We start from the raw sequence: 72,089 nt of genomic DNA, 5'->3' as shown, positions 1-72,089 counted from the left end.
AAAAAAAAAACCCAGCAGGGGTGTTTGTTTCCTCGAATGTACCTAGGATGTCATTAAGGAACCTCAAGGAGGGCTTGGACCCGCAATAGCTGAGTTAAAAGGCAGACACTTTTACTACTATGCCAGCAATAAGTCTAATTCTCTCGTTATGGGTAGATTGATAATATTACTTCCTTTAAAACCCATTACTCTTTAATATGCTAAGATTTTTTTCTTTCAAACACTTTGTATTTTTGGAGTTATGTTCCCGACAAACCTAACAACAAGTAGTTCTCAAAACAGCTTAAAACTAGCGATGTAAGAGAAAGAAATATTTTTATTTTGTTACAAGTATCCAACAAATTACAACGCATTCAAAGTTTAAAAGTAGCTTTGGCTTATAGTATTGTCAATAAATGCACAATTACAAATTACGCGGATGAATATCTTTTTAATCAACGGCCATTTCCGTAAAGCTTCGTATTATTGTGATCGGAATTAAACGCCCCCTAAATGAACATTTGTTATTCAGACTTTCTGAAAAATAAAGAAAGGACGTTGACTCTAGGACAGGGGTGAAATTAGAGTATTGTGTCCTTTTTTAGTCATTTTGAATTATCTAACGCTAATAAAATAACATTTTTACGCTTATAATAATATAATGAAAAAGTATTCTATACATGTACATGTTTTAAATATGCCTTTCGGACAGATAAATTTTGTCTACAGATTGTGGGCCGCCAGTAGTTGATAATGGCCAGTACACGGCATCATCTGGGACAACTTATGGAATGTTAGCAACACTTTATTGTAACCCTGGTTACGATTTCTCGGGAGATACCGTCGCTACTTGTACTGTAAATGGATGGGACGGAAGTGCCACGTGCACCCCAATGGGTAAGCATTATTTATATCTTAAAACTGTAAGTTTATTCAAAGTGTACAACGAACATGCAGTGTGCTAGACTGTGTGTTAGTCAATTTGCAGCTTAAAAAGATTTTCCCATTTTTAGAAGAAAAAGCTAGTCCTTTGTCAAATATAGAGCATGATGCATTGTGTTAGACTGGACATGCGGCATGCGGCCATTCTCAAGCAAGCAAATACCCTTATCTCATTTTTTTTTTGTAATTTACCTCACTTGTTAAGTATTTTTGCACGTGCGAACTACTTGTAATTACGGATCATAGCTTAAGAAATTCAATCATGTTCGGTATTTTCTACCTCCGACACTTCCAATATCATATCACGACTTTCGCAGACTTTAATAGATACTACAGTGTTTCATGCAGTATTTCAGACGCGAACGGGCACATGAGTAGAGCCTACCATCTACCACTACTTAGCTACCGTCACATGTGTGCCATATTCGGCCCGTGACTTATACGGTCCAACAAAGCTTTCTCACAAGAAAGAATTTACAATAAATTATTGGGATCGTGACCCACAGTAGTGAAGGCAAGTGTTTCGAAATCAGCAGCCTAAATTAAGCTACACCACCAAAGATGACCATAGATTATAATAATATACGGCATAATCAGTCACCAAAATATCCAAGGTTTCCTACAAAACGTTTTAGTAGGCTAGAAACACCTGAAATAATTGTCTCACTATATTATATATGCAAGACTTAGTCATGTTGAATTTTAAACAGTTTGAAATATCTGTATCTTCATAGATTGTGGACAGCCACCATCCTTCGATAACGGGCAGGTAGATACGTCCGGTGGTACGATCTTAGGGAACATTGCAATATTTAGCTGTGAACAAGGGTATGCTAACGTCGGCGACACGTCAACAACTTGTTCTCCTAGTGGTTGGGATGGCAGTGCCTCGTGCTTGTTCGTTGGTATGTCAAATTAATATATAATCAAACTAAATATAATATTAATGAAACTTTCTGCAAAACCCATTGGCAACTTGTTTAAACATGATTTCTGCAAGAGTATTTCTTGTGCAAAAATTGGGTGTTTATTTATGGTTTTTTTTGTTACTCTTTGGCCACTGTAACTAAGCCACCTGAGTTCCGTAGGAAATAAGTACATTAATGGCGATTAAGAATTTTTGTATTGAAGCCAAATCATCACTTCGGTTACATTTTGCTACCTTTATCACACATCATTTCACATTAAACATTACATACTTCAGGAGTTAAACATTTTACATATTTTATTCAATAATTACAAAATTACTTTAAAAAAAAACAACAACATCGTGCCAATTCTACGCACACACAATATATGAGGCTCTCGATCTGTGCCTTAAGGCCAGTTCTCACGGAGATTAAATTTTATTATTCAACACAATTAATATACAGATTTAGTTACACTTATAAACTACTGTTCTTGGTTATATTTGCAGGGATATTTGCTTTAGATTTGCTTTAAAAGGGAAACAACAATTAAGGACCTTATATTTTTGTTCATCCATTTGAATAAGAAACAATTTGTAAGTGAGAAAAGTGTATCATAAATTTTGTGTACAGATTGTGGGCCGCCAGTAGTTGATAATGGCCAGTACACGGCATCATCTGGGACAACTTATGGAATGTTAGCAACACTTTATTGTAACCCTGGTTACGATTTCTCGGGAGATACCGTCTCTACTTGTACTGTAAATGGATGGGACGGAAGTGCCACGTGTACACCTATGGGTAATATTTTTTTATTATTAAAACCTGTAAGATTAATCACAGTTTATATAATAATAATAATAATAATAATAATAATAATAATAATAATAATAATAATAATAAATCTTTATTTATAGAAGGGGTAGGCATGAAAGATTTTAACCATTCGTTTGAAAAACCAAAAATTTTAACGGGTTTATTTAATTTTAAAATGTGGCCTTCTAAACAATATATAGAAACAACAAAAAACCAATAAAACACGCACTAACAACCCAAGTTAACTATTTTTCCATTAAGATTTTGGTCCTATGGACAAAACGCCTCCCTTTAAGATTATTTATATCGTTTTCATTTAAAAATATACATGCATAATAATTATTAAAACATAATAACATAATGACAGAGTTATGAAGATATTCATTTGATATGCAAGATATGTTTTTTATACTTATTTTTTAAAAAGATGTATGAAAATTATAGGCAGACAGAACTGTATATTTAAGGAATGGGTTTCTACAGTTTGGAAAACAGTTTTATTTTGAAAAATTGCGGGACCTCTTAGGGGGTGATTCGGCAGTCCACATATCAAAATATAACATATAATATGAAATTATTCATAAAAAGAGTTCCCGAAATATACTAATGTATATATTCCAAAAATCTTTGCACCATTGGGTAAACCATAAAATTTTTTAAAACCGCAGTTTGTGCGGTGGTTTAGGTACATGTATAACTATGTCAATTTATTGATGCTTGAATCTTAAATAATGAATTTTTTCGTTGCTAAAAAAAAGTTTTTAAAATTTTCAGAATATAAGAGGAAAACTAAGGTTTATTACATAGTTTATAAAAAAGGAAAATTCCATTTTAAAAAAATTAAAAATTTCCCTTTTAAACGAAAAAATCCCCCCCCAATTTTCTTTCAGTTTTTTTGTTTTTTTATTCGTGATATTTTTTTTTTAAAAAAATTTCCTTGCAGTTTTTAAATTTATTTAAATTTAATTTTTTTTTAAAGCCCTTTAAAATTTTCATTGACCCAAACGTACGGGAAATTTTAATAAAAATTCGACATTATTTTATGCTTTAATAAAAATAACTTTTTCATTTAAAATCGGGAAAAAAGGGTAAAATATCGCCTCAATAATCCCTATTTTTGTTTTTTTTTTTAAACCCAAAAGGGGTTTTAAATTTCGTTTTTCCCCATAACAATTTTTATCAAAATAAAACCTAAAAATTTTTTTTACTTTTTTTTTTTGCGACAAACATCCCAAGTATCCCTTCAAACTGGGGGTTTTAGTCTGCCCTATAAGATAAATTTTTGCAGTTTTAAAAAAATTTTTAAAACCTTTTTTTAGAAGATAAAACCTTGTCCTTTGCCCCAAATAAAAATGAAAAATTTTTTTCATACTTTAAAATTTAAATGTTTGACGGGGCCCAAATGCGGCAGGGTGAATCGTTTCTCAATCACTTTTTAAAAATTTTACATCAGTGGGAAAAGAAATTTTTTTAAACGGGTGGAAATATTTGAAATTTTAGGGGGTTTTTAACCGAAAAAAACCCTTTCCCCCCGACACTTCTAGTATAAATATGGGGGTTTTTTTGGGGGAAATTTTTAACAAAAACTATTTAAATCCCAGAAATTTTCCAAATCCCGAACTGGCACATGATTTTGAACCCCCCAATTTTAAAACCTTTAAACCTAAAATGATATTTTTTTTCCACATAAAAGAATTTACAATAAATTATTGGGATCGTGACCCACAGTTTGAAGTTAGCGCCTTGATAAAGCTATACGGCCACAGATGTCCATAAATTAAAACAATATACATTGTAAGACATAATCAGCCATCAAAATATTCAAACGTTTCAAGTAAGGCTAGAAACACATTAAATCATTTTTATCACCAAATTGTACATACGTAATGTATAAATGTTTAGTCATGATAAATATAACAGTTTGAAAATGAATATCTGTATCTTCATAGACTGTGGACAGCCACCACCCTTCGATAACGGGCAGGTAGATACGTCAGGTGGTACGATCTTAGGGAACACTGCAATATTTAACTGTGACCAGGGGTATGCTAACGTCGGCGACACTTCAACAACTTGTTCTCCTAGTGGTTGGGATGGCAGTGCCTCTTGCGTTGGTATGTCAAATCACGGATCTTAATTATGATATAAATCCGTGGTCAAATAATTATAATCAAACTATACATATTACAGTATTATATGGACTTTCTGCAAACCCATTGCCACTATTAAAATGATTTGCAAGTATTTCTGTACAAATTTATTCAAGTTCTAGCACGGTGAAACAAAACCCAGACTATTCATATTAAATTAACACTTATATTAAATATACATTATGTTAATAAAATATCGTTATTAAGCAAAACAAATACCTCCCATTATACTTCACAGTGATATTCGAATGAAGATAATGCTCAATAAATAGAGGATATTTAATAAGTGTAGGTTCAAAACTGAATTTATTGAACGAGTTGAATATAATTATATCATGCGAGCCTCTGTCAAGCAAATATTACCATATACATGTACAACGAGTTCAATAAATTCAGTAATGAACCTACACGAGTATGATATTCTATTTATCACATATCCAAAAGTACAATTCTGCCAAGGGAGGTAATCTCTGTGAGGAGTTTGTATGTTTGCATCACGCAAATGACGTCACGTCAAAATATATGCATCGCCGTGCAATATAATTTTTACGGAGTCGCAAAATCGGCACGGGTATTTGATAATAGTGAATTTAGCACGTTGTTAATTAAACAGACTGTGATGAACCAACTCCGCCGTATGGAACCACTGATAGCAACGTGTATACTTACGGTTCTGAAATAAGAATAATCTGTGACTCAGGCTTTACATTATGGGGAGACGCTAGCATTACGTGCCAGGCTGACGGAAGCTGGAGTAATACACCAGCGTGTGGTGAATCGGTGTCACAAAATGCCTCTTTTTAAATAAAGTGGAACTTCCGGTCTTGTGACAAAACGAAAACACCACTGTGGGACCGAATCCCGCAAGGGACTTTAGATTTTTTTCATATGAGGAAGCTATGCAACTAGCTTACGAAACGTCGGTGGTTCTGCTCAGGTGCCCGTTGCTGCTTGAAATAATGCACAGAGGGACACCTGACGTCTTCCTTTACCAATAAAGCTTGAAAGTCGCCATATGACCTTTACAGTGTTGATGTGACGTAAAACCCAACCAAAAACAAACAAACATAAAAACAAACAACAAAAAGTGGGTAAATTCAAGGAGTTTTCCTTGATTTAGTTTTCTGTACAGTTCGGAATAGCTAAGATGAGGTATAAACAATAAGTGTCGGAAATCTTGAATTTTTTATTAAGTTAAACTGCTTAAATAACTGTTGAATTCTTTTATATTTGCATAAGAATGTCCTCTATATATATATTTTTGAAATAGTAACTGCAATGAATTTTATCATTTTTATTTATTTATTTATATATTTATTAATTAATTAATTAATTTATTTATTTATTTTATTTATTTATTTATTTATTTATTTATTTATTTATTTATTTATTTATTTATCTATCTATTATGTTGTTGTTGCTGCTACTTTGTCATGGAATCTCATTTTGTAGACAAACACAAAACGGTTAATAAAATCTAATTAATGTTCAATTTGATAGAAGCTTTATTTCCATTTTTACTGGTAAGTAATTTGATGATATTGAATATGTGGTTGTTTCTATTGTTTCAAGGATGTCCCGCCAGCAATCAAACACTGTATGAAATGTCATGTTATGTAGTTGTCACCACCAAAATGTCATGGGCAAATGCAAAGGTAAGAATAATTCACTCTTTTTTTTAAAATTTTAAAATTGGGTTAATTTTTTTTATCGTATAAGTTGGGTTAACACTATTCACTCTCGTTCATCATCATTCTTCTTTCTCGAATCAACCCATCAAATCATCTTTACCAAATCAAATTATCTTCATTTTTAATCATCAAATCATCAATCATATCAAATTTTATCGAACATCATATCAATCATCAATGTTCATTCTTGAAAAATCATCATTATTATCATTCTCGAGTCATCATCATCATCACCATCATTATCATCATCTTCATCTTTATCATCATCATTATCGAATCATCATCATCATAATCATTTTCGACTGATCATCATCATCATTATCGAATCATCATCATTATCATTCATCATCATCATGCTTGAATCATCATACTCATTATCATCATTATCGAACCATCTTTGTTTCATTTTATCGTCTCCAGAGCTGCTCTTCTCATCAATATCATCACCATAAAAAATTATTTTCAAATAATCATCATTAAAAAAAAATTATCATTACCATTAACTTTTTCATTTTCTTAATTATTATCATTACTGTACTGTTATTATCATTGCATTATTATTATCATTACCTTACTTATACACTCACCATCATTACAAGAATTAAAAAGAAAATCTATCGACAAGCGTTAAAACTACGTGTATATCCTCTATTTTTCAGTGGAACTGTGAATCGTTAGGCGGACATCTTGCCGATATTAAGTCACAAGAGGAGCAATCATTTATAAGGTCGCTTATCAGTTCAACTAGCAGTAAGTTTGTATGTCCACCCATTTGTTCAGCTGAAATAACGTAGTACCCGGCAACTAGAGCTGTCATTGTTTCAGATCAAGTTATAGCAGTAATATATCGATATATCGACATACGTTGACAGATATTAATGGTTAACCGATATATCGATAAAGATGACATATATCAATGATATATCGATACCGGATGACAGATATCAATGATACACCGATATATCGATATAGGTTGACAGATATCAATGATACACCGATATATCGATAAGGGATGACAGATATCAATGATACACGGATATATCGATATTGGATGGCAGATATCAATGATACACCGATATATCGATATTGGATGACCGATATCAATGATACCCCGATATATCGACAATTATCTTGTCTGTCATTCACTTTCATGCCTCTTTAGATGATTTCAGTAAAATATATGTTCTGTTCAGTTGCTTGTTTGTAAATGCCGATTGCATTCATATTGCTATGAAATATTTCTGTTATGTTGTTATGTAACAACAGCATAGTGTTAGACATGGACAACTGCTTCTGTGTAATGTTTGTGCTGATTTTTTTTTTAAATTCTAGTCATTTAATCAATGAGTCAAAATTATCGATTTTTTTTTAAAATGTGTATCGATTTTTGATCGACAGAAAAATATCATCGATACATCGATATTTTTTCTATCGATGACAACTCTACCGACAACCTCATCCGAAAGTATTATTGATTCGATTTAATTAGCTACGTATTTTGACTACTTTTAAGACGGCGGCAGTCACTGGCTTGGTGGTAACGACAAAGTCCAAGAAGGTCAGTTTCGATGGTCAGACAACACAAGAGTTTCAAATGGTTATAGGAATTGGCAACCAGGGCAACCGGATTCATCGTCTGGGGGCGAAGATTGCATGGATCTTATTCCAGATAAATTTAATTATCGTTGGAATGACAATGTGTGCACGTACACATATCGTTCTATATGTCAAATCGATCTTTAAAGTAACCGTTTTTTTTTTCTTTTTCTGTTACATTCATCTGTAAATATTTACTGAAAAAAGTTCTTGTTACATGAAATGCATGTTTTTATGCGCTGCAAGGTTTGGCTTGATTGACTATGGACCTTCACAACTTGTGAAGCCAATGTCGTGGTCAAAATTGTGAAAATATTTATATAGATATTGAAACGATATATTGCTTCTCAAGTCTGTGCTTTGTTGTCGGTGTTGTTGTTGTTTTGTTTTTTTTTGTTTTTTTTTTAACTCAAGAGTTACCATTTGTACTTTTTTTTCAGAAATGTTAGATTACATAATTTATAAGGGATTGCTTGTAATTTTCACGGTGCCAAACTGCTAACAGGGAAAGAAAGGTATAATTCAATTATATGATAATTTGAAAAAGATATCCTTTACTCAGTATTTATTAATATGAGCCGCTTCACGACCATTTATTTTATGCTTTTCAGTGGATTACTGATTTATCCGTGAAAATTATCAAAATATAATTTCACATTTTTCAATGACGAAACTACTTTTTTTAAGATTTTTCCTATGTGGTACCCAGACCTGGGGTAATCATTAATTGTAATCATTGAGTTTTTAATTGATTACATGATTACACTGTAATCATCATGTAATTGATTACCTTGCCCAAAATTGATTAATGTAATTGTAATTAATCAATTACAGCTAAAATTCTGTCAGTAATCATGATTACAATTTGATTGACATTGATTACTTTCAGATTTTACAGGAAACTATTTCAATTCAAATGATGCCATTATTTCACATGATACAGTGTAACTTTTGTTTTACATTTATACAGTAAAAGCCCTTAATTTAGACCATCATCTGGGCTGGACCAAAGTGGTTTTAATTGTGGGGTGGTCTTAACTGTGAACATTCTTATCATTGCTTACATACTTTATGACAATGGTCTGTTTTAGTCGTTTTGTTTGAAAAAAAAAACAGCTACAAGGGCAATATAAAAGACACTATAAAAGTATGTTTTGATATCTGATGAGAGGAAAACATATAATGATATTTCTGAAAAAAAATTTACTTAAAATTCTCTTTGGGCAGATTTCAATATCAATTATTATATGATGTACATAAATCACCTATCAAATAAAAATTAATTTTTCATAAAAATAAATTTGCTAGAAGCAACATTAAACCACTCTAAAATTTACCTTTTCACATTATTTCATACAATAACCGAATAATAACAGTTTTTCACACCTTCTGAAATTAGGTGTCATGCAAAACATTCAAGCAGATCATAACAACAAATTTAAGATCTAGATAGGTGTTGATTTTAATATCAGTGGTCTCAATAGTTGAGTGAAATTGAGAATAAAGCAAAGAATTTGGACTGAATTAGGTAGTCTTAAAAGTGGATAAGCGGTTGTTCTTAATTCTGGATCATGTAACAATTGACACAAAGAATCTTGTAAAAATAGTCTTATTAAGGGGATGGTCTTAGTTCAGGTATGGTCATCAGTAGGGATTCTATTTTACATTGAATGTAATCAATTATCAATCAATTACTCTCTTAGAGTAATTGTAATTCAATTGATTACAGAGGTAAGTCTGAGTAATCAATAGAAATCAATTACAATAAAATCAGAAAGTAATTGTAATTAAATCAATTACTGATCAATGTAATCATCCCCAGGTCTGGTGGTACCTCAATTTTATTTTTGCTGACAATTCTGACAATGTCAGGCAGTTTAAAGAAAAAGCAAAGCTGAAATTGATAAAAAACTTAAATGTCAAAAGTAATAAAAAGAAGAAAACTTACTTCTATTCATTCAAATTCCAATCACCAAATTTCGTCACTAATTTTCTTTATTTCATTTTTACAGTCTGAAAAATACATTCCTTCCACATGCAAAACTACTCTTGATGACATTTGGGCATATTAACGTATCCTATGTGCAATAACTGCCGTATGCTTTATGAAAAAATGAAAAGCTATGACAGCTATCAGCTCGCAGAATAAGTAAACAACCCAGCGTTCCTGAGCCAGCTTCCAAGTTTTCCATTTTCCTAGCTGCTCACATCTGTCAACACTTATTATTTGTCTGTTACAATACGTTTGTTTTTTTTCTTTAAAAGGTGTATGACTAACAAATCCAAATGATATCCCTCTGAATCAAACACAATTATTTTCCTCCCGTGAATTACACAACTTGAAAAATGGCTGCCGCTTACATTTAACAAAGCCAGGTCTATTATAAATTCACAGTAAGTAACAGAAATATGGATGGATGGTTGGACTTTTTCTCCTACAAGAATTGTTTGTTTTATTATTAAAATAAGCGATCATTCATATTTTTAAATAAAATGAATAATATCACCGTCATTTAACGTTGATTGTCGAACTTATTTTTAAGCTTAAGACTTCTTGTATTTGATGAGAAATTCCGACTAAATGGGGCTCTCAACGGGGACAACAAAATTTTAATATTAACGTTAATATTATGGAAATTTCGTTTTAACTTGTTTTTAAGCATAAAATAAAAAGAAAATTTGTTTGTTTGTTTTGTAAGATGTAATTTTAGTTCACCTCGTGAACGTTAAAAACTTCTGAATACTGTTTTTAAAGCCCACTCGGTGAAATAAAATTTCATCTTACACACAAACAAACAAAAAACCTCTATATCAATTAGTGAACAATTAAAGACCGCAAATAGTTTTCAGTAATCTCAAAAATTCAAAAATATGATGACTTTGCTCAATGAAATGTAATATACACATACTGACATCTTAAAAAGCAATATTACATTTATTTTCATAAAATGAATAAATAATGTATCCCTAAGGATCAGTCATTGAATTTAGGGATACTTGTACCTTTTTCTTTGTGTCAAGCGTTTCTATTTTATGATAAATAAATCATGAATGATATTTGAAATGACACTTTTAAATTATTTGGTTGTTTATATTTTATGAGACCTATTATATTTCATTATTCTATCTAATTATATAGAGGATATTTGTTTGTTTGTGTGTAAGATGAAATTTTATTTCATCGAGTGGGCTTTAAAAACAGTATTCTCACGAGTGGCGTAGCCACGAGTGAGAATACTGTTTTTAAAGTTCACGAGAATTTATATTAGACCTGGCTTTGTTAAATGTAAGCGGCAGCCATTTTTTAAAGTTGTGTATTTCACGGGAGGAAAATAATTTGTGTTTGATTCAGAGGGATATCATTTGGAATTGTTAGTCATACACCCTTTTAAAAGAAAGAAAACATATTTGAGGATTGAAACAGACAAAAATTAAGTGTTGACAGATGTGAAAACATGAAAAAAGCAGCTATGAAAATGGAAGACTTGGAACTTGCTTGGAACGCTGGGTTGGTTTACTTGTTCTACGAGCTGTAGCTGTCATAGCTTTTCAATTTTTCATAAAGCATACGGCAGTTATTACTCGTAGGATACTTTAATATGCCCAAATGTCATCAAGAGCAGTTTGCATGTGGAAGGAATGTATTTTTCAGACTGTAAAAATGAAACAAAAAAATTTAGAGACGAAATTTGGTGATTGGAATTTGAATGAATAGAAGTAAGTTTTCTTCTTTTTATTACTTTTTACGTTTAAGGTATTTATCAATTTCAGCATTCCTTTTTCTTTAAATAGCCTGACATTGTCTGAATTGTCAGCAAAAATAAAATTGAGGTACAACATGGGGAAAATATTAAAAAAGTAGTTTCGTCATTGAAAAAAGTGAAATTATATTTTGATAATTTTCACTGAGAAATTACCAAATATAATTTTCACGGATAAATCAGTAATCCACTGAAAAGCATAAAATAAAAACAAATTCTCCCTGTTCTTCTACAAGTTGTATGTTATCATTGTAAAATCTATTTATAGAAACAGATTGCTGATAAGACATACAGGTAATTTGTTAATGGCTGGCAAAAGGTATGGCAGCTGATAACATGCAAATCATTGTAATTTTGTATAAATAGTTACAAAGTTATTTTTCATTAATCAGTTTCATATTTCATATCATTAGAAAACCCTGTATACTCATATTTTACACATTGGAAATAGATTTTCAAAACGTTTTCTTTTTTTCTTGGTAAAGGGTTAAACTTGGCCCTTTCTGGCAATTTTGACAAGAACGTTCAAAAGTTTTGTTAAGGTTGAACATCACAAAATAATTTTATGCTAAAGAGGCACACTATTGAAATATATAATGGTAATCGTTGATTTCGTTATATTCCGTTCGGTGTCCGTCGCGCAGGTTTCCAAAACGATATGACGGTAGGGGTCCGAAATTGTATAAGATACATAGAAAAAACTATCATTATGTTGATAGTGTATCACACTGAAAGGCAATAAAACGTTAATTATATCGTATGTAACGATGGGAATACATGTATTGATTTCAACTAAATTATATATTTTTTCAAAAGCGCAAAATAATGATGGACAACACTTTTACAGTAGAACTGCATTGTTTCATGGAATAATTAAACATATATATTTTCAAAGTCACTTTGCAAATATTCGATGATCGGTAATTATTTGTAATTATCTGATTCTGAACTAGTAACCCATACGGATTTCAATGTATGGTAAAACAGAATACATGTATGTATAAAGTAGCATTACAAGTAGAATTACCAGCATATCACTAGCCTTACTAGTCTCAATATTTCGACTGCAAGACAGACTGATTTTATAACCTGATATTTTATAGATGTCTGTCTTTAGGGCGACCATCGTCTATATAATAAAAAGCTCTAAAGCGAACAGTTTGTTGGGCTTTTGCTGGACAAATGGAAATCCACCAAGTAGAAAAATGCGCCGTACGTTATCATTGAAATTTTGTGCGCCATACGTTATCATTTCCGCTAAATGCCCCGATATTAATATTTACAGCAGAATGAGCATGAATGCTTAGATGATGACATATTACAACTTTTTAAAGTAATACGCATATATAAGTAAAGGAAATAGTGAATTTGAGAGAAGAAGCCGTTCGTTATCACGATTAAACCGGCGGAAAATTCTCTCGCGTCGATTCTGGTGACGCGTATTCAGATCGAAACATCATGAAATGCCCGAAAGGGGAGAATCACGCCGTTCGTTCAAACAAGATGGCGGATGCAGTCGAAAGTAAGTTTTTCCTTTGCTTCTCTGAAATTCGTGATGTCATTTTGTGAATGTTTATATAATAACCTTCTCCACATTTTTTCGGGCACACTGGATTTTATTTCATGTTTTTTATATCTGAAAACAATGTTTGTCAGTTCAGAAATAAATAATTGAACAATGCTGTCCCATCGGGTATAAATATCTTTCTAGCTCGTGACATATACATGTATAGATCTTCCTTATTAAAATACTATCAATTAAAACACACATGATTGTATAGTTTTAGAATATGTGTGTAGCCCGTTTGAAACCTTTAATGCCAGACAGCTCATAATTATCCTTATGAAAGAACGGTTGTAAATTTACTACGCTAATATGAAAATAGTATTTACTAAGTATATATTTTTGTGTACTGTTCTACAGAAATTAGAAACTTCGACGGGTGCGGCGATAGCAACAAATTAAATAAGACATTTTCCTACATTCATAATAAAGATACTAAGAGGATATTTTTTTGTTTGAGTGAAATATGTAATATATTTTCACGAAACATAATAAAATGCTACCTATTTTAACGAGCCGGAACGGCGAGTGAAAATATGTGGCATTTTATCATGTTGAGTGAAAATATATACCATATTTCACGAAAAACGAAAAAATAACCTTTTTATTTAATTTCATTATCAAAGAAAAATGTTTACGAGCCCCCTTGCTTGCTGCAATTGTACCAATCTCCACACAGTGATCTCCCCTTAATTAAGTAATTAGTGTACTTATAAAGGGAAGTAACCGCTGCGAGGAGTTTGCAATTGTACAAACTCCGGGCACCGGTTACGCTACGGCCAGTAACCACTGCCTTTCACACAAATCACGTGAGGATGGTCTTATCAAATGATTGTGTAAAATGACTGAATAAAATAATTTATTATATTGATGGTCGGATTTATTTTCTTAGTTAGACCTTTTTCTATCATTCTAGACAGTTTTCAAAACAAATTCAACAAAAAGTTGTTTTGCATTTATCAAATTTTGCAAACAAAATGGCGAAAGAAGTCCCTTAAAAAATATGAGATTTGACTCCGCCCACTTTCATATTTATATTTCATATTTATTTAAAAAATATGAAATATATTTAACTGATATAGATCTAGCACCATATTTCATGGGTAAAATTAAATAAATGTGTTAATTATGAGTTTTTACGTTTACACGTGCAACATTTTTTTTCTCCAAGACGCGGATTAAATCTGAACTGCATGTATATCCTTTATCCATAAATACAAAATTGATGTATGTTGGCCTTTTGACGTCATTTTTAAGTAAATTAATATTCATAAACGGCACACGAAAGCGCATGTGCAAATTTATGAAAATGACTACTTTTACAAATGCTATGACTATGAATGGATTTGATATAGTATCGACTTTAGTTCTTCTATGAAAATTAACACATAATTTTGAATCATTGTTGACAAATAAAGCTGGGCACTAAACAAAAACTATATAAACGATGTAAAAAATACAATTGATAAAGATCACTTCTTTATATACAAAATTAACATATGACCGTCAGTTAGACTAAGTTCAATCTTTAAGGACCCGAATTTGCACTCTCAGGAATTAATACACATACACGCGTTTGTTTATATTTACATACATGTACATGTAGATCTAAATTAAATTCATGTTATAACATTTATTTCTTGTTTTGGCTTGCAATTTCCTAGAGATGTAAAGAGAAAATCCTTTGTTTGACGTCTAAATCTTGAACCGCTAAGAAAATATAACACAAAATTTAGAACATTGTTCATATAACTGAGAATGTTGACCAAGACCCACTTTAATGAAAATAGTGCAAATGCTCGAGTATTGGATTCATAATCATGATGCCCGTGCGCATATTCAATAAGTATTACCGATATTGGCGTTGTGCATAAAACAAACACCAAGCTGGTCGTGATAAGTGTTGCTGTGATTTGGGGCAGTTTCTCTTTAGTTGATGACGCCAGTACAACGTGTGTTCTTCTTTCTAATCGCCTCCATACTAGACGTAAAATAATTGATAAGTTAACAATTAGGAGTAACAAGGATGGAATCAACGAATATATACAATTGTCAATCCATACCCATGTCTTGTGAAATTTCTGGTAAACGTCATCATTCACGACGTCGCAAATCCAACGTGTTGTAGAATTTCTGGAAACATACTGTATTAAGGTTACTCCATAAAACAAGTGGCTATTTAAAAGGACAAGCCCTACAGTCAGTAATGCAATTAAACAAATACCGTTTTTATAGGTACAGAATCCATTCACACAAAGTGGAAACAACACGGCTAAAAATCGTTCACATGTGAATGCAACTAGAAACCATGATGAACAATGAAACGCTGTATACACGAGAAAAACGTGCATCTTGCAGCCTGTTACAGATACGTCCCTTATATCGAAACCAAACGTATACTTTATCCACTGTCTTAGAAGACCCAACCAAAGAACCAAAATGTCTGCACTTGCCAGCGCTATCAGGAATAACGCCGAGGTTGAACGGCGATTCTTACGCTGCATCAGTACTAGAATTGCTAACGTGTTACCAAACGTGCCAAGCACTAATAAAATTGGAGGGAAACTTTTCCATAAATACTTACTTAATCTGTATTCCAAAAATTCATTTAGATCCTGCATGTTGTTTTCTTCCCGGCCCTTGTTTCGAATATTTAATCAAGTAAACACATAGGACTTACGGGTGAGATTTAAGTGTAAGTTACCTTCCAAAAGCATTATTCGAATATAGTCTGTATTTTTTCATATGAGTTAATCCACCAATGGTCAAAATAAAAATAAAAATGATCGACATTTCGTTTTCGGTACAGTTTTAGTCCGCTAAGAGTCCCAAACGTTACGTTTTAAATATGACAATCAACTTTTTAAAGTCCTTTTTTCACTGTTATTGCCACTGTTGTTGTCGTCGTTGTTGTTGTCGTTGTAATTATTAGAAAATTTTATTTGGATAAATTTCACTGTTGCTTTTGGTGTTATTCAAAATAGATGAAACCCCTAAAATCTGGAAATTGCTATTGTCATGAACATTAAATTCCAAAATTAGTTTTTACAGTAATTATTGTGTAAGAAGCTTAAAGCTTAAAGGCACAGTCTAGAATCCGTTCATGGAACAACACAGTACTAAGCAATGAGTGTAAAGTGTCTTGCTCAAAGTCAAAACGGCTCGCTCCTGACAGGATTTGAACCAACACGGAAAGCTATCCATAAGCCATGCCGTCGTACTTTAAATCGTAAATTCCACAACTGTTGTTGCAAATGTTGTGGTTGTTGCTGCTAATATTGTCTAAAATAATTTATCGTCGTAACAGCTTGACTTGCTTTTGAACAGTTTTAAATCCTTCAACCTTAACAGCTACCGAACTGCTGATGGCCATTACTTTCTATGATTGACATTGTTGTTGTTTTTTTCTTCTTCTTTTTTTTCAAAATAGCGGACTTCGTTAAAGTCCTTTAATTCTTCATTTACTTAACACCTGCTGGTAAGCTTTATTTTGGAACAAGCAGCTATTTATTTATTATTCCACTGGTTAATTGTTGAAGGAAACATCTTCTAGACATCTGTACAAGGAGCATCTTTGCATTTATTACAATTTTAGATTGATAAAATTAATAATTAGTATAAATTGAATATCCCACATAACACGTAAATGCTAAAATTCTATCGTTTGTGACGAGATTGTAAAATCATGAACTGTCATTACCTGAATATCAATATCAGTAATGGTGATTGATCATTTTTGTGTCCTAACTGTAAACCGACTGCAATCAGAGTACCGAACAAGCAAAGCTGCGAGTCATTGTCGGTTCATGTATTTCATTATATTGATTGATCACAAAGTCAAAACTTAATTTATTAAAAAGCATTTTAAAGGCTCAAAAAGTTTCTTAATTTTTCTTATAAGATTAAACTTGAAATAACTTGAAACTTGTAACTTGAATTCTGTGGTACCTGATGAATAACCCCATGCTAATTAACACTCTAAATAGCTTGCTGACATTTCGTGGTTCCTTATAGATTTCCTTCCTGTGTCCGTTAAGGGAAAGATCTAGATGATTTTTATGAGGTCCTTATTCGCCCAAAGGAAAGAAGCCAAGAAGCGGCCGCCATCCACTGTTAAAAGCTTGAAAGTTGCTGCATGACTCCAACTATGCCAAATTGACATTAAAAGTACTTTGTATATCATATAATGAAATTCAAAAATACCTCATTTTCACCATAATTTTCAACTCAGACGAGAAGTTAAAAATAAATCTGATAAAAAAGGTGGTGGTGGTAGTTTTCACTTCGGATCACGGCTGTAAGCGACATTGAATTTACTAGAGCACAGTTCAGCCACAAAAAAAACTGTTTAAAGTTAAAAAGAATCATCTTTTCATCGACGCGCCTATACATTTAGCGTAACACTTACATTAAGCGCGTCTATACAGTCACATATGTTTGTACAACGCAAATGACCTCACGTCAAAATATATGCACGTGCAATAAGATTTATACGGAGTCGCAAAAGCGGCCTGGGTATGTGATAAATATTTTTTGCATATGTTTATGTTTTCAATACACACCGATTTCTCTTTTAAACATTAAACATCATCATCAGCATCGCCAACATAATCATCATCACAATCATCAGTACATCATCATTTTCATCATCAACATCATGTAATGTGACGTCGTTATCTATAAACCAGCTCCATGACGGGAGCTTTATTCGTCGGAGCGAGCCATCAGTTTTGACATTGATGTATGCTGTTGACAAATTATTCGTTACTACTTAACAAGTATAACTTTTGAAGAGCTAACGGGAGAGCTATATGCGGCGTAACATTACCTTCATGACACTATTTTCACATCCGATTTTTTTATTAAAATGGGAATACTTGTATGAATCGAAATCTCTAAACAATCTGCGACAAATGGACTCTGTTGACTTGTTTCAAGGCATTGAATGGGTTAATGGGATTATTCAACCCAACATAACACCCAAATACGTCAGTTATGAAGCAGATGTTTTAATTTTGACGTTCTAATTCTGCTTATGAAACCGAGCGTAAGAAAGTACAATAATTTTGCATAAATAATCGTATGAATGTCAAGTATACAGATACCTATGTATGTTATAATGAGATCGTACTTGCAGTGTTAACATTAACATAGAAAAAGTTCTAAATCGGTTAGAGTATAAAGTATATGTTAATATTACGGAGAAACGCATTATGATATACCACGTGTAAAAGTTTCTCCAAAGTTCTTGGATGGTCAGTACTAAAAATCGCGTATAATCAAACATAGTTGATGACTTTGTTACACATACAATACTTAGGAATGACAAAAACATTCTCTAGTCTCCTAATCTCCTTCCCCCGTCCCACTATCTTTCAGACACACATGCGCGAACACACGTATGTCTGCTGTCACTTTACGCATCCGTTCAAAATTCCACTGAGTGTAACTTTAGACTTGATTGAGTCAATCGATCCCCCAAACATATTATATAATACCATTCAATGTTATGTAGTTATTCATGAAAGGAAGAAAAACCACATTCACATTACCTTTAAACTGTATTAGATATGGTAGACTTATTCACCAATATTTAGTACAGATTCAAAAAGTTTATTGATTGACGATGCTTTATGTGTATATTAAGATGTGAAATGGGTATTAACTTATTTCTTTGTTAATCGTCACGAATGAAACTGAGTTAAAAACCAATGCATGTTTGACATTAAATTTAGTGTTGTATTAAACAAGAGTATAAAAGAGGTACAGTATGTTTAAAATGTTTTCATATTCAAGGAAAAGCATTTGCGCGTTATTGGGGATGCGGTAGGGCGCCTTGGGTCTTGGTGCTTGTGCTCAAAAAGAATAATTCAGATTGAATTTTCAAATACCTGATTCATTGGTTTATATTTGAAGCAACTTTTTCAAAACAGTAAAAGTAGGCTTGAGAAGATCACAGCACATTAAAAGAAACATTAGGTCATTATGTTGTAATACTTATAATACATGTTTATTTGTTAATTACGTGTGAAAGAAAACGTATGAATGTTATATTTTAACATCGAAAAGGGACATTTTTCAAAACAACTAAATTATGTTTCTTATAGGACCAAATATTAATTGCAATATGGAATAGTTGTTATTGTTTGATGATGTTGTTTTGTGTGTGTATTTAGAAGGTATGTGAGAAGTTAGCAGTGAACAGTGAGCTAAGCAAAATGGCATTTCAATTTATTTTGGGAAGTCAATGATCTGCTGTAATGCTCAGCTGGCTAAGCCATTTAGCTGGGTAATCCTAAATATAGAGTAAAATGCTCTGTTTGAGTGCTCATCTGGCTAAGCATTCTAGTGGGGCATTCCAAAATATAGTGTAAAAATGCTCTGCTGGTATACTCAACTGGCTAAGCATTATAGCAGGGCATTCCTAAATACAGTGTAAAAATGCTCTGCTGGAATGCACAGCTGGCTAAGCAATATAGCAGGGCATTCCTTCATATAGTGGGAAAAATGCCCAGCTGGCTAGGAAATTTAGCAGAACATTCTGAAATAAATTGTTAAAATGCTCTGCTGGAATTCTCAGCTGGCTAGGCAATCTAGCAGGGCATGTCTTAATATAGTGCAAAATGCTCTCCTCGAATGCTTAGATGACTAAGTAAACTAACAAGGCATTCATAATTACCGGTGTAGTGTGAAAAATGCTCTGCTGGCTAGGCAATCTAGCAGAGCATTCTGAAATATAGTGTCAAAATGCTCTGCTGGATTGCTCATCTGGCTAGCAGCAATCTAGCAGAGCATTCTGAAATATAATATAAAAATGCTCTGCTTGAATGCTTAGCTGGTAAAGCAATCTTTCAGGGCATTCTTAAATTATAGTATGATAAATCCTCAGCTGGCTTGGCAATCTAGCAGAGCACACTGAAATAAAGTGTTTAAATGCTCTGCTGGAATTCTCAGCTGGCTAGGCAATCTAGCAGGGCATTCAAATTTATAGTGTTAAAATGCTCTGCTGGAATGTCCAGCTGGCTTGGCACTCTAGCGGGGCATTCCTAAAAATAGTGCAAAATTGCTCTACTCAAATGCTGAGCTGGCAAGGCAAACTCGCAGAGTATTAAATTGTTCTGCTGAAATGCGGAGCTGGCAAAGCAATCTAGCAGGACATCCCTGCTTTACTCTTATAAACAAAGTGCCTCTGAAAATGTTGTTTTTAATGTGAGATCTATTTCACGGGTCTGCGCCTGCACCTTTGACTGACATCCTCTAAGACTTTCAGGATTTTGGTACAAATGGATTTATAACCTATTTTGGGTAACTCTCACAAGTCCATTTCTTTGGTCTGCGACTAATTATTGGGCACTCGTAGACTTTCAGAAACATTTAGTGTCAATGCAGATAATGACATTTTGACTTCTAGGGACCCTCAAGAGTCCATTTCTTTGGTCTGTAACTTGTTCTTAGGCACTCGCAGACATTCGGGAATTTTAGTGCCAATGGAGATAATGACATTTTTGGCATCTTGTGACCATCAAGAGTCCACATCTTTGGTCTGCGATTGATGATTGGGCACTCGCAGACTTTAAGGAATTTTCAGTTCTAATGCAGATAGTGACATTTAAAAGAAAAATGCTCTGCTGGAATGCAAATTGACTCTTGGGGTCCTTAAAATTAAAAAATGTCATAATTGGCAATGGCACCATAATTCCTGAAAGTCTGCAAGTCTCAAAGAATTAGTCGCAGACCAATGAAATAGACTCTTGAGGTTCCCATTGAAGTCAAGATTAAATTATCTGCATTGGCACCAAATTTCCCGAAAGTCTACAAGTGTCTCAGAATCAGTCAAAGAGAAACGAAATGGACTCTTGAGGTTCCCTGGAATTAAAAAATGTCATTATCTTCATTGGCACCAAAAATTCCTGAAAGTCTGCGAGAGCCTCAAAATCAGTCGCAGACCAACGAAATGAACTCAGGATGGTCCGAAGAAGTCAGAAATATCATTATCTCAATAGGCACTTGAAATTCCTGAAAGTCTACGAGTGTCCCAAAAATCAGTCGCAGGCCAATGATAAAGACTCTTTAAGGTAGCTAGAAGTCAAAAACTTCATTATTTCCATTGGAACTAAACATTCCTGAAAGTCTGCGAGTGCCTCTGTCGCTGACCAAAGAAATTGATTCTTGAGGGTCCCAAGAAGCCCTAAATGTCATTATCTGCATTGGCACCGAAATTCCTTAATGTCTGCAATGTCCCAAAATCAGACGCAGATCAGGGAAATGGACTCGTGCAGGTCCCTAGAAGTAAAAAATGTCATTATCTCCATTGGCACCGGATATTCCTGAAAATCTGCAAGTGTCCAACCAGTAGTCGCAGGCAAATGAATTAAGACTCTTTAAGGTCACTAGAAGTATAACACATCATTATTTCAATAAGCACCAAATATTCCTGAAACTCTGCGAGTGCCTCAGAAGAGCCTAGAAGTCAAAAATGTCATGATGCCAAATGGCAACAACAAATCCTCTATATTGCTGTGCTAGCTGAGCATTCTATGAGCATTTTACTGATGTTGTGCTAGTTTCAAGCTGAGCATTTCTTCTCTTTTTTAGGAATGCCCGGTAGATTGTTCTGCTAGTTCGGCATTTCGGCAAGGCAATTTTATACTTTATTTAAGAATGCCCTGCTAGATTGCCTAGCCTGCTGAGCATTCCAGCAGACCATTTTTACACTATGTTTCAGAATGGTCTGCTGTATTGCCTAGTCAGCTGAGCATGCTTCAAACTTTATGAAGGAATGCTCTGCTACATTGCCTAGCTAGCTAAGTATTCCAGCAGAGCATTTTTACACTATACATGTACTTCAGAATGCTTTGCTAAATTGCCTGGCTAGCTGATCATTCCAGCAGAGCATTTTTTACACTATATTTTGGAATCCCCCTAGATAGCTTAGCCAGCTGAGCATTCTAGCAAAGCATTTTTTACACTTAATTTGAGAATGCTCTGTTAGATTGCCCAGCCACCTGAGCATTTTTTACATTAAAATTTGAAATGCCCCGCTAGATTGATCTGCCTCCTTGGCATTCCGGCAGAGCATTTTTACATTTTATTAGGAATGCCCTACTAGATTGCATAGCCAGCTGAGAATTCCAGCTGAGCATTTTTACACTATATCTTGGAATGTCCGCTATATTGCTCTGCCACCTGAGCATTGCAGCACAGCATTTCTTGCGCTGAGTAATTGCCTAGCCAGCTCAGCAGTCCAGTAGAGAACTTTATTTAGCAATGAGTCACCTGAGCCACCAGAGCAATGAAGCAAAACATTTTTACACTATATTGCTCTGCCACCTGAGCATTCTAGCTGAGCATTTTTACTCTATATTTCAAAATGATCTGCTAGATTGCTCTGCCGGCTGAGCATTCCAGCAGAGCATTTCTATACAATCCGCTTGATTGCTAAGCCAGCTGAGCATTGTAACAGAGCAATTTTATACTATTTTAAAAATGCCATGCTATATTGATCTGCCATCTCGGCATTCTAGCAGAACACTTTTACTCTATATTTCAGGATGCTCTGCTGAATTACTCTGCCGGCTGTGCATTCCAGCTAAGCATTTTATACACTGTTTTAAGGAATGTTCCCGTTAGATTGCTCTACCAGCTCGGCATTCCAGCAGAAAATTTATTACATTATATTTAATAATGCCCTGCAATATTGCTCTGTCAGCTCAGCATTTTCAGCAGAGCAATTTTATACTATATTTAAGAATGAGGGCTAGATTGTTTAGCCAGCTGAGCATTTCAGCAAAACATTTCTCACTCTACATTTTTAATTAGGATAACCCTGCTTGATTGCCAAGACAGCTGAGTATTCCAGCAATGGAAGTTTTTACACTATATTTTAGAATGCCCCACTAGAATGCTTAGCCAGCTGAGCATTCCAACAGAGCATTTTAGTATGATTTTACTCTCTATTACGGAATGTCCCGCCAGCTGAGCATTCCAATTTGATAGGATAGACGTATTAGTATATGTAAACGAAGCTGTGGTTAGGAAAAAGTAGTGGACTTTGGTAGTTGTTGGTGGTGTTGTTGTTGATTTGTAGTATAGAAGTAGCATTGGCAGGAGTAGTATTCAGCAGTGAGGCAGCAGGGCCAGAAAAAAGAGACACAAGGAATTAGAGAAAATAAAAGATTTTGATAAATTTATAATAATTACGGTGTAGGTTTTGGGAACACTGTCTGATTTAAAATACAATGTACCTGTTTATTCAAAAGATCAAAGGGAAATACATCTAAGCCTGTCCTGTTCTAAAAGGAGATGTCAATAAATTCTCTCTTTTTGACGCTTTTATATTTACAATTATTTGTGTCTGTTCTTGGTTTTATGTCCACATACCCATCGAAGAGGTGGAGGTATAATGATTTGCATAATTATGTTGGTCGGTCTGTAGACATGATAACTAGTAACTAAATATACTTTGGTTTTACGTCTTCTTACCTTTCTTAAGGATGATAACCATGCTATGTTGTAAACCCCCCCCCCCCAGGTCAAGGTCAACTTGGCTACAATGTCCAATGTACAATGTCCGATGAAACAATCAATAACTAGAGAAAAGTCCGAAAGCTTCGGCCTACAGTTCTCATGACTTCAATTATTTTTGAGGTCACTAGTTACAGTCTTTTGTGTCTACACTGACCTAGGGCAATTTCTAGGAATTTGGTGAGGTAGTCATAACTTATATAGGACATGACCTTCAACAAAAAGTTGACATGGAGTTTTTGATGGGTGACATGCGTGTTCATACATAGAATTTCACCGCCACATTTCATAGACAGGTGACTTACTTACTGTGAGCAGTCCTATGTTACTAGTATCGGAGTATAGTTTGAAGGAAACCAGACTAACCATTAACCATCCTGCAAAACCATCCTGTTTTCACAATGACAGTCAAATGGAAAATAAAGTTTTACTTCACGAAATGTCGCAATCAGAATGAAAGGCTTAATTGTCGCGAGAACGCGGCGACATATTTTAATGCTTATGAATTTTGTGTCTTGGGATTGCGTAATCGTTTTTAGATCGTTCACACTATTGCTATTAGGAAATTGTATTTGCATTGACTTAAAAATAATGTTGAGATTTAGAATACCCATGAGGTTTACCGTTTTCAATACATACATGATGTATATTAATCACTTCTCAAAAAGGTCATAAGCCCAGGTCTTTTTATACAGTAGTTTATGGACCTTATTATCAAACACTTCAAACAAAAGGGCCATGATGGCCCTGAAATCGCTCACCTGTATATAGGTCCCCAGGGCGGGGCCAATTTTATCCCAGGGGCTTTTATTTGAACAAAACTTGGTAGACACCCATTTGAAGATGTTTCATGATAAATATCTAAGCTCTAGCTCTAAGAAGATGTTTTAAGTTTATACTATACACATATAGGGAAAAACAATGACCCTCCTCTGGGCGGGCCAATTTTGTCGAACAAACTTCAGACACTCACTGAAAGATAATTCATGCTTAATATCTAAACACTAGCTCTTTGGGTTTTTTAACAGGAGATTTCTTAACTTTTTACTATATACATATAAGGAAAATCAATGATCCCCGGGGCTGGGTCAATTTTAACCCCAGGGCCCTTATTTGAACAAAAATGGTAGACACCCATTAGAAGATATTTTCATGCTAAATATCTAAGGTTTTTCAAAAGAAGATTTTAAAGGTTTAACTACATACATAAAGGGAAAAACAATAGAAATAGGCAACCAGGGCAACCGGATTCATCTTTTGGGGCGAAGATTGCATGGACCTTATTCCAGATCTATTTAATTATCGCTGGAATGATAAGGTGTGCATGTACAAATTTCGTTCCATATGTCAAATCGATCTTTAAAGTAACCGCTTTCTTTTTCTTTTATCTGTTACATTCATCTGTAAATATTTACTGAAAAAGATCGTATTGTATGAAATGTTTTTATGCGCTTCAATGTTTGGTTTAATAAACTATGGGCCTTCACAACTTGTGAAGCCAATGTCGTGGAAATGTTGTGAAAATATTGATATTATTATGATATATATATTCTTTATTTGAGTCTCATCCATACATAACAACATAAAACAATTCAATGACATAATTTTACAAAGTAAAAGTTATTTATGTACGGCCATTCTTATCAGAATTACAAGAGACTATAAAAATTAATCTAATGGAGGGGAGGCAACTCTGCAAGAATGTCCAATATGACTTACAGAGTTACCTCTCTTCTCATTCCATATTCATATGCATATTACAACTTGAAATTGCTAAGATAAGAAACTATTGCAAATCTTGTTCTAAAATACTTAGAGTTTCTGGTATAATTGCTTTACAGTAAAAACCCTTAAAATGTTCTCTTCCTTAAACCCGTAAAATTACACTGAATAGCAATAGATTCTTGCACTATAAAATCATAATGTGGATAAAATTATTTCGCATCATTGGACAGAATAAAAATAAAACATTATTCAAATTTAAGAGACTGTACATATAATGTCTTTGCCTAAAAATAAAATAAAAAACGATCAGTTACTAATCATTAACTATGAGTATGTTTACCCTTTCAAGAGACCTCGAGAGTTTACAAATATCCTTGTCTAATGATTAAAAGTATTAAAATATTACTAACCTTAAAATCAGGCTTATAAATACACTGATTAGTACAATTTCTCAATAATATAATGTAAGACCCTCAGTTTGTTGGATAAAATGTTTAACAATTAACATTAACATTATAAGAGACAGTTCTCTCAGGAATACAACCAGTTAGTTCTACTTTTAAGAATATTGAAACAGGATTTTGCAGCACACTTTACAATTTCAGTATTGGAAAAAATGAACGACAATTTATTGTCATCAGACAGCCTTAAGAATTGATCATTTACATTTTCTGCTTTGGCAAATAAATCGTTCCTAATATCCTCATACCTTGGACAATATAAAATAACATGTTTCTCATCTTCAATGCCAGTTTTACAGATTGGAAAAATTCTTTGGTTTAAAGCTAACCTTTCATATCTGCCAGTTTCGAGTCTAATATAAGGGCTACCCCACATCGAAACTTTGCAAATGCTGCTCTATGCTTATTTGGCAGGATAGCAGTTACATGTGTTTCTGTTTCATAACTAATCTTAAAGGTTCTGTAAGTCCTCAATTTATTCCCCCCTTGCCCAGAACTACTATTTATTGTATGTAGTGACTCAATCCATTCATCCAAATACTCATCCAGATATGAACTGGTTAGCTTTTCCACCAAACATTTTTTATTTAAAACATTATTAAGAACTAAAAATTCACCACAGTTATATTTCTCAAAAATTTCTTTTACTCTAAAATACCAGTTCTTACAAGCTCTACCCGCCTGCTTAAAACAGTACATATTTACTTCACAATTTATTCTCATACTGTTCATACTTGCAGGTTGACACCAAGTACTCGCCACAAATTTAAGTTGTTTAATAAAGATAGGTTCCCAGCCCATATCATCAGCAACTGCAGCATTTGGAGTGTATCTGCCTGTCCCTACGAAAAAGCTCGGTTCTGTACTGCTTCAATGCAAGAGTACTATCTTGTACCCCAAATAACAGCACTATAACCTATAACAGGCCAAACAATGAAATCATACAATTTTTTAAATACATTGAAAGGCATACCTCAAAGTTGCTTAAATTTTGCAATAATTAATTCCAAGAGCCCTACTAGCTGCCAAGATAAACATAGGAATCAGTGACATTTAAACTATCAGTTCCACACTTGAATGGAAACGATGTTCTTGGTGTCGATATGCTTCAAAAATGTACAGTATTACATTTCTTTACATTGATTGTCATATGATTTGTATTACATTATCATAAAAGTAACATTGCTTCTCAAGCATTAATTTCCCTCAAGAAATCTTTGGTGTGTTTGCGATTTTTTTATATGTTTTTTTTTCTCTCTTAAGAGTTACAATTTTGTACTTGGTTTTTCAGAAATGTTTAGTTTACGTAATTTTAAAGCAGTTGTTTGTAATTTTCACGGTGCCAAACAGCCCACTGGTTTTCTTTCCAAAGAAAATTAACGCGACCATCTAAAAATTACACGGGTTGAAAGTAGTTTTACCACGTGACTCTTGTATTACATTTGTATTTATAACAAAATCTAGCGGAAGAAAGAAAGGTATAATTCGATTATATGATAATTTGAAAAAGATATCCTTTAATCTGTATTTATTAATATGAGCCGCGTCACGACAAAACCAACATAGTGCGTTTGCGACCAGCATGGACCCAGACCAGCCTGCGCATCCGCACAGTCTGATCAGGATCCATGCTGTTCGCTTACCAAATCTTATACAAGTAGAGAAACTGATAGCGAACAACATGGATCCTGATCAAACTTCGCGGATGAGCAGGCTGGTCTGGATCCATGTTGGTCGCAAACGCACTATTTTGGTTTTTTCGTGACGCGGCTCATATACATAGAAAATCCTTCAAGGGTCAACCGTAAGATTACGAACACAATATAATTTTAACTGTCAATAGATTTTTAGAAATATCAATAGGCCTTTTTTCAACATATATTCCCTAAAATTTACAATAGAAACACACAATTTTGTATGGAACTTGAATTTATGCCTAACCATAATGAATACACGAGCTCGTTAGGTCATAGAACAAATACATCGTCGTTTTAACACATGTTTTTGTGACAAGTACGAGTCATGTTCATGTAGACACGATCTTTTGTAAACACTATTTCTTCGAAGTATGTAATTTTTTGTGAATTGTGTTGTGCTAGATTAACGATAAATTGTTTCAAAAATTCGATGGAGTACTTAAACAATTGGAATACTTTTGCAATGTCCAGCAGTAAGATATTTTGTAAGCTATTACCTGCAATTTGGTTATCCCGCCCTTAATATTTTGTCCAGAAATATACGGTGTCACGGTCAGAAGTATGATATTTTGACGTTGCGCGGAAAAGTTGTGGTAAACGCCCTATCACCGTGATATTCATATGATTCAGAAAAAAAGAATGACGCTTGTTACATTTTGTATTTATTTTACGACGTCATGAGAACCTCATTTATTGTATTATTAGCGTGCGCCGTCATTTGAAATTTTCACAGAATTGATATTAATTTTGTAAACATTGTATTGGTTTTTTATCACTGTAGATAGAGGTCTTGTTTTGACATTTGTCTCTTGTAAAATTGAGTACGTTAATTAAATAATGTGAACATTTACTTTCTGAACAACCTTCTTTGTATTAAGCAACCAAGTTGAAATTCTGATAGGATTGTAGATTCCTGACTTTATTTTTGAAAACTGACTGAACGGAACACATCAACAAAGTATTTTGCAAAATAAGCATTATTCAGATGTACAGAATAACATTAAAAATGGAATAATATGTTACGCTTGTCCTATGTTTATGTATAGGTTGGTAATGTAATATATTTCAAGACATATTGACGATTTTTGTTTGTTTTTAGGGTGTGATCTTTATTTTATGTTACCAGCTATACGTCCTGTCGAATGTTTATATATGGGATGGTTATGTAATATATTTCTAGATAAGGACATTGGCGATTTTTGTTTGTTTTGAGGGTGTGATCGGGTTTTATGTCGCACCAACACAGAAGAGGTCATATTACGACTTTCCAGCTTTTCCGGTTGAGGAGGACCTCATGTGTTCCTTCCGTGCATTATTTCAGGCACAAACAGGCACCTGAGTAGATCTACCGCTGGAAAGCTTCTTCACATGAAAGAAATCCAAAGCCCCTGGCGGGATTCGAACACAAAGCGGTGAAGGGGCATACGGCTTGTAGTCAAACTCTGGGCCACGTACGTACGGCAAATTTTTGCGTTCGACTAATTCATAGTATAAACAATGTATTATGTTTTTAACTTTTTAATGTCAAGTTGCAAAACTGCGAACTTACATACAATTTAAAAGTGATTTTGGTAAAGAATTTTATTTGGATCTTAACTTACCACGAAACGAGCGCTCTCTTCTCGCACAATTGCGGTGTGGTATCCTACCACTCCGTGTAGAAACCGGGCGGTATGTTGGTGAAACACCAGAACAGAGACTTTGCAAATTGTGTAATACTGGTTCCGTTGAAGATGAACTGCATTTTGTAATGAATTGTTCTTTATATCAAGACACTCGACATAATTATCTCAGTGAAATCCTTTTAAGTGACCAATATGTAGATATGAGAGACTGTGATAAATTTGAAAACCTTGTAAAACATCACCCGAGAAGATTAGCAAAGTACTTGGTAGCCGCATATTTGAAACGTAGAAGCAATTTGTTCCAAAGATAAAGTAAACATTTATTTAAATAATTGTTTGATCCGCTCATATTTGACACTATTTGTACTATGATGAGATACGAAACAATTTTATCGTTAAAGCATACTTTAATATGTGTTCAATTTATGTGTAATGCGTATCACAATTTGCATTTTTTCATTAACCGTTTTCGTCAACCAGTACTTGATACAGTTGATATTGTGAAAGTATATCTGCTACTCAGAATCTTATTATTACTTTTTCATTGATACGAGTATAAGCACGTTGTAATATTGTGCAGTATAATTATGTGTAACACCACTTTTATATTACACACTTACATGCTGGTATTGACTACTTGTATACTAGAATGAAGTTTCGTTAATCGCATATTTAACATATTTGAATATTGTTTACTTTCCTAGTGTAGAACTTGAATTTTCGTTTCGTTTAAGAACTACACTTATAAAACAAGTAATACAATACACACTTGCACGATTCCATGTCCCGGCCTTGCTAGATTTGTTTTTCGTTTCGTATAAGGCTGGTTATTGCATGAGATCGTATATCGGCGATGTATGTTTCTTGATTGAATCACATTTTGCTAGACAGTAACACAGACACTTGGGGTTTGGAGCTCAAAACGCCTTTAAAATCCAAATAAAATGCATATTTGTCAATCCCAGCATTATAATATTATTATAGATGTTGAAATATGATTTTTTTTCAAAACGGCTTATATTAAGTTTTTTTGATATACACATATATGATCAGTACATGTGCTGGGATTGACAAATATGCATTTTATTTGGATTTTAAAGGCGTTTTGAGCTCCAAACCCCAAGTGTCTGTGGACAGTTATACCACCTAGACTGACGTTAACGAGTTCTTAAATGATGTACATTTTTATATTTTTGTCTACTGTACTGATCTCAAGTAATACTAAGTAATACTAAGTATCTAGATATGTACGTCAAAAGTATGCTTTCACTGTAAACATAATGTAACATTAATAATTGGTATTAAATCCTATAATAATTACACATAAATGAATAAAATCTCTAACGTGTACTGTTGTATACAGTATATTTACTATACTCATGACCATTGATTCGCTTATTGTTTTCATGTTTACTGTTTTGACAAGTATTATGTGACTTATAGGCCCAATGGGCCGGGTGCATGCCTTTATGTAACTGTATATTGTCATCATTATTTATGTTTGCACATGTCACTTTAATAAAATATTTACTTACTTACTTGCTGTTATCAAACACAGAACTATTACAATATTTACAGATGATATTAAAGTTAGTTCACAATATTTCTACATTCATGGAAACATTTAGCAACTCAAGATTCAAGTTTTGGACATGAAATGATTTTTTAGAATGAAATTCTAATATAGAATATAATATGAGTCCTTTATATAATTAGTACATATGAGACATATGAGCCGCGTCACGACAAAACCAACGTAATGGGTTTGCGACCAGCATGGATCCAGACCAGCCTGCGCATCCGCGCAGTCTGATCAGGATCCATGCTGTTCGCTATTATTTTCTCTACTTGTAAAAGGGTTGGTAAGCGAACAGCATGGATCCTGATCAGACTGCGCGGATGCGCAGGCTGGTCTGGATTCATGCTGGTCGCAAACGCATTACGTTGGCTTTGTCGTGACGCGGCTCATATATAAACTGTTTTTGTTCAGATACGGTGATCAAGCGTTTTGCAATTCATTGCTGTCACTACATACTTAAATTTGATAAACTAATTGTATAAATGAAACAATATATTTTTCAGATTTCAAAAACTAATGTCAGTTTGTAACAAGCTTTATGTTTTATTGATCAACGCACATTATTACAGTGTCCTATTTCGTCCACAAAATTTCGTTAGTAACACGCGATAATGACATTCAAATATAATCTTTAGAGATTGAATTGTCTACAGATATACTCAAAGTTCCACAACTATACCCAAAGTTCCACAGATTTTTACCATATTTTATGTTCCACAGATATACCAAAAGTTCCACAGAATTTCCCATACCCTATGTTCCACAGATTTACCCCGTTTCAGTTTTTATTAAAACTGGCACCAAAACTATACATTATTTTTTTTGTCCCAGATTTAACCCCGGCATGTAATGCGCAACTGGTTATGACAAACAATTCGGTAAAAAATCATCTAATATCACATAAAAAGAATGCAATTATGACTAGCTAAATTAACAAAGATAGGGTATCATATTGTTCAATTTTAACTACTGAATTTCTATAAAATTTAAGTAAACATAAACACAACCATGCTGCTAAAGACTGCACTCAATACTATTTAACGACGGAACAAATGGAAGAGGAACGGAGAATAAGAAGTATTATATAAATTTTAATATACTGTTTTTACAACAACAAAAAATAGATAGTTTTAATAGAATTGTTTGATCACAACTATTCATTAATCTGTCAAGCTTAAAAATATCGGTTGGAAAGAAGAGATTTATGCTATTATGTCAATTAAAATACGAACTTTCAAATAAGTAGTGAAATTCATCACCAATAACTTGATAGAGACGTAATGAACAGAGTTTATATGAAAGCTCCAAAGATATACCCAAAGCTTACAAAACATACCCAAAGCTCCAAAAATATATATGAAGTTCAAAAAATATACCCAAAGTTTCAAAAATATACCAAAAGCCACAAAAATATACCCGAAGTTCCACAGATATACTCAAATACCCACACTTAAACCGATATCGTCAATTATACACAGAGCTCCAATCGGAACATCTCGGCTATTATTCATAATATCCTCGGACTTATTACGATGAAAAGTAGTTCTACCACGTGGTTTAAGATGTCAGTGTAATCTTTGATAATGTTTAAAAAATGTATATATTTGACATCCAAATTAAAATAATGTATGTTTTGGTAAAATAATGATGGAAAATATGTCTGAAAATCATAATCAAATAAAACTTTCGGTTTATACACTGATATATTGGAATAAACTTAGACAACAACCCCTGCATTAAAATACTTTTTGTTTCCATGTTTAGTTTCTTAGGATATGTTAGACCGAAAAACCCTATCCATTCTTTGTATTTTTACTATTGTATTCAAGGGCCCTTATAAGGGTCGAGAAGATGCGATTGTCAGAGGTAAACCATGTCCGAGTTAATTAAATTCACAAAGGCTCTTGCATTTGTAGGCATGACTTGCATCACCCCATTTCCAGGTTCCTTCGACCATCTCAATCAATAAACAGTTCTCTGGCTGTGACAATCTATTATTATTGTTTGGTTCTCTCGAGTTCCAATTGGTATACCAATCATCAAGTTTGGTTCCATCCAACCACAGAAATGTGCCCTCCTCTTGCACGTCGGTACCGCCGATCCAGAGTGCATTTTCAGCATGCGATTGAATTGCGTAGTTTTCTATAAACATTTCTTCCTCTAGAGATTTTATATCTGCCAAATGTCCTCCCAAACTTTCACAGTTGACCTTTGCTTCGTTCCAGCCTAATTTCTTCTCGACAACGACATAGTCTGAAATTACATAGGGACCATTTGTTTGTTTCAGACAATATCGATATATATTTTACTGCGTGAACAATAGCCTATAATACTTTCAGTTGTGGCAACCATGGATGCCAATACTAACAGATGCTATTTGTTTTTTCTTTGTTGTTCTTTTGTTGTTGTTGTTTTTATTTGTTATGTTTTAACGTCGCATCATCAAGGTCATACTAATATAGCGAATTTTCAGGTTTCCTGGTTGGTCAATTGAGGAAGGCCTCATGTGCCCCTAAGTGCATTTTTTCAGACACGAACGGGCACCTGAGTACTATTAACCAACGAGGTTTGAGAGTGAAATGCTAGAACAGAATAATGCCCTGACAAGAACACAAAAACATTTTTTAATTTTAAATCTACATAACTTAAAAGTTACTTACTATGCCGCCGATAACATTTCGTTCCTTCCAATGTCGGTGCTAAATTTGTGTCTGAGAATTGCATTTTACACCCGAAACATTTGTCGTTGGCCAGAACGAACACGCCGTAACAGGAAGGAGTATTAGAACATTTCGCCGCACATAGTGCAATCCCTCCGTCAGTATAGCTAAACAAGGTTTTATTTGCGGGACAAGTTAGCCCTGCAAATTCCCATAGCTCAATATATTTGTTGAATTTGTTGTCCACGAAGGCAGCATGAACATTTTCAGCTAAATAATAAAACAATAACTGAAATAATAGAACCGCGCTGGTAGACATCTTTTCTGTTTATGCGACAATTCCAGCACTAGTCTTATGATTGCTTTACGCATGCGCTCTTATTAATTAATTATTAATTAATCAATTTTTAAACATTGTTCTGAAATTCTAGGAAAAACATGGTGATAAAAATCATCAATTGTTGTTATTATGCTCTTCCCCCATATCCCCTCCAATTATTGACCTATATCACCAATAAGCTGCATTGGGAAAGTTATGGAAAGAATTGTATTTAAACACATCTGCATTGTAATGAATTGAAATACAATACAATCAGTGTTTCTTCCGGGCCATTCGACAATTTATAAACTAATGTTTTTTTTTTATAATACCTCTTCAGATTTCGTGGATAATCACATTAACTCTTTCTTACGACTTGAAATGGCACGAACATACTAATAACATTTCAGCTTCGGCGTCAAAAGTATTAGTCTCTATGCGTGCTTTAAAATTACTATAACACTTTGATATTATATTTAATATTATCTTCGTTGTCTTCGCGACATTCCAAGCGACATTAATGTGCGACGAACTATAACTCATATACAATGTTTAATAAACACTCATACCTCAATAATAGTTTTTCTTCATAGCAAATTCAGTATCTACTTTAAATTTATATATCTTATATGCGTCCGATACTTGAGTGTGCATCAATTGTTTGGGATGGGTGTGCTGAAAATGTAAAACAATCACTTGAGCAATTACAATACGAAGCCGCTAGAATTATTACGGGTGCAACTCGGTCAATATCGATAGATTACTTGGTCAAAGAAGTCGGTTGGGTCTCACTCTCTGATAGGCTAATTGTTATAAAGCTAAAAACAGTTTACTACCGGACTATTTATCTTCTTTGTTTCCGCCAACTGTATCAGAAACTACTTGTTATCCTTTGCGAAATAGAAACAACTATATTACCATAGCTAGACGCACTCAATTATATAATGCATCGTTTTTACCATCCTCGTTAGAATAATGGAATAACCTCGACCCCAATATACGAAACTCTCAGACACCCAACATATTTAAATCTAGACTAAAAACTCTGTTTAAAGCACCAACGGTTTCGAAGCATTATTTTTATGGCCAGAGATACTGACAAATATTCATTAACCATCATTCCCCAAAAAACAAACTACAGTTCAACTATTTTTCAGGATAGCAATCTGTGGATGGATCGCACATCAAAATCAAAAGTGTACATTTTTTTAAATTTTAATGAATAAATAAATGAACTGTTAAAAATCAAATACATATTTTAAAGTTTATATGCATGTTAAAAGTAATCATTGTTAACTTTTAGATAATGGTCTTAGAGGATGTCAGATGCTTGTTACCTGAAAAAGTAGCGCCTTATTTTGAAAATATTTGTCATGAAAGTAGCAAAATGTAAAAAATAGCATCTTGACTATTCTTGACTTCCATACAAAATACTAAATCACTATAACTGTACTAATTGCGAAAATTCATCAGCGGAAACAGATGGTTAAGATAATTGGCGAATAAGTAATTCTTGGAAACTATAGAAGTACATCAAATATAAAAAGCTTTTGAGATATAAATATACAAGAGGACCATGGTGACCCCGAGTCGCTCACCAGAAACAACTGATTTTCAGTAAAAGATAAAATACTACATAAGAATGCTACATACAAGGTTTGATGACCATCCATCAATTAATTCTGTAGAAGCAGAGGTTTAAAGGTATTTCTATTTTTTAACTTTGGCAGTCCCTTAAAGGGGTCAATCAAATTAATATGAGCAAACTTGATAAAGCACTACCTAAGAATACTACAGAGAAAATTTGGTGATCATCCATCAATTAGTTCTGTAGAGGAAGATGTCTAAAGGGTTTCTAATTTTAGCTCTAGAGACCCCTAAAAGGGCCAATCAAATTAATATGAGCAAACTTGATAAAAGATAAAAGAATACCCAAGAATGCTACAGACAAAGTTTGGTGATCATCCATCAATTTGTTCTGTTGAAGATGTTTAAAGGTTTTTTTTCTATTTTTAGCTCTGTTGACCCCTAAAAGGGGCCAATTGAAATGACATAAGCAAATTTAAGTGTGACTGTCACAAGGATTCTACAGACCAAATTTGAGGTAAATCTGCCAAGCAGTTTCAGAGAAGAAGATCAACATTCGATGATTGTTGACGCACGACGGACGCCGGAGCATCCCCCTTTGATACTAATAGCCTCACCCTGAACCTTCAGTTCTGGTGAGCTAAAAAGCACGTGTAAGGCATAATGGGCCATAGTAATGTATAATTAACTGCTTTGCCAATTTTAATGTTCTGAATATTTTTTTTTTAAAAGTGTGTGGAGAAAAGTTGTTTAAAATCATAATAAATTCATAACGTAAAAACATATATCGTTTCACAGATAATAGTGCCTTTGAATCTATGACTTGTTAATAATGTTAATTTTCAGTATCTCTGGTCCTACGGGCCCCATTTATCAAGGGAATGCAATTAAAAATTGACGTTTTAAAAACGATCAGCTCCAGAAATATCTGATACCATAATAAATTGTTGTATTAAGAGTCGTTTGAATACTCAATAAGAGTCGAGGGACCTAAATGCTATGTATGTAAGTATGATAAAAATACTTTCGTTTGTTGTTAAGTTTGCTAATTTAAGATATGACATACATTAGTACAAATAAGTTGTTTACTGGTTTCTTACATCTCTAGTTATCACTGTTCTTTAAGTCCTACCTTACACAGTTTTGACTTGCTATACAGGGTGTCTGTGCGTGAGTGCGCACTTGTATTCCCAACCTGGATTAACTTGGTTAAGTCCACAGGCACTAGACACAATTAATTTACCTCTATATGCTCATAATAATATATATAAAGAATATTCTTTATATATAGTATTATGAGCATATAGAGGTAAATTAATTGTGTATAGTGCCTGTGGTTAAGTCACTGAAATGAGGACCCTACCCATTCAGTTTATGCTATCATTTTTCTTAATGCTGAGCTCGAATCCATCCTGAAAAATTCATTTACCATTATTTCTTGAAATGAGGTTTAAAAAGTAAAAAGTTGCCCCGTACTTCACTTCAGTGTTGTTATATTTTTCTGGTCCTTCGGGAACATTGATGCCAGGACAATTAAGTGTTGAGAATTAAGTACGACTCAAGCCGGTGCTAGGGGGGCGTGAGGGATGTTGCATTTATTCATTATCCCTCATGTACAGACTCAATTAAACCGAGTCTGCAATTCTTATGTAATTTTGTTGTGATTAATGCTTCCGATGGATCACTTTGTTTCCAGATTTTGATATGCCTCTGCCAGGGATCAGACTAACAGATACAGAGCCCACCTTAATGGGTAGTACGAATAAGTAACCATCATGTTACTCACAGAGAAACTGACTATGTAATTGTAGGTGTAAATGGATGAGGAAAACAAAAATAATACAGCAACCACTGGGAAATTGTAAAATAGCGAAGAAACACAAAGTTAACATTCCTGAATTGAACAAAGAAATATAAACATAACTATCAACATGGAACTGTTTTGGCATACATGATCAATTACCTTGACCCAAAAACAATAGAGGTCGTCTACGGCACAAGAACAAAGTTTGACAGTCGTGGCCCATGGGTGTCATGTTATTGGTTGGAAACTGTTTTTGGTATGTGAATGTGACCTTTACCTCCAACAAGAGCTGTCGGTAGGACAACAACGCTCGACTATTCTTAGTGCTTGATGGTAAAAGAGCCTTGATAATGTAAAATTTTCTAAGTTTACAAAAGGGCAAATTTTTTCTTTAAATCCATGTTACAGTTATAGGCCTTGGAGAGAGTCCTCCTACGCTCTCTAAGAAGAGTATAATATTTCAAATTGTTTCAAAGCCAGATGACATTAATTCTTAAGAAGCATAATTCTGTCCAAATGCTAGATACAGTTACCTCCCTCTGTCTACAGATTTGGGTCATGATGATGAACAATTGTGCAAAGTTTCAAAGCCAGATGTCAATGGACTTTGAAAATATTTGAGGTATTACATAAACTTTAACATAAATTCTAAGTCGAAAAAGGGGCATAATTCTGTCAAAATGCTTGATACAGTTACCTCCTCCTGTCTACAAGTTGGGGTCATGATGGTGAACAAGTGTGCAAAGTTTCAAAGCCATACGTCAATGGACTTTGAAAATATTTGAGGTATTACAAAAACTTTAACATAAGTGGTTAAGCCGACGCTCGGGTGACTACAATAGCTCTACTTATTCTTATCCAATAGTCGAGCTAAAAATCAATACACCTATGAAGTTTGAAGGCCAATGTCTCACGAGTTGTTGGTCGGACTCGTTCTTGCACACAAGGTCAATGTGACCTTGACCTTGCTGCCCCCCAAAATCAAAGAGTTCATCTTCGACCCGTACTCCTTTAAAGTTTGGATTCAAAGTGCCCACGAGTTATCGAATAATTGGTTGGGAACTATTTTGGCAAATAAGGTCAATTTGACCTTGGCACTTGTGCCCTTGACCGAAATATTAATAGAAGTCATGTACTGGCTAAGACAATGCGGGTTAAGGGCCCATTTACTGTCGAAATATTGGTTGGAAACTGATATGGCATACAAAGTTAATGTGGCCATGACCCTTTAGCCCTTGACCCCTATATCAACAGGGGTCATGCTCTTCCAAAGATCAATGCACTAATGGTTAAGGGTCATTTGTCGGAGAGTGATTCAGTAAACCAGGTCACTGTGACCTTGACCTTTAAGCCCTGGACCCCAAAATAAATAGCGGTCGTCTTCTTTCCAAGAGCAAAGCACTCATGAAGTTTTTGGGTAATGAGCGTTCACAAGTTATTAAATTGGAAACAATGCGAGACAGACGGATGGACAAACATCATGCAGCTTAACACCATGTTCCCTCTTCTTTGGAAAGGGGGGGGGGGGTGTGGAGACTTAAGTACAATTCATAACATTAAAAGAAAAGATATGCACAAGTTTTATATATTTTATTTTTTCAATCATTGCACTATGTTGAAACAGCACTACCATTGCTTCTATCATTATAATAAATAATTACAAGACAAATATGTCAACAACTAAAATCAATGATTTAAATTAATATCATAGAAATTAATATAAATAATCAACAGTGATCCAAGACGAACAGTAACTAATTTGGTTAGTGCTTATAATATATCCAAAATACTTGCACAAATAAAAAGCATGATCTGAAAAAATGACATGGTTCAATTATATCAACAACAAACTTACAATATAAACTACATGTACCTAATTCTTCAGCCGTGCAAAAATTTAGAAAAAGAAAGGACAGATTTTTTTTTTAAATGAATCTATATAAAACAACAGACTGTACTTTAGTATATGGTACTTTAACAATAAAATTCATAATTGTATGAAATACCTAATAAGGCATTAGTATTGTACCTTCAAAACCACTAGATAAAGAACAGAAATTAAATTTACATTACATGATCAACATTTAAACACTTTCATGATTATCAGCAGGTATTTTTTCAGTTTTTTTTGTTTTGTTGTTGTTGTTGTTTTACGTCACTATGACAAGGTCATGTGATAGCTTCCCAGTTCTAGCGGTGGAGAAACAACCTCAGGCTCACAAGTTCACTAGTAAAAAAAAGATCAAGATCAAACGATTCAAATTATGTTTTCTTTGCTGTATAAAAATATGCATTGTTCATATAAGGCTTAAATTATTTTGTATGATGCAAAAAGTAATAAATAGCTGATTTGCTGAGAAACAAACATATTTTGTGACCAAATTTAGAACAATATAAATTTAAAATAACTGGATCAATTTTTTGATCAACTTTTAAATATGTTTTTATATATATATATATATTTAAAAAAAAATGTTTTTGGGTGAATTTTCATAATCTTGAGACATTTAAATAATTAATCAAATTTATCATTTTTTTCAAATGTCTATTGATTATTGATCAACAAAAAAAAATGTCAACAATATCAATAGATACATTGATATCGTCTCTATCAAGACAGCTCTAATTGTTACTAATGATTAAATATAAAGTGTAGACCATGGTTACCGTTTTAACAACACAAAATGGGGACTATGAACACATGATAAGATCTGTATAAAGACCACACATTTGTCTTCTACAACTGCAATGAAATACAGAAAACTGAAAAAAAAAATATTGTGATTTCAAAAAATGATGACATTAAAATATTAAATAACTAATTCTAATAAACAGACAGCTAACTAACAAAGAGGAATTGAAAAGTATCAGTTGCATAAATTTTTTTTTAAGTTTTTAAAACAAGTTGTCTTAGTATCATCAAAAACACTAAATGTTGCAAAATGTTTTCTAATTCTAACCTTTTATTAAATCCTGAAGACTTAAATCCTGCAAAAAGGTGATGCCTGCATTAAAGGGACTCCACTCAGGTTTTTTTGACATGACTTAACTGGAAATATTTTCTCGAGATCAATATTCCATTTGATGACGGTCTAGACCAATAATATATGTGCACAATGTCAGATCATTTGCTCGCTCCGTTTTTCCAGAATAATTATTTTAATTGTGAAAATGACCCTAAATTGAAAAGCGTTGTAACGTTTTTCTCTCAAACCAGACTAAGAATAGCACAAACATAAGATTTCCAATTTATTTCTGAGTACATTGTATATTTCTTAATAAACTTTTCCATATCTTAAAGATATAAGTGCCTCTGTTGACCTATGTGTGGAATTCAAATTGTATGTTTTTAGGCTTTTGGACCTCCATGGAAGTCCTTTAAGTTACCTATAGTCATTAATCTTTTCATATTATAATTTTTTCACTTCATTTACCCACCACTGAAATCACCAGTCATTATGCTCGGATTAGGAATTTTCCCATTTAAGAAAATTTTAATTTTCTAGATGTACTAGAGAAATAACTAATATCAAAATTAAAGCATCATAAATAAAACCTATTTTACAGAATGCCATTTATTACTTTCGCGTAAATTATCAGCCCATGAAAGAAAGAAAATATCAATAACAAAATAAATTTTGCTAGCAAAAATGACACTAAGTGCATTAATACAACATTAAATTACATAAAGGTAATTTGATTACCTCTCTCTCTATTCACAATACATCTTAAATTATCTTTTTAAAACATTTCCATTCAACAAAATATTTAAAGCAACCATCAGTTTTTCTGAAACTTCTTCGCAACTAAATATGTAAACAAACTTGCCCTGCTCCCAAAGGTAACTTCCAATGTTATTCCTTTTTTTTTAAGTTTTAAATATCACAGATGTCAAAATTGCCCATTGTCTTTTTTCAAATTGGGTTAAGGTCACATCTACATAATATAGGTCATATGGCAACTTTCAGCTTTATTGGTGAAGGAAGACCCAGGTGCCCCTTTGTACATTATTTCAGGCACAAACAGGCACCCAGTAGAACCCCAGACTTTCCATAAGCTAGCTGGATAGCTTTCTCACATAAAGGATCAGAAGACACAGCCGTTGCTCGAACCTGCAGCAGTGAGTGGTATGTGGTTTGATGTAAATGACATTAACCACTCGGCCACAGCTGCCCCCAACATGCCGAGTGATATGACTATTATACCAGTGGCACACATAGAGGATATTGACAAGAGTGTAGGGTCAATACTGAATTGTTTTAATGTGTAAAAACTTTTAACATTTAACGTTATAATTTACACTGCTTTTGCATTTGACTCATGCTATCGAATATCCAGTTATCCTTTATCAAACTAAGGTCAGTTGGGCTGTATGTATACTAGAGAATTATGTGAAATCTATTCACTTTGTTAGTCCCAAGAGCTGATCATGCTGATGTAATCCAAGCACAAAATTTTCTTTTATCACATTTTGTAAATTTAGTCACTGTAAATTAGTTTAGAGTCCTCATTTAAGTATCAATTTTCCGTTTCTCTTTTGGTTTGGCACATACCTCTCACTTCACATTTGGTCATACAATCAACAAATACACTGAAAACGTTCTCCGAATAAACTATTTCATATATAATACTTGGTTCCGGGAAATTACTTATTTCATAACACTTCCTGTTCTGCAATTATCCTCTCATTTAACATAACATAAATTTCTCCGATTTGGTCAGTAGACTAGTCAAAACTATCACAATGAGGATGTAACTAATGTCGTGTTGCTAGGCAACGTGGCCGACGACTGTGACAAAACATTTGGCACGGTAACAACTACAACTGGTTTTAAAACTTGCTGTCCGAGGACCTGCCCGGAATGTAGCATAGATGATGGAATACCAAGCGGAATTTGTTTTAGAATCGGTGACGTAAACATGGAATTTAACTGCGCCTGCGTCAAAGCAGAAGGTGTCATCTGTATCCCAGGGGACATCACTGTCATCGGCGTCATCATTTGTGTCAGCTGATTTAATTGAGCCAATGAAACAAGAGGATTGTTAGTCACTTGGGTCGACGAAGCAGCAATAGTTGAAGCTTGCATTGGAACTGCCGTAGATGTTACTAGCATGTTCGACCTTGGAATAGTCACAAATGGCCACGCAAGTTGTTGTCCAGCTAGTAAGTTAGGAGCAAATATTGGTCGTATTGGAATTGATGATGATTGTAATGTTGAAGCGACATTAGCTGTTGGTGAAGCTTCTGTCTTTGATGTAGACACAAGAGCTATCGTTGGTAAAGTATTCAATGCCCTAAGATTGTTGTTAGTTAGTGCCAATGATGGGATAGTCTCCGGTTTTGAAACATTTTTAACAGATAAGGCAGGCATGCCTGATGACATGGTTGCCGGGGTAACAGAAGAAACTGGAACAGTTGTTGAAGATGACTGCAGTCCTACAGCTGGGGCCATCAATGACGTCACCAAAACTGGATGGGCAATCTTTTGTAAAGACATGTAATAAGGGATACTCATCGTTGGCACTCCACTAACTGCACTTACAACTTTACTAGTACTAGTTCCCACTGCACTTGTTATTAGCTTTGTGGATGAGGTTATTCCATCCTTGACAACCATTGGTGGTTGAGCTGTCAACTGTGATGTTACCATAGTAACCACAGGGTAAGGTTGTGACAAAGGTGGTGATTTCAATTGTGCTGCAGTTAACGGTGCAGAAGCCACTGAAAAGAAAAATTGGTAATTTAAAGAAATTTTCTATATCATAAAGTCATGGGACATTTTTAGGCTTCATCTTGGAGAAAACATAAACAGTTTTACAAGTGACCTTAGACTCATCTTAAGGAGGGGTAAAAACACGAGTAATAACTAATATTCATAAGACATTTATGCCTCACAAAATGATTATTAACTTTAAATAATGTTACTTTTGTCTGAATTTCTCACAGTATAACCCCATATTTTCAATTTGTGGTATCATTTTCACTCGGTCGAAGGTTGTTACTGTTATAAAATGTGCAAGCCCTTCTTATCTACAGGTAAGGATTCTGTTTTCATAGCTAGGACAAATCTGAAGACCACCTAATACTAAATTTTTAAATTTAAGCCTTGTTCTTAAAATACTGATGTCTTAAATTTTCTAGTTAGCATTATAATGAGTTTGTAACGAGTTAACAGAAAGCTGTAATTGGCTTACCTTTAGATACTGTACTCGTACTTGACAACATTTTCTGTGAGAGCAAAGCTTGCTGTCTCTGTTGTAGGGTACGATGAAGGATCTGGGTGACGGGCGGTCGTACCGGCGGGATCTCTAGAATCTTCCCAGTTACACTCATCTCAAAAGCCGCCGGCCCAGGGTTAATAGTGTTTATCACAGACATTGAGGGGGAGGAGACAGGTCCTGACAAGCTTAAGGTGATTGGAATTACTTTCTTAGGCGATGGTTTTGGCACAGAAAAAGTTGGTGCAGAATGTGATTTTATTATTCCGTTAATAGAAGATTGCATTGTCATTTTTGGCGCCACAAGTTCTGCATGTGTCATGCTGTTTGGTGTATCTGAAAAAATGTGTTAAGTATATGTATTTAATATCCTAAAAGTTGAGCTTAGAGGCAGAATCTTTGCAATTTTTTGTAATTTTTCATAATAGTATTTAATACATTGGGAACTTTCAACAATTTTATCTAAATGGGAAGGGCCTATGCTCCGCCTAAATTTAATGCAAAGAAATCACTTAAAATATTCAATGTTTCAGATAAGATCTGAACCATGTACAGGCCATGCAAGTTATTTAATGGTACCATAGCAACATAACTTCGGTCCTGTCCATGAAAGTCAAAAACGCTTGAATTGCAAACGAATGGGCAAAGATGGCCCTTATATCATTCATCTGATAGTAAAGGCTCTAAATGACCAGAACAACTTTTATTTTAATTTATAACTCTGAATGAAAAGCAGTGAATTTCAAAAAACAAAATGTACCTTTTTTTATGGAGAGCTTTCGTTTCCTTGGTGATTTTGGTGTAGGAGAGTTAGTTTCCATGGCAAGATTTTCAGCTTCCTCTTCGTCATCATCTTGTTCATCATGGTCACTGGGTGGTGGGGTGCCACGCTCTACAATGAAAATGTACCTTTGTTTTGCTATATTACTAAATTTGTATGAAGGATTTGCCCTTATTTTAACTAAGTTTGTTTGTTTGTTTCATTTTACGCCTTTTCCCAACAGTATTTCATATAGGCGGGTAGTTTCCTAACCATTGTTCCTGGAGAGTTACACCAGTACTAGACTACCTTCCTCCATGTAAAACAACCAATAAAATCTGCAGAAACTTCAATAATAGGCCTACATGTTAAAATGATATCATCATCATCATCTAAACATAAACCTTGTCAAATCTGTGTTAGAGGTAGTTTTTTTTGTGCATCTTGAAGGTTTTGGTGTCTTTAACCTTTATCCACACTAAATATATTATAGTTATTGTACTATGATCTTTATATAGCTGACCCTGGTCTACACTGATTGCATGGTGAGAATCAGTTGCTGCAAGCAGGCTATAATGATTAATGTCTTTTGTGAGGTAAGCAAACTTTGAGAATTGAGGCAAGCAAGCTTTGATAACTGAGGTAAGCATGCTTTGAGAACTGAGGTAAGCAAGCTTTGAGAATTGAGGCAAGCAAGCTTTGATAACTGAGGCAAGCAAGCTTTGAGAACTGAGGTAAACAAGCATTGAGATCATAGGTAAGTAATTTTTCAGAATTGAGGTAAGCAAGCTTTGAGAATTGAGGTAACTGTGGTTAGCAAGCTTTGAGAACTGAGGTAAGCAAGCTTTGAGAATTGAGGCAAGCAAGCTTTGATAACTGAGGCAAGCAAGCTTTGAGAACTGAGGTAAACAAGCATTGAGATCATAGGTAAGTAATTTTTCAGAATTGAGGTAAGCAAGCTTTGAGAATTGAGGTAACTGTGGTTAGCAAACTTTGAGAATTGAGGTAAGCAAGCATTGAGAATTGAGGTAAGCAAGTTTTGATAATTGAGGTAAGCAAGCTTTGAAAACTGAGGTACGAAAACTTTGATAGCTGAAGTAAGCAAGCTTTGAAAACTGAGGTACGAAAACTTTGAGAACTAAAAATAGAAATACAAATGTATCGATTAGTTAAGTAATATAAATTAGGTGTGTTCTTATGGACTTACACCATATCAAGTTTGCAGTATCAGCGTATAAACAGCAGTATCAGCGTATAAACAGCCCTAATAATACATCAAAACAAATTTTCCATTTATGTATTTGAAATTCTTTTTGAAACAAGTTGTAAAAAGCCTTTTAAGATTTACAAAGATTATATTTCCAAATCTTTATGATGACTTAAAACTGTGCATATTTCATATCATAATCTTAACAAGGCTCATTATTACATAATGCTGAAATACCCTGTGAGTGACTCAGTTGCTTTTTGTTCAATGTACTTATCTTTAAACAATTTTTCTCGCTCACCTGAGAAATAGGTCAAAAGGTCAAAGTGTAGCCCCTTATCACCCCAGAAGCACAATTTGAAAACAAGGGACAGCTAAATCTGAAAAAATTTTGTACACTGACTGTCACCAAGGAAAATTTTGTGTAAAATTATTTAAAAACTGAACCAGTGGTTAAGATGTTGTTGTTTTCTAATTTTAGCTCTGGCAGCCATTTTATCAAACAGTTCAGCCTGTCACAAAGTGAAAGGTGAGAGCTAATAAAAAGATGACAGACAAAGAGAGGGAAAACAAACATTTGACCTGGCTGGGGATTGAAGTGTCGACCTCGATCCCCTGGGGCGGGGCCAATTTTGACCGTAGGGGTTTTATTTCAACATGCATGGTAGACATACACTAGAACATGCTTCATGTCAAATATCTAAGCTTTAGGTCTTTAGGATTTTCACAAGAAGATGTTTTTAAGTTCTTACTATATACATGTTTATATAAGAAAAATCAATGATCCCTGGGGCGGGGTCAATTTTGACGCTAGGGCTTTTATTTGAACAAACGAAGATGTTTTTTTTAGTTTTTACTATATATAAATAAAGAAAATCAATGACCTCTGGCGCCAGGCCAATTTTTATCCTAGGGCATTTATTTGTACAAACTTGGTAGACATCAACTAGAAGATGTTTCATGCCAAATATGTAATCTATAGCGGTTTTAGATTGTTAAGAGAATTTTTTTTAAAGTTTTTACTATATATCATATGCATATAAGGAAAATCAATGACCCATGGGGAGGGCCAATTTTGACCCTAAGGCATTTATTAGAACAAACTTGGCAGATATCCACTAGAAGATGTTTGATGCCAAATATCTAAGCTCTAGCTCTTTTGGATTGCCACAATAAGACTTTTTTAAGATTTTACTATATACATGTAAGGAATATCAATGATCCCTGGGGCGGGGTCAATTTTGACCCTAGGGCATTTATTTGAACAAACTTGGTAGACATCCACTAGAAGATTTTTTATGCCAAATATCTAAACCCTAGCTCTTTTGGATTGCCACAAGAAGATTTTTCTGAAAGTTTTTACTATATACATACATGTACAAGGAATATCAATAACCCCTAGGACCGGGCCAATTTTGACCCTAGGGAATTTGTTTGAACAAACTTGGTAGACATCCACTAGAAGATGTTTCATGCATAATATCTTATCTATGTGCTTTTGGTTTGTCACAAGAAGATCTTTTAGGTTTTTACTATATACATATAAGGAAAATAAGGCCATGTGGTTTAGGAGATGTTGTTTAAAGAAATTGTTGATGTCCTCAGGTGAGCTAAAAAGAGTAGCTTATCTAATAATCATACTGCATTTTCAAAAAACATTTTTTGAATGGCTTTTATTAACGTCCATGTTACTAAAAGGATAAGTCATTTAAAAGGATAAGGTATTTCTCTAATCCTCTAATGGTAAAATTAATAATTCAGTGATTTTTTTCCCCAATTTTCAAAACAACCTGTGGCTTTCAGAAGGGGAAAATATAGTGTCAAATTCCAACAGCTAAAAATGAAATTAACCCACACATTTTATAAACTTTTCATTTCCAATGGTAGACATCAACCAGAAAATGTTTCATGCCAAATATCTAAGCTCTAGATCTTTCTTTTTTTACAAGAAGATTTTTTAAGATTTTGTAAAAAAAAATCTGTCGGTCACCATGGCAACCAGAGTTCTTCGTGCAATTTAATTCTTTGAACAATGTTGGTACAGCTTCATGCAAGAAACATCCCTGCAAAGTTTCAACAAATTTGGCCAAGTGGTTTAGGAGGAGATGTTGTTTAAAGAAATTGTTGACGCACGCACAGACGCACAATGGACGACGGACAATGGGCCATCACAAAAGCTCACCTGAGAACAATGTTTAATAATGTCATAAAAAATTTATGTAATACATCATGATAACTTGAATGTGAACAAAAATTTATTCACTTTTTTCATTAATGATACCCAAATTATTTTGTATGCCCAGTGTTTAACTTGTTTGGCATCAAATTCAGAGACAACTCCTTCCTGACCATACAACAGTATTTACTGTTATAACATGTATTCCTGGCTTTTCCCAAGGTATCAGTTGAGGCACAGAAGAAAGGGAACAAAGATGGGTTGTGTGAGTAAGGGGGTGTTCTTATAGTTTCAATGCACAGTAGGGCTGATTTTATTTTAAGGCTCAATGACACTGGTCTGCATTGCTTAAATCAATTGGGGAGAGGCCTTATTTCTACAGTCTTCTGTGTTTTGTTTTAAAAATGCCTCAATTTCTTAGAATCCTTTCACAAATTGTTCTATAAATATGAGTATTTACCTGTTGCTGTAGAAGTTGAGTTGGAATCATTGTCTGTTTCTGGATGGTAAACAAACGCATTAATGTCAACATCAATATTCATGTTATTTAACTCTCCTTTCAATGCATTCATACGCTCCTGAAGAACTATTTTCTCATGGGCAAATCTTTGCATCTCCAACTCAAATTCTCGCTCCTTCCTTTTCAAGTTCTATAAAAAAAAAGATTACTAATTTATTTATTTTATTATTATGATCAAAACAAAAACTATATTATAAACTATATTTCTAATACCCAAAGTGGCAATGCATTCTTTCCCCATACAAATAGTTAAAAAAGTTTTAATAAAGCTAAGGGGAACAACTTTGCACATTCAAATTAATAGTACTGCCATAGTTCACTCCCTTGTACAAACGGACTACTTTCACCCAAGGCTCCGCCCACCTTATTATCAAGCTATCTGTTATCACATGTTTGGTCTATTAATAGGTCTGCACACGCTAAACTAACGACAGCTCTAATTTAAATGAAGCGCATAACCAGGGAGGGTATTGATGAAGATTAATTGGATTTTTTTTCCTGTTTATAACAACTTCCTGCTCACCAACTTTTTAAACTACCGTAGATTATATTGATGTTTTGTTAAATATATATATTAATTTTAAGCCTGATTCTTCACTTAAATTTAGAGAAACCTTCCTGAACTGAAAAGTAGCACATGTAGGTTCACAAATTATCAACAAGTAAATGGCTGTAAAATGCAGTAAAATTCCTCACTGTTAAAATAGCATTATCCATAAAATTATTATATTTTAATATACTAGTATACATGTAATATCTTAAAGGTTTGGACAGATAATAGCACTGTGACATAAATGCTGCAAATAAAGTAACAATATTAATGTATATGTGAACGATAAATATCTCCTTCCTTAAAAGAATGTTCTATACAAACTTATAATATTAACCATCCAAGTTTAGAAATGAGACAAACTTTTCCATAGAATTTAGGTCACAAGTGTATTTGCATTCATACATCACATGTCGATTTATACCACTCCTAAATATAATATTAACTATATCTTAATCAAACATTTAACTTAAAATATGAAGAGGTTTTAACTTTCAAGCCACAGCTTGATAGCAACATGCTCACATTTACTGGTGAAGAAAGAATCAAGATGCCTTTCTTAACAGACCATATTGACCTATTGGTCAAGATGTCCACCTCTAAACCAAGGGATTGTACGTTTAAGCAACCATGTTTCCTGATAATATGCCAGTACTGTTGAACTCCAGGAAACAGACACAAGAGTGGTTCAAAACCAGTGACAGATGTTTTTAAATACATGTCTGAACTGAGATGTTGTCCTAGCTGTACATTATTAAGGCACAAATATAGGGACATTGACCTCATGAAAATTGCCTTGATACATTTTCACATGAAAGACCTCAAGTCTTCCTAGTAGGATTTCAACTTTTAGCAGTATGAGGCAATAATTTTTTGTTGCTTGGTTGGGTTTTATGTCACACCAACAATGTAGAGGTCATTATAGTGACTATGCGGCTTTACCGCTGATGAAAGACCTCAGATGCCCCTCTTTATTTCAGGCACAAACCTGAGAAGAACCACTGATGTTTTGTTACCTAGAGCTCTGGATAGCTTCCTCACATGAAGGAATCCAAAATTTCTGGAGGGATTCGAACCTACAGCTGTGAGGGGCAAGTGAATGAAGTCAGCAACCTTAACCACTTGGCCAAGTATGCCCCTGCAATAAATCTTAAGTCTGCAATCTTAACCATTTAATAATAATAATCCATAAACTGGACCTGTTCATCAACAAAATCATGTGAAAAAACTATGAAAGTAAAAAATAAAGACTTTTGAAATTCTTAAGTTTAGAATATTATTTCTTTTTTAGTTTTATATACATGTAAAGAAGAGTTTCAGCCATTGGACTAGTAATGGCAAAAAAATGCATAATTTAAAGACCCTACCTGAATGTACCTTAGCGAGCTTCGTAAAATGCCCAGGTTTGACGTCCTTCTGTCCTCTAAATTAGGTATATTCTTCTTGAGAAAATCAAAACATTCTTTCAGGTGTGCTCGCCTGTAATAATGTAACAATTGCCACTGACTACCAGATGAAAATAAAATTTGCAAAAATCACAGACAGTTAATATTTTTCTAACCTAACAGAACAATATTATGTAATGTAAGAATGTCAATTAAGAATTACTTTAATAATTTACCAGACAGCCTTTAGAATTGAGCAGTATTTCTCAATATTAAGTAATGTAGCAGTTTTTCTCAATATTAAGTAAAGTAATTCGTTGAAAATACAATGTATACATCTTAATCTAAAAGAAAATTTAGTGCTAATTTCATTTTGTCATAACTGATCAAGTACATTTAATATACATGTAGAAACCAAATGAAAATTTCAAATATGCACAAAAGTATTCAGAGTATTTATTGTAAAATAAACCGATAGTTTTGTTTATGGAAAACATAGTCTTAAAATGACAATATGGAAACTAAAATTGGTCAACAGAATATATTAAACAAATTTGTTACTGAGCCAATAACTAGTAAGCACTTTGCATGTGACTTGATCTGAAGAATCAACTGTTAAAAGTTTTGATTTCAGCGACTGTTTTAATTTTCGGATTTAGCCTTTTCTTTTCTTTTTTATTAATCCCAAGAAATGCTTTTATTTTTATCACCTAAAAGCTTTTTCTTTTCATTTTCTGTTCTAGTTTCTAAAAGGTTACTCATTGGCCAACCACCTGAATCATATTTTGTGTCTGCTGCTTTTTGGGAATAGTTCAGTTTTAGTGATTTGGTATATTGTATGGAATTCTACTTTGATTTCATTTTGCTTCTTGTATGATAAATAATTTTTACATTGAGCACTACATTTTCAGGTAATAACATTCAACCGACTCAAAAACCATTATTCAAACATTTTAAAACTCCTGTTTCCTCTTTCTAATTAGGAAATTTTTTATTCTTTTCTGAGGCATAATATGCTTTTAATTAGTAATTCATTATATCAATTATTATAACGAATATAATTATTTTTAATGTTTGGCATTTTACTCACAAATAAATGTAGAGTATGCAGCTTTACGGAACAATTTTATGACTTGTGTTAAAACTTCTGATTATATGGAAAAATGATTAGCAGCAAGTTCATACAGCCCCGATATTCTGTCATATTTCCCATTATTTCCCCAATCCACAGGAAAAATTCCCAATTGAATGTTACAAAATAAAAATATTGAATAACGAAATCTAAAATATTTGAAAATCAGGGCTTTTTCACTGTTAGGCCTAACAAACAAAAATAATGTTTGTTTCCAGTGACATGGTTTTAAAAAAAAGGGTAAAATAATAGGGTAGGTAAGTTTTGGTTTTTTTTTAAATATTTTTTTATATCAAATGCGACGGAAATATGAATATGGGGCACAACGTTTATTATGCAGCGTCAAACAAAACATGCAGCCTGTTTTCCCTCAAAAAGTTTAGGGTCAGTGGCCAAAAAGAAGGGTAGGTAGGGACACCGGAAACAAACAATTTTTTTGAGGCCTTATGGTGCTTATATGTTTGAAGATGCCATCCTAGACATTCATTTAATCACTGTAAAATTTAAGGCATGCATTTTTTCCCTAATTTTTGACAAAACATTGCTGAAATTCCCGATTCTATGGGTATGGGTCATATTCCCATATCCTTGAGAAAAACCCTGAATGACAACCCTGGTTGCTCAAAAAAGTAATGTATAAACTGCCAATGTACAAACAAGTGGGCCATGATGGCCCTGAAGTCGCTCACCTGTATATAGACCCTGGAGCGGGGCCAGTTTAAACCCCATGGCTTAACAAACTTGGTAGACACCCATTAGAAGATGTTTCATGCTAAACATCTAAGGTCTAGCTCGTTGGTTTTTTTTAAAGAAGTTTTTTTTCAAGTTATTTCTTTACACATATAGATAAAAACAATGACACACCTGGGGCAGGGCCAGTTTTGACCCCAGGGCTTTTATTTGAACAGTCTTTGTAGACACTTTCTAGAAAATGTTTCATGCTTAATATCTAAACTCTAGCTATTAAGGTTTTTTCAAAGAATATTTTTAAGTTTTTGCTATACACATATAAGGAAAATCAATGCCCCCCGGGACGGGTCCAATTTTGACCTCAGGGCTTTTATTTGAACAAACTTGGTAGACACTCACTAGAAGATTTTTCATGCTTAGTATCTAAACTCTAGCTATTTGTTTTTTTTTTCAAAAAAGATTTTTTAAGTTTTTGCAATACATGTACACATATAAGGAAAATCAATGACCCCCGGGGCGGGGCCAATTTTGACCCCAGGGCTCATATTTGAACAAACTTGGTAGACATCCATTAGAACATGTTTCATGCTAAATATCTTAGCTCTAGCCTCTAGCTCTTTCGGTTCCTTAAAAGAAGATTTTTTAAGTTTTTACTATATGCATATAGGGAAAATCAATGACCCCCTTGGGCCAGGCCAATTTTGAGCCCAGGGCTTTTATTTGAACAAACTTGGTAGCCACCCATTTGAAGATGTTTCATGCTAAATATTCAAGCTCTAGCTCTTTGAGTTCTTTAAAAGAAGATTTTTTAAGTTTTTACTATATGCATATAGGGAAAATCAATGACACACCCCCTGGGCCGGGACCAATTTTGACCCCAGGGCTTTTATTTGAACAAACTTGGTAGACACTCACTAGAAGATGTTTCATGCCAAATATCTAAGCTCTAACTCTTTTGGTTTCTTAGAAGAAGATATTTAAAGTTTTTTCTTTTGGTTGCCATTGAACAATTTTCAAAGGTGACCACCAAAGGAACATTCCTGTGAAGATTGGATGAAACTGACTTAGTGGTTTATGAGGAGATGTCATTGTAAGTAAAAGTTTACGGACGACGGACGGACGGACAACCACAAAAGCTCACCCTGTCACTTTGTGACAGGTGAGCTAAAAACTGGTTTCTCTGTCATATAAACCTACCTGTATACATGAGATTCTGGTTAACAAATGTTCTTGTCTAGTCCAAAACACCCTACAAACCAATGGAATAATATGCTAACTATATTATCCAAATAAATCAAAACTGTTCAATCTTAATTCTGAACGAGAAATGCAGGCACTCCTCGTTTCGTCATATCCAAATAGAAACAAAACTTTAATGTGTATGGGAAATAAAAATTTTGTTTGTAGCAGTCAGTCAAAAGTTTTTCCGCCCCCAAAAAGTTTTTGATTATCCTCCAGTTTAAAGGATCCATTTCTCTCATAATTTGTTTTTATTTACTTTAGTTTGTCAGATATTCTAGGATAAGATTTTGTGAGTGCCAACATTTTGTAGAATTAACAAGAACAACATATATATGTCACAATGTACAGACCTGTTTTTCTCCAACTTGTTGTGAACTTCTCGAGTGCCAGCTCTGTAGAAACAAAAGCAGCTCCGTCATAAATAGTTCACAACAACAACAACAAAATATTTTGTTATATAATTAGTTAATTACACTGTCACAAGTAAATGATCATTTTCTATTTACCATGCTAAATATCCTACAAGGACTATACCATCTTTCAATCTAGACAGGGACGTTAAACTTTAAATTCCCTCATCCCCCCCCCCCCCCCTGGTCTTATCCTTGTAAGGGTTTGTTTGTTTTATTAGATCTTTCGTTGTACCAACACAGTATAGGTCATATGGCGACATTCCAACTTTAGTGTTGGAGGAAGACCTCAGGCGCCCTTTCGTGCATTGTTTCAGACACAAACATGCAAATGAGTAGAACCACTAACGTTCCGTAAGCTAGCTGGATAGCTTCCTCACATGAGAGAATCCAAAGTCCCTGTTGAGATTCGAACCCACCATGGTCAGGGGCAGTGGTTTGTAAAGGTTAACATCAAAATATGCTCTAACTCAATGTTTAACACTTCAGACTTTGAGACAGAACAGAATTGCCAGCTTATCCTGCATGGGTGGATTTGGGTGCTGCCACCATGTTAAGGTTCAAATGTTCAAATATTCATTTACTGTCTAATGCATATTGTTTCTATGATGTCTTAATCATCTCTTTTTCACAGAACATACTCATGCTATGATATTTTGCCCAAAATTTGAACATTAACATGGTTTTTACTAAAATTACACTCAATTTTTGATATAAATCAATATTTCATTAATGTCCAAATATGTATTATCACATCATTAACATGACATTATTTTTTTTCTACTTTGCAAAAGTACATAATGATATAAACGGTCTGCTCAAGCATCACTGCATTTTTGGTTTAACACCTATAAAAGAGATATTTTTTCTATGATAGTCTTTTAGAGAGATTATTGTTTGTTTCTAAAGTGTTTGTTTAGTTGTTCCATCCGCATATGATAGAGCCACCAACCTTCCATAAACAAGCTGATTAGTTTCTGTAATAACTTAAGTATTAAATTTGTATTTTTGCCTCAAGAGTTTACCTCTATAATCACCCGTCACAACTCTGACTACATCAGCTTATATTTGCTTGAAAGCAATAACAAATTTTCTGATTTCTTTTAACCTGCGGAATATCATAAACAGACTTATCCAGCTTCCACTGTCTGATATCCCATTTATTAATGACCATTATCAACTTTGGGGATTATATCAAAGACTTAAACTTTCAAAGTTTGAAAGTCTGTTAACAGTATAAAGCCTGGTCAGACTGCATGAATCCATGTGTAGCCTGAGCTCAGTCACCTCACTTTATACTGGTGGCAAAGGTTAATCCATTTAGATTCCAGCAGAAAAATATTGGTTAAAGAAGCAGTCTTTTTTAAATAAGCAGTCTTTTTCCCTCTCAAAAAATCCATATAAAAAAATTGAAACAGCAATGGTACAGGACAAATTATCTTAAACTGTAACACATTGCAAAGACCTCAGAACTAGTACCATCTTTAGTTATTCTTTTCCATATAAAGAGCTTAAAACAGCACTAGAGATAGAGTTAGGACAAAATACCTTACATACATTTTGTAAATACACATTACAACAAAAATGTTTTTAACTATCAATTGAGTTTCTGATATTGCTACCTGAGAAAGAAGTTGTCTGATCCTTGAGAAACTGGTGTATCAGATCTGCTTGACCTGAAAAAAAAATCAGAATTAAACTATCAAAATGTCATTTGTCATTCTCACTTACCGTATCTCTTTATAAAAACTTTTAAAGAATCCTAATATTACTATTTAAACTTACTATAAACCTGCATAAACCAGCGCTAACTGCATAGACTGTTCTTAAAAATATTGCATAAATTTAAATCACACTCTTATTTGAAAAATTCTGCATTAATTAATACTGAAAAGTAATGAATTAACTAATCCTGGATATCTTCAAAATATGACTTTATGCATCTCAGTCTTTCTAATTTTACAAGAAATATAAAAACTATAAATTCATTAAATGGAAGTATTACATTTTGTACATTTTATAATTTTTTTTAAAAAATTTCACAATATTATGAATAATATTAGCTCTCTACATTGAGAAAAACCAATTAACTTAAACTAGCTTATTTTGTTTACTTTGTTATAGTCTAAATAATAGCATTCAAAGTGTAAAAAGAAAAAGTAAAGAAAGAAGAAAATACTAGTTTCTTGAAAAACTTGAAAATTTAACAAGCTTCATTAATTTTTAATTGTCTCATTGTCATAATTTATAATTTTCAGCAGCTGCTATAGGTTATTAATAGCATATACATATTCATTATTAAAATCAAAGATGCTAGTTTTAACATTTTTATCATTGTGAATGTCTATGAGGATAGGTATTTAGGCTCCTTTAAAGCCTTAAGGTGATCACGTGATTTGTATCATATGATTATTTATAATAGTCAAGGTCAAATAAGCATGCTGGTTGCTATAAATAGAATTATGTTTGTCGGCGTTACAATTTTGCCGTTCCTAAATTTACCCGGATTTAGTGCGAGGTCGTCCCTTTACGAAATGAAATCCACTGTCACTGCTATCAAACGACGTTCCAGGTTCTGAGAATTGCCTGTCTAGACTTTGGCGCAGCTTTTTGTCCGCATCGGTACCTGTCGTAAGAAATTAAAAGTCGCATGATGCCGGATAATATGCAAATTAGCTTTCCGAACAAGATATCTACGCAATATTTCCAGCTTGCCCTAGTTTCGTTTAAAGAAAATATCTCTATAACAGTAGATGAGAAATTATCAAAATCATTTAAAAATCGACGTGAGAGCAATGCAGAATACAACATTAGGTGATAAAACTTTCCAATTAGTAGAATAAACTTGCTGCCATGTGCGAGAACACCACGTGCTACATACCTTGTCCGCGCGACTCCAAAAATTCAGCTGCTTCTAATAAAGTTTCCAAACTCATCTTTCTTCTTTGGTGTCACTAAACATCTATTCACAACAAGGTATTCTTATTACGAGTGACGATCGTCCAAAAGATACAAAATATCGATGTTATTTTGAGCTCGCCTGCTCCGTCGCGAAGATGGCGGGCGGCTTGATCAAAACATCGGTTTGCAAACACGAATAAACACCACGTGGACTTTGATTGACGGGCGTTCGTAGGAACCAATCAAATCTTGTGTTACTTGCGCGAATGTTCCGTTTCATTAACTGGGTCATTTTGGTAGCATCTAATATTTTCCATGATTAAGTTTTAAAGAACTGTTTGCATTTAATACTTCGTCATAATTGTAACCACCCTCTTGTTTTGCTATCTAACTATTTAACTGATTGTAAGATGGCGAAAATCAAACTTACTATTACAATTTTAAGGAACTACTTTTTGTTTCAAAACAATGTGGGCGTTGTTTAGTCTTGTGTAGGGCAATCAAGCATGTCTTTTTACGTCACAGAATTTGACAGATACATGTATGACACGACTACACGCTTACTGAAAAATACGTGCTAAGATAATCGATTTAATGCAGTGTAATTATGTCAATTAGGGTTCAATTATGGTAGCAACGTTACTGAATACCAGGTAATTAAATTGTTAACACGTTGTTCTAATAATTAATGCTTCCACACAAGTGAGATTATACGGGAAGTTGGAATTTCTGCTTTGATAAAGTGGGTGGGGTAATACAATGTGTTGCTGCCTCCGTTGCAGCCCTGCTTCTTGTATTTGATAATTACACTAACATTATGGTGACATTCACTTAATCAACGCAGTTTCTTAAAACGTAACTAATCAACGCAGTTTCTTAAAACGTAACTTATTAGTCTTTGTTTTAAATCATTTGAAATATGTATCAATTTATAGTTCTCCCTTCTATGTATACTGGTGCCTCATATTTCCGTGGTACTTAACTGTTTAACCCAGACAACAAAAGTTAAGAGGATAAAATTCTGGAAAACACAGTGAATATTGTAGGAGACACATGTCAATTGCATCATAGTTTATTCAATTTAATGTTTGCATGTAGGCAATTATGTATACAACAATTCAATACACACCCATCTGCGGCCTTGTGAGTAAATTTGTGTTCTCATATTTCCAAGGCAATTACATTTTAACAACTTTTAAAAGCAAAACCAATATTAAACTTTATCTATTAGAACACCTATACCTAGGCTCATCTGAAAGGGGCGATTTTCTCTTTGGCATTTATCAAATACCTCAATGGTTGTTTTACAAAGAAGATTTTCTCAAAAGGTATGCAATCTAAAAGAAAAATGGTGAAATATTAAATAACCTTGCTGTAAATCTGAATAAATATTTTTTTTTTAGTTCTATATGTAATATTTCGATAAAAATACAATTAAATAGTAAAAGTAAAACTACTGGCAGGTTCATTAAGTCTAGGAGGCACTTTAGACTGTTTAAGTCTGATACCTTGGAAATATGGGTACCACGGAAATACGAGGCACCAGTATACAACAATTGAGTTGTTATATTTTCTCAAAATCAATTCCTTTTATGTGCAAACTTTGATTTTTTTACTTTCTTTTATACATGTATGGGTTCTTAAATTGTGCTGATAAGTGATATGATGTCTGTTGAACTTGTTAGAGTTTTATCAAATGACTGATATGCTAAGTTGATTTCCTATATTTCCTATAAATTATTTTCCATGATTATACACACTGCAATGTTTCAGGTAATCTTAACTCTGTCTTTCTCAGGACCAAACAATTATGTTATATAATAGACTAAATATTCATAGTTTTTCTTAATTTTACGTTTTCAGGTGACTATAGAGTAACAGATTGATTGGAAGATTAACAATGTGGATGATATGTGACAATATGCGGGGCTTTATGGCCTCAAGGCCTCCATTAGTTTTGTTTATGCTATGCCTTGGAATATTCGCTTTTATACTTCTCACTGTGGGCTATGTAATCAAGGTGAATGATATCAGAAATCCAGATGAAAAGGTAACAGTGACTTAAAGTCTTTAATGTAAATTCTGCCATTGTGATAAACAGTAATGATATTGTATCATTGTATTTTGATATATTTCAGTAAATTAATTATCAATACAAACTCAAAAAAAAAAGATATTTGATAGTGTTGACTAATAAATAAATGTTTATGTCCAGAAATGACAAAAAATAAAGTCACCAATGCATAAATGGAAATATGTTCCCTATCAAAAAGATATGTGTTAAGTTTTATTATAAAGAAGCATAATTAAGCTTTATCAAAAACTGTTCACTTCTGGTCACAGAAATTGAATAATGTGCAGCTTTACATGGACTTGAATAATCAAGAACAGTGTTCTGCAGCTCTACAGAATGAGCTACTGGCTGCATACATATATGAGCCGCGTCATGACAAAACCAACATAATGGGTTTGCGACCAGCATGGATCCAGACCAGCCTGTGCATCCGCGCAGTCTGATCAGGATCCATGCTGTTCGCTTACCAACTCTATTACAAGTAGAGAAACTGATAGCGAACAGCATGGATCCTGATCAGACTGCACGGATGCGCAGGCTGGTCTGGATCCATGCTGGTCGCAAACGCATTACGTTGGTTTTGTCGTGACCGGCTCATATATATTCTTTTAGGTACGGAAAACATTGTGAATTGACTCAAGAGATATAAATCAACACAGGCTCATGTTGGGTGCCAAATTTCACTTGATGAGAAATATGTGCAGTCTGATCAGAGCAATAATGAATAGAACCATTCCCTGCTCTAACGTTAAAACTATTAGCTGAGCTACACATTAGCATGCACATAATAAATAATTTATACTCCCCAATTTGTAAACAGTTCTATAAATTGAAATCAGCATGCATATGAAATATAAATGAATTATACTCAATATTATATTGATGAATATTTGTCTATCAAATCAATAACATCAAATGGTAGTTAACTTATTGGATGGCAAAGTTATTTATAAACGTTGTTGACTTTTTAAACATTTGGCTAGTACAGCTTCATGGTGATGTTTAATTTCTATCATTGGTATTTGAATTGTACTTATACCATATACCTCTATCACCAGTATAAAGAACCAACAATGTGAACATCAAAAAATTACATTTTTTGCAATAATTTGCTCTTGTATTATAATTAACATAGTTATTCAATGTGGCTTATTGCTGTGGCTTAATGCTGTGATCTGGAGTGAAAACTAACGCCACCACAACCACAAATTAATATAACTTTTTGGTTGATAATGTTTATCAAGTATTATTGAAAAAAATTTAATTGTCATTTTTGAAGGGGACTATTAATTTTGCCATGGCATTGGAAAAAGATGATCGTTCCATTGCAAATATGAACCAATAATGTCATCTGCATTATCTAGTTCTCAAGCACTCCTATTTATTTTTATAAGAGTTAAGCTTTTAACACTTCAGTACTGCACATAGGTTACAGTATGACTGTCTGTTTGTTTGTTTGCTTGTTCTGTCTGTTTGTTTATTTGTTTATGTAGAAAGTAAGCAACATAATCAGTGTATGTCCTTTTCTAGATGACCTTAACCTAGAATCAATATGTATAAGTCATTGTCATTTATAATATAGATTTTACCTTATCTTTGTTGAGATTGTCCCATTGATTTTCTGTAAGTGACAGACATTATGTTCATTTTCTGCCATCAGGTGGAGCTGAACTTATAGCTGTATACTTCAAAAGATTTTCCATTATATTAATGGTAGTCATCCAGTAATTGATTAAAGAGAAAAAAAAAAGTTCAAAATATAAAAGACTCTTAATGACTAATTAATGACTTTTTTCTCTTGACAGACTAATAATAATATTGATATGAATCAATAAATTCCAAAGAAATATACACTATAAATGAAAAAGCCATACCAACACAAATTGTGGTGGTGGTATTGGTAGTATTCACTCTGGATCATAGCAGTCAGCCACACTGAATTTACCAGAGCACAGTTCAGCCACTGCATTGTTTCTGGACAGGCTGTCAAACAGTTTACCAGTACTAGTTGCTGTTGCTTCGGCAAGGAATGATTTCAGTACATGCCAGAGCAGAGATAAATCAAACCGTAAGTAGATCTGGGTCACACAATTCACAGTCCAACATAATTTGCGGTAACTGGATGGACCTCACATATATAGATATTTAATCTTTTTATATTACAGGATTGGAATGATTTTCTGGCAGGTTTTAAGAATGTACAATTTTGTATGGTATCGGATGATCTAGATTCTATAAATAGTACAGATGACGATGGTCATCTTGGCAGCAAGAATGTTAAACAGGTCATTTCTGATGTACATTCCAAATTAAAAGGGGAAACCCCACAGACTACAGAGAACCCTGGTAGTTCAGAAGATATTATGTAAGTTGTTAATGTGTCTTAACATTTCTGTTAATTTATGATGATAGTTTACAGGGCTTTTTTTCTTTCTATTGCAGGGGCTGTTTTAGGGCTGCTTCCCCAGAGAAAAATTCTTTAAAATCATGCAGTTTTCCCCAAAAATTGAATTTACATCAATTTTTTTATTCCCCTTTTGCAAATATACCGTGTTATTTTCCCCCAAAATTAAGGGCAGGGCTGCTTCCCCAACCTGTGAATAAAGGCCTCGTTTATGATTTAGTCTTTCATGGAGCTCAGACTAAAAGGTCTATGCATAAAGCGAAAAATGTCTCCCTCATTCAGAGTGCATTGTATATGTATTTAGCGCATCATTGGTCAAACAATGCAGAATTGGTATGATCCAAGCTGGATCATATTAAAGAATATTATACATGTACATGTATAAATGGATGGTTCAATTGGTGTTCAATATACATGTACTGTAAATAGGATTGCTCTATTAAAACTTATTTATTGTCAGTTTAGAGTCACTTTCCAAGAAAGGACTGGCATAGATTTTGACTGAACTATGGCCCCCTTTGTGAACATTATGGGTAAAAGATTTTTGGTTAAAGTTTGCATGCAAGATTTCATAGATAACATAAGTTCTGGATTTTAGCTTATGCATCAATTCTTGATTTTAGTTTTTGCATGTATAATGATATTATTCGCAATCCATGTTCTGTTTAAATTTTGAAATTCCCTTGAAGTAATGATTCGAATAATAGATGTTTAAAATTAGATGACTTGGTCTCTTTGTTACAATGTAAGCTATTAATGTGATTATTTGTATGATTTATATATATAAAATGACTGTTTTACAGTATGGTATCAGTACCACTGTGGGTGGAGGTTAAACCAACATTAGACTTTGTCAGCATACCACACAATGTGACACATCTTAGTACAAGAATGAGTGGGAAACAAATGGGCATGGAAGGTATTTTAGTTAGTTATTCAATAATCATCATGTAGTCTGGCCTGGCTTTGATTGTGTTATTTTAAATCTTTTCTTGATGGCAGTGACTGAATCTATATGTGCCGATTGATCATGATCTGTAGTGTATTTGGATAATTTGCTATTTAGTCGGTATATACATGTATTTTGTAATTTTCTTTACTTCCCTAAAAATTGATGAATGGTCATAATCAAATTAACTTAATTATCAGGGGTGGCATAATCTTAATTTTGACTTGTTCGTCTGATTTATCTGAAGCATTTCTTAACTTGTCCGTATGATATTATATAGTCAATTCTTGAAAATTTTCCTTGTCCATACAGGCTGCGAGACAACCTGGGCAATTTGAGAAATTGATTTTACTGCCCCTGCACTTAATGCTTTATACTTTCATGATATAATATAAAAATTGTATGTTATATCTTAACAGTTAGCTTGGTTAAGAAAATTTTATATTTTTATTTTGTTTGTATGTTTTTCAGGTGATAATGCTAATACCGAGTTTAATGTGACGTTAACTCTACCATACCAGTGGAATTCCTCATTATGCCATTCCAACACACAGTGTAAAGTTATACTTATACAGACGTGCGTCCAGCTTCAAGCACCACAAAAACTCTTCCCACATTCCAAGTATGTATACCAGTACTTTATTTCTTTTAGATTTTATGAGCCGTGTCATGACAAAATCAACATAATGGGTTGGCGACCAGCATGGATCCAGACCAGCCTGCGCATCCGCGCAGTCTGATCAGGATCCATGCTGTTCGCTATCAGTTTCTCTACTTGTAATAGGGTTTGGAAGCGAACAGCATGGATCCTGATCAGACTGCGCGGATGCGCAGGCTGGTCTGGATCCATGCTGGTCGCAAACCCATTATGTTGTTTTTGTCGTGATGCGGCTCATATAATAATTAGGTTTGTATTGATATATTGGCACGTTTGCTGTTTTTGCTCTGTTCAAACAACTTTAACCTTGCCCATTAAACCTTCATTGGTCAGAACATATTCATCATCTAAGTGCAGTAAGGGTTAATTTCTAAATTTAATAGGAGTTAACCAGTTGCACTAAGGTGACAATATAAGCTTGATACAAATTACGTCCAGAAAAAGCTTTATTTTGTAATACATGTATTATATCCATTCATGCATGACCTTGACCTTCAAGTTTGAGTTTTTATATTTCACCTAACTGTTATTTATTTACAGATTTCGGGGTCTGTCATACTTGAAGCAAAGTCATTATTTGTCTTCAAGTTCAAATACACGAAACAGTATCACTGTTTGAAGTTTGAAGATTTATACCATAAAGGTTTAGGTTGAATATGAATTTTATAGCTCTTTTGTAATTTCAAAAGCATTGAAATATGAACTTGTATAACAGTTTTAAAGTAACAGCATCTGTGTAAAACTTTTGTTACACAACTTTTCGTACAACATCATATCTTATCATCCACTAAAGACAATTGTTTGTAACTTCCAGGAAACCAAGTATAGGACAGTGTAGGACAGATAATGGGACAGGCGGAGTTGAGAGCCATTTTAAGATGATCAGTAAGCGACGATCAGCTGTGCGACCTATTGATATTGTTTGTAACAGTATGCCCTCGTTTACAATGAAACATGAGAGTGATCCTACATTAGCGATCATGTTATCTCTGGTATGTCTCCTATTTTAAAATATTGCCAAGATTTTTCTGTGTTCCTGACTCAGGTTTTGATCTCAGGACTGCCTGTTAACAAGCTCTTCAGTTAATCACTTTGATGGCTGTGCTTGAAATAGAAGCCTAGCACTAGAAAAAGTATTTATAATCTATGACAAATTTTATTGATTTCAGTTCACTTTGTAATAGAAACCTAGCAGTGGCTAGCACTAAAAAGTATTAATAATTTATGACAAATTTTATTGATTTCAATTGCTGAATTTAAGTTTCATTAAGGGGACCCCTTGAAAACTACAATGAACTCTCCCAAAATCTCAATCATAAGGTCCTTTAGCAGTTTTTAGCATTCTGAATTTCTTGAACAGAATTGATAAATACCTTCTATGACCTTTTATTTTAATAACAAAAGATTTGACCACAAACATATTGATATGTGCTCTTTTGTTAACAAATATGTTGTGTGTGAAATTCTTATTGTATCCACTGATCAGATAATTAGAATTAGACAGAACAGGGATCTTTGTATTGTACAGCTCCAGTTTTTGGAACTGTCCATTAGGAATTAAGAGGATATCAAGATGAAAATTTAAAGTCAGTCAGGCAACAGTATAGAGCCTGCCTGGCTGCAAACTGTTGGCAAAGACTGATCAGTTGATGTTTCAGCAATGTAACATACAAGCATTCTTTTCCATTTCCATAAGGTTTGAATGAATAATTGCTATGTGGGATTAACCCTTTAATGGAAAGAAGCTGTAATTACATGCTCATAAGTGACCAGTGAAGAGCCTAGTTAGATTGCCTATGAACAGCCTGCAACATTTTCGATTTTGTCATTTTGGGTGTTTTTAGCTCACCTGTCACTTTGTGACAGGGTGAGCTTTTGTGATCGCTTTTCGTCCGGCGTCCGTCCGTCCGTCCGTCCGTCGTCCGTCGTCCGTCCGTAAACTTTTGCTTTAAATGACATCTCCTCATAAACCACTGAGCCAATTTCATCCAAACTTCACAGGAATGTTCCTTTGGTGGTCACCTTTAAAAATTGTTCAAAGAATTTAATTCCGTGCAGAACTCTGGTTGCCATGGCAACCGAAAGAAAAATCTTTAAATATCTTCTTTTAAACAACCCTAAGAGCTAGAGCTTAGATATTTGGCATGAAACATCTTCTAATGAGTGTCTACCAAGTTTGTTCAAAAAAAAGCCCTGGGGTCAAAATTGGCCCCGCCCCGGGGGGTCATTGATTTTCCCTATATGCATATAGTAAAAACTTAAAAAATCTTCTTTTAAAGAACTGTAAGAGCTAGAGCTAAGATATTTGGCATGGAACATCTTCTAGTGAGTGTCTACCAAGTTTGTTCAAATAAAAGCCCTGGGGTCAAAATTGGCCCCGCTCTGGGGGGTAATTGATTTTCCCTATATGCATATAGTAAAAACTTAAAAAATCTTCTTTTAAAAAACCGTAAGAGCTAGAGCTTAGATATTTGGCATAAAACATCTTCTAGTAAATGTCTACCAAGTTTGTTCAAATAAAAGCCCTGGGGTCAAAATTGGCCCCGCCCAAGGGGGTCATTGATTTTCCCTATATGCATATAGTAAAAACTTAAAAAATCTTCTTTTAAAGAACTGTAAGAGCTAGAGCTTAGATATTTGGCATGAAACATCTTCTAGTGAATGTCTACCAAGTTTGTTCAAATAAAAACCCTGGGGTCCAAATTGGCCCCGCCCCAATGGGTCATTGATTTTCCCTATATGCATCAAGTAAAAACTTAAAAAATCTTCTTTTAAAGAACCCAAAGAGCTAGAGCTTAGATATTTGGCATGAAACATCTTCTAGTGAATGTCTACCAAGTTTGTTCAAATAAAAGCCCTGGGGTCAAAATTGGCCCCACCCCGGGGGTCATTCATTTTCCCTATATGCATATAGTAAAAACTTAAAAAATCTTCTTTTAAAGAATCGTAAGAGCTAGAGCTTAGATATTTGGCATGAAACATCTTCTAGTGAATGTCTTTCAAGTTTGTTCAAATAAAAGCCCTGGGGTCAAAATTGGCCCCGCCCCAGGGGGTCATTGATTTTCCTTATATGCATATAGTAAAAACTTATAAAATCTTCTTTTAAAGAACCCAAAGAGCTAGAGCTAAGATATTTAGCATGAGACATGTTCTAATGGGTGTCTACCAAGTATGTTCAAATAAAAGCCCTGGGGTCAAAATTGGCCCCGCCCCGGGGGTCATTGATTTTCCTTATATACATAGCAAAAACTTAAAAATCTTCTTTGAAAAAACCCAAATAACTAGAGTTTAGATATTAAGCATGAATCATCTTTAAGTAAATATCTACAAAGTTTGTTCAAATAAAAACCCAGGGGTCAAAACTGGCCCTGCCCGAGGGGTGTCATTGTTTTTAACTATATGTGTATAGTAAAAACTTAAAAAATCTTCTTTTAAAAAACCCAATGAGCTAGAACTTGGATGTTTTGCATGAAACATCTTCTTATGGGTGTCTCCCAAGTTTGTTCAAATAAACAAATAAAAGCCCTTGGGTAAAAAATTGGGCCGGGGGGGGGGGGGGGGGGGGCTATATACAGGTGAGCGACCTCAGGGCCATCATGGCCCTCTTGTTATGTAATATTGCACTTTACAAAATCATTAAGGTAAAAGTTTAGTGAAGAAAGAAATCATATTGTTTAAAACAATATTTACCTTTACATGTGACTAAATTTTAGAAAAGCAATACATGTATAAATGTAATTAGTGCCCGCTCAACCGTTTTTTAACATGCAGAAAAAATATATTTGCTTTACGTATGATAATTTTTGTATTATAGTTTGTTCAGGATTATAGAAATACCTACTAGCATAAATCAATTAATGTTTTTTTAGCTCACCTGAGCAATGCTCAGGGTGAGCTATTGTGATCGCCCTGTGTCCGTCGTGCGTCGTCGTGCGTCGTCAACTTTTCACATAAACAACATCTCCTCTGAAACCAATGACTGCACATCAACCAAACTTTGCAGAAATGATCCTTGGGTGGTCCCCTTTCAAAGTTGTTCAAATGGTTCCGGTCTGTTGCATATGTAGGTCACAGGGCCAGAAAAGGATTTCAAAAAACACAAAATTAAAAAATCTTCTTGTCTGAAAGTACATGGGCCAGAGCTTTGATTTTTGGTATATAGTATCATCTATGGGTCCTCTACCAAAGTTGTTCAAATTTTGTCCCTACTGTCAAAATTGGCCCCGCCCCGGGGGGTCATAGGTTTTTCCTTATATGTCTATAGGTAAATCTAAAAAAATCTTCTTCTCTGATTTGGCAAAGGCTATGATTAGATATTTGGCATGAAACATTGTGTAGTAGACCTCTTTCAAGATTGTTCAAATAATGGCCCTAGGGTCAAAATTGGCCCCGCCCTAGGGGTCATTGATTTTCATTACATACATATAGTGAAAACTTGAAAAATCTTCTGGTCTGAAAGTAAATGGCCTAGAGCTTTGATTTTTGGTATATGGTATCATCTATGGGTCCTCTACCAAAGTTGTTCAAATTTTGTCCCTAGTGTCAAAATTGGCCCCGCCCTGGGGGTCATAGGTTTTTCCTTATATGTATTTAGTAAAATCTAAAAAAATCTTCTTCTCTGATTTGGCAAAGGCTACAGATTAGATATTTGGCATGAAACATTGTGTAGTAGACCTCTATCAAGATTGTTCAAATAATGGCCCTAGGGTCAAAATTGGTCCCGCCCCGGGGGTTCATTGATTTTCATTACATACATATAGTGCAAACTTGAAAAATCTTCTGGTCTGAAAGTAAATGGCCTAGAGCTTTGATATTTGGTCTATGGTATCATCTGAAGGTCCAATACCAAAGTTGTACAAATTTTTGTCCCTAGTGTCAAAATTGGCCCTGCCCCGGGGGTCATAGGTTTCTAAATATGTATATAGTAAAACATAAAAAAAATCTTCTTCTCTGAATTGGCAAAGGCTACAGGTAAGATATTTGGCATGAAACATTGTGTGGTAGACCTCTACCAAGATTGTTCAAATAATGGCCCTCGGTCAAAATTGGCCCCGCCCTTGGGGGTCATTGATTTTCATTATATACATATAGTGAAAACTTGAAAAATCTTATGGTCTGAAAGTAAATGGCCTAGAGCTTTGATATTTGGTCTATGGTATCATCTATAGATCCAAAACCAAAGTTGTTCAAATTTTGTTCCTAGAATTAAAATCGGCCCTGCCCTGGGGGTCATTGATTTTCCCTATATGTATATAGTAAAAACTTAAAAAATCTTCTTTTAAAGAACCCAAAGAGCTAGAGCTAAGATATTAAGCATAAAACATCTTCTAATGGGTGTCTACCAAGTTTGTTCAAATAAAAGCCCTGGGGTCAAAATTGGCCCCGCCCCAGGGGGTCATTGATTTTCCGTATATGCATATAGTAAAAACTTTAAAAAATTTCTTTGAAAGAACCCAAAGAGCTAGAGCTAAGATATTTAGCATGAAACATGTTCTAATGGATGTCTACCATGTTCGTTCAAATAAGAGCCCTGGGGTCAAAATTGGCCTGCCCCGGGGGTTATTCATTAGCTCGACTTTTTTTTTTTAGATATATACATATTATATATATACATACATATATATATTATATATATATATATATACATACACACACACACACACACATATATATATATATATATATAATATATATACATAATATGTATACATATATATTTATATATATATATATATATATATATATATATATAGACATAAAAAATCTTCTTTTAGAAAACCCAATAAGCTAGACCTTAGATGTTTAGCATGAAACATTTTCTAATGAGTGTCAACCAAGTTTGTTCAAATAAAAGCCCTGGGGTTTAAACTGGCCCCGCTCCGGGGGCCTATATACAGGTGAGCGACTTTGGGCAATCATGGCCCTCTTGTTTAGGAATTCTGTTTTTTTTTTTTCCATTTAATTGTCATGGTTACACAATTACTTACACAATTCGATATTGATTTCCCTCTTATCTACTAGTACCGGCACTAATAATCTGCAATTGATATTTACAAAGTCAGAAATAGGACTGATCTATTACACATTTTTATATCCGAAAGAATTAAGCATTTCCATGGTTACAATATCACACATCTTGTTTTATATTTTCCAGCAAGACAAATCGGCAATTAACCTACATTTGATGCACACGACCTACTTTCTATTTGTCATGGTGATTACGATGATGTGCTATGGCCTAGTTAAAGGACGACCTACAACCACCAAGGTCAAGAATCATGTCCAGTATTCAGAGGTATGATATGATATAACTTCATTCTTATTTGTATTCGTAAACAATGTAACTTAAAGGGGCTCCACTGAGGTTTTTTGACAAGATGGGACTGGAAATATTTTTTTGAGATTAATGTTCCATTTGATGTAGGTTTTGACCAATACCCTGTGTGCAAAATTTCAGAACATTTGCTGAATCTGTTTTTCCAGAATAATTTTTCTAATTTTGAAAATGACTCAAAACTGAAAAGTGTTGCAATTACAATGCTTTTCACTCAAATAGGGCTTAGAACAGTACAAAAAATATGATTTTAAATTTATTTTTGAGTGTGTTTCTTAATTATCATTTGCATAACTTTCTGTTTTAAGTGTAAAGGTTGATGTATGAAAGAAATTAAAATGTTATGTTTTTAGGCTTTAAGACCTCAGTGGAGTCCCTTTAAAATGAATGTAAATAATAGAATAGTTTTAAGGTGTAGTTAGGGAAGGTTGTTGATACTTATTTAGTTTCATGTCTTATCAAGTAGATTTTAGTATACAATTGCATTTTTGTTATTTTTGATATCTTTCAATGTTTTTTTTTTTTAAATAAGTGTCACATTTAAAAGCCTTATTTTTAAGCATATTAGTACTCAAAGTTAAAACCAGTATCTTCCTGAAATTTTACTATTTGTTATTAGTACATGTATTTAGATTCCAGATGACTTCAGCCTTATTTGTACATGCAGTTAAATTTTTTTATATTTTCATATGCAACCATTTTAGGTGTCAACTCAGGTGTAAGGAAGAGTTTATGCTGCCGTTACTATTGGAGATTAGCTGAAGTGTAAGCACAAATGGTGTAAGACGTTGCCTTTATCATTGTGATTTATAAAAACGAAACAAAATTGATAACTTTAATACAAGTGTGCAATATTTCGTGTCTCGAGTGGCGAAGTCTGTGCTGGATATCAAAATAAACTAGAAGAAAAACTTGAGTTTATTGGCCAATAAGGTGTCACCATTTATTGACCAATAGGAAGACTGCATTTACCGACCAATAGGAAGACAGCATTTATTGACCAATAGGAGGGCAACATTTATTGACAAGGTTGAAAGTATTGTTATAATTCAAGGAACAACTAGATCTTTATTTTATTGACAAACAGATATACAAGTGAGAAAGATATATGTTGGTTGAGTTTTGAACTTGTGTGTGTAGCCCCTGTACCACCAGTAATGTTTTATGGATTGGAACTGCTGTGAATTTTTAGGTCTGTAATGTCAAAGACATTTTTTGAACAGACGAGTCAATTTGAGCAGACAATAGTTTATAGATTACAAAGGTTAGAGTTCACTAAGAAGAAGGTTGGTCATACTTTATATTGGTGGTGTAGGTACATTATTATGGCGACTGGAACTCTATCTGTGTTAATGAAAGCCAAGCTTATAATCAGGGTTGTATTTTGTTTCAGTGAAGTGCTGTTTGTTATACATATAATGTTGTCTGTTTCTATAGACACTAAATTTAAAATTTGTGTTAATAATGAATGTTATATTATTTATTTTTGATATTTAATCCATATGTGTTGTTTTGTATAAAGTTGGGATTCTTTTGTGGTTAAATTTAATATATAATATGATATATATGTAAATGCAATTTTGAAATATTGGTACTCAAAAGTGGGTTTATTCATTGCCTTTAATACACAAAGATTATAATATGTAGAATTGATTAGCCTGGCTCTATACTGCTAGCATATTTTAGGAAAGCATAACTAAAAGCTTTCGAAAAGTAAATTGTTGTTTCATCTTAAGGACAAAAAAACACTAAATCTCAGATTAGATTATTCAGTAAAACCAAAGCCATTAAGAAAATGAATAACTCTGAGTAAGTTAACAATTAGAGAGTATTCAATGAGACAACAGATTACTAAAAATAGCAAATTAAATTTATTATTTCTGTGCTGAATTTGTGGAATGGACTTGCGGGTTTGTCAACTGTACAAGGCTAGATCAAACTATACGGAAGCCTGCTATTTTGGCATATATGTGTGTTATTAAAAAAATAGATATAAATTTTGATGTGTTGTAAAAAAAAATTGTAGAATAATGCACAGTTCGAGTTCAAATCCCCAGGAATGTTAACAATAAGGCCGAGAGACCTGAGTGATTAATTACAAAGCAATTTAACTATAAATGATGCATAATTGTATTATAATGCAAGAAAAAATTATATCTATTACCATTCTAACATGCTTACAAAAGTATGTTTAACTACATTTAGCATAGACAAAATTTTCCTTTGTAATTTATATCATAGAATATGAGATTATGTTTGTATATGTGAAATTAATGCATTCTCTGGCCTATTAGACACATTGATTATTAGATATATTTAGGTGTAAAAGTTGATTGACCAGTATTTTAATTTGACTAGTAGTCATATGACAATTTCGATATTTTTCGAGTGAGACTAAGAAAGTTTTGGAGCACCATACTAAATACCGTATTCCTGTATATACTGGACAAGGTGCTTGAATGATAACATGATAAAATCTTGACTATTCACATGCTGAAATACACTTCTAGACATCTAATTCATCTCTTCACACCAATTTATATATATGGTTATGAATGTTAAATGTAGGAATTTGCGAAAAAGCAATATATTTTCTACTTTATGATCATGATTTCTGCAAGCATCTAGAGGTACAGCACTACTCCAGCACTGTAGTGAGTTAAAGCCATATTTGTCCATAGCATTTTAAAGACTGTCCACATATCAAAGACATGCAGAATAGTACAGCAAGATTGGTACCTGTAAAAAGACTTTATATATACTTCTCCTTACTACCAATGTTAAAACAAGTATTTATTGACCTTGATTGATTACTAATACTGTGATATATATAAAAATCATGTTTGTGTGAGATATATTTAATAACTTCATTGGTGTGATATAAGTAATAACTTTATTGAAAAAAATGTGAGAGAAATTCATTCCATTATACATGTGGTATTGATAAACTACATATTTGTCTGTTGTTAAAAATTTTTGTTCATACATCATTTAAAAGTTCATAAAGATTTCTTTTCACACCTTTGTTACCTACAAGACAATATACCAATGCCACTGATAGGTGTTGTCTATTTGACTTTAATACAGATA

The 72,089-nt window shown here is 33.7% G+C and overlaps 5 protein-coding genes across 5 annotated transcripts in view; 2 read left to right on the top strand and 3 right to left on the bottom strand.

The window, feature by feature from the left end:
* LOC132718776 (sushi, von Willebrand factor type A, EGF and pentraxin domain-containing protein 1-like) overlaps positions 1-8,445 on the top strand; it is a 12,484-nt gene extending 4,039 nt beyond the window's left edge. Inside the window, exons 5-11 of the mRNA XM_060702506.1 lie at positions 709-876; positions 1,656-1,826; positions 2,463-2,630; positions 4,595-4,759; positions 6,368-6,450; positions 7,146-7,236; positions 8,000-8,445. Of these exons, the coding sequence (XP_060558489.1) occupies positions 709-876; positions 1,656-1,826; positions 2,463-2,630; positions 4,595-4,759; positions 6,368-6,450; positions 7,146-7,236; positions 8,000-8,229 (1,076 nt within the window). The 3' untranslated portion in view covers positions 8,230-8,445. The remainder of the gene's footprint in view (positions 1-708; positions 877-1,655; positions 1,827-2,462; positions 2,631-4,594; positions 4,760-6,367; positions 6,451-7,145; positions 7,237-7,999) is intronic.
* Positions 8,446-14,279: 5,834 nt separating this feature from the next.
* On the bottom strand, positions 14,280-16,069 carry LOC132718781 (G-protein coupled receptor daf-37-like). Its single transcript, XM_060702510.1, has one exon. It carries the CDS (start codon positions 16,026-16,028, stop codon positions 15,027-15,029), a length of 1,002 nt encoding a protein of 333 aa, XP_060558493.1. The 5' UTR covers positions 16,029-16,069; the 3' UTR covers positions 14,280-15,026.
* A 15,494-nt stretch (positions 16,070-31,563) lies between these two features.
* Positions 31,564-33,981, bottom strand: LOC132718780 (hepatic lectin-like). The gene is made up of 2 exons (XM_060702509.1): positions 33,679-33,981; positions 31,564-33,271 (listed from the first exon to the last, which is right to left on the bottom strand). Exons 1-2 carry the CDS (start codon positions 33,740-33,742, stop codon positions 32,901-32,903), a joined length of 435 nt encoding a protein of 144 aa, XP_060558492.1. The 5' UTR covers positions 33,743-33,981; the 3' UTR covers positions 31,564-32,900.
* Positions 33,982-38,963: 4,982 nt separating this feature from the next.
* Positions 38,964-56,790, bottom strand: LOC132718792 (mucin-5AC-like). The gene is made up of 9 exons (XM_060702524.1): positions 56,561-56,790; positions 56,182-56,305; positions 55,302-55,355; positions 53,620-53,661; positions 50,188-50,299; positions 48,211-48,400; positions 44,368-44,499; positions 43,584-43,943; positions 38,964-43,110 (listed from the first exon to the last, which is right to left on the bottom strand). Exons 1-9 carry the CDS (start codon positions 56,613-56,615, stop codon positions 42,128-42,130), a joined length of 2,052 nt encoding a protein of 683 aa, XP_060558507.1. The 5' UTR covers positions 56,616-56,790; the 3' UTR covers positions 38,964-42,127.
* Positions 56,791-57,078: 288 nt separating this feature from the next.
* Positions 57,079-71,214, top strand: LOC132718793 (transmembrane protein 248-like). Its single transcript, XM_060702525.1, has 8 exons — positions 57,079-57,233; positions 58,444-58,630; positions 60,820-61,019; positions 61,862-61,977; positions 62,479-62,629; positions 63,480-63,657; positions 68,820-68,960; positions 69,704-71,214. The coding sequence occupies exons 2-8, from the start codon at positions 58,481-58,483 to the stop codon at positions 69,719-69,721; spliced, it is 954 nt and encodes a 317-aa protein (XP_060558508.1). The 5' UTR covers positions 57,079-57,233; positions 58,444-58,480; the 3' UTR covers positions 69,722-71,214.
* The last annotated feature ends 875 nt before the right edge of the window (positions 71,215-72,089 follow it).

The sequence above is a fragment of the Ruditapes philippinarum genome, unplaced genomic scaffold (genome assembly GCF_026571515.1).
Source record: "Ruditapes philippinarum isolate M1 unplaced genomic scaffold, ASM2657151v2 ctg1236_1_1_1_1, whole genome shotgun sequence".
In the NCBI taxonomy this organism is placed as follows: Eukaryota; Metazoa; Mollusca; class Bivalvia; order Venerida; family Veneridae; genus Ruditapes; species Ruditapes philippinarum.
This window is presented reverse-complemented; position numbering and strand designations above follow the sequence as displayed.

Excerpts from the sequence above, each read along its gene's own strand:
- LOC132718781 (XM_060702510.1), bottom strand. The coding sequence starts at position 16,028 with ATGCAGGATCTAAATGAATTTTTGGAATACAGATTAAGTAAGTATTTA.
- LOC132718780 (XM_060702509.1), bottom strand. The coding sequence starts at position 33,742 with ATGCAATTCTCAGACACAAATTTAGCACCGACATTGGAAGGAACGAAA. Across the intron at positions 33,272-33,678 it reads GAAATGTTATCGGCGGCATA|ACTATGTCGTTGTCGAGAAG; the intron begins GTAAGTAACTTT and ends ATGTAATTTCAG.
- LOC132718792 (XM_060702524.1), bottom strand. The coding sequence starts at position 56,615 with ATGAGTTTGGAAACTTTATTAGAAGCAGCTGAATTTTTGGAGTCGCGC. Across the intron at positions 48,401-50,187 it reads GCTCGCTAAGGTACATTCAG|AACTTGAAAAGGAAGGAGCG; the intron begins GTAGGGTCTTTA and ends TTTTTTTTATAG. Across the intron at positions 44,500-48,210 it reads CTCAACTTCTACAGCAACAG|AGCGTGGCACCCCACCACCC; the intron begins GTAAATACTCAT and ends TTTTCATTGTAG.
- LOC132718793 (XM_060702525.1), top strand. The coding sequence starts at position 58,481 with ATGTGGATGATATGTGACAATATGCGGGGCTTTATGGCCTCAAGGCCT. Across the intron at positions 58,631-60,819 it reads TCAGAAATCCAGATGAAAAG|GATTGGAATGATTTTCTGGC; the intron begins GTAACAGTGACT and ends TTTATATTACAG. Across the intron at positions 61,020-61,861 it reads GGTAGTTCAGAAGATATTAT|TATGGTATCAGTACCACTGT; the intron begins GTAAGTTGTTAA and ends ACTGTTTTACAG.